Genomic DNA, 72089 nt, shown 5'->3' with positions numbered 1-72089 from the left:
TGGACCTTGCAACTGCGCAGAAGGAGGCTCAGGAGAAGACTGCCCTTGCTGACCAGAAACTGGCTTGGGTCGGAGCGCTGGTAGAAGAAATCAACAAGCTGAAGTCGTCTCTCACTGAATCCAATCGACAGGCGACTCGTGTGAAAAAAGATAAAGTGGCTCTGAATGACCAGCTGGAAAGCATGGCTTGCAGGAGGAACGATTTGGAGGCTTATCTGAAAGCTCTCGCCAAGAAACTCTTTCTTATGCTCGAAGGTATCCCTTTTTTTACCTGACTATTTTACTGTTTGCAAGTAAAACCTGACCAGTCGACTCATCAACTAATTGACTCTACAGAATTTTGCCAAAACTTTGAAGAGGAGACTGGACGGATCGAGACGGGCTTGGACCCTATCCTTTCTCCAGTTGGCGATGAGGCTGCCATGAATGTGCTTTGATTGGAATCCCACGTCGCCAATGTTACAAGTTATCCTGCCCGTCTGAAGGTTGCGGTTTCACACATCGACTCATTGCTCTGGCCAAGGGCAACGCTTTAGAATGATCTCGAGTCTCTGATGGATCGACTCAATGAGGTCCCTGGTCGAGTGCAAGAATGGAAGAAGTCCTCTGCCCGATGCGGTGCTGACGTGGCTCTGTCACTGGTCAGGGTCCACTTCAAAGAAGCTCGAGAAGAGAAGCTGGCGGCGATCAAGGTCGCCAACACAAAAAGGCACGACTTCCAGTACTTCATGGATACTTTCGTTGCTGCTGCCACTCGGATCGCTGACGGGATTGATTTGGACGAGTTTGTCGAGCCTGCAAGCCCTCCTCTTGCCGAGTGAAGAAACATGATACTTAAACTTGCTATAAATTTACCTCAGAATGCCGAGTGGTTTTTGTAACCGTTAAAATCCTTCGGGCCTAGCGCCCGAGTACTTTTATCTTCGTCCTGAAACTCTTGAGATTTTATCTGATCTTGGTTTATCTTCTGCATGTGCTTGCGTTTGCTTTCGAGTGGAACTTATTCTTCACTCAGAATATTCTTTGAGACGCAACTCTGAAGAAGATATCCCAATCAACCTGCACCTCGTCGTCCTTGCGGATAGGGATGGAGTGCACATTGTACTTGTGGCGCAGCTCTGAGGAGAGGTTTGCAGTCGACCTGCACCTCGTCATCCTTGCAGATAGGGATGGAGCAGACATTGTACTTGTGGCGTAGCTCCATGGTGAGGATTGTAGTCGACCTGCACCTCGTCATCCTTGCGGATAGGGATGAAGCGGACATTGTACTTGTGGCGCAGCTCCATGGAGAGGATTGTAGTCGGCCTGCACCTCGTCATCCTTGCGGATAGGGATGGTTTTTCAACTTAGGCGAGTACTAGACTGCAGCTAAGCCCCCAAGTGTAAGGTTTGCTCATCACTCGGTAGGATTTTTGAAACTTAGGCGAGCATTGGGCTGCAGATAAGCCACCGAGTGTGAGGTTTGCTCATCACTCGGTAGGATTTTTGAAACTTGGGCGAGCATTGGGCTGCAACTAAGCCCCCGATTGTGAGCTTTGCTCATCACTCGGTAGGATTTTTTCAACTTAGGCGAGTACTGGACTGTAGCTAAGCCCCCGAGTGTGAGGCTTGCTCATCACTCGGTAGGATTTTTAAAACTTAGGCGAGTACTGGACTGCAACTAAGCCCCCGAGTGTGAGGTTTGCTCATCACTCGGTAGAATTTTTGAAACTTTGGCGAGTACTAGACTGTAGCTAAGCCCCCGAGTGTGAGGTTTGCTCATCACTCGGTAGGATTTTTGAAACTTAGGCAAGTACTGGACTGCAGCTAAGCCCCCGAGTGTGAGGTTTGCTCATCACTCGGTAGGATTTTTTCAACTTAGGCGAGTACTGGACTGTAGCTAAGCCCCCGAGTGAGAGGCTTTCTCATCACTCGGTAGGATTTTTTTAACTTAGGCGAGTACTGGACTGCAGCTAAGCCCCCGAGTGAGAGGCTTGCTCATCACTCGGTAGGATTTTTTCAACTTAGGCGAGTACTGGACTGCAGCGAAGCCCCCTAGTGAGAGGCTTGCTCATCACTCGGTAGAATTTTTTCAAGTTAGGGGAGTAATGGACTGCAGCTAAGCCCCCGAGTGAGAGGTTTGTTCATCACTCGGTCGGATTTTTTTTAACTTAGGCGAGTACTGGACTGCATCTAAGCCCCCGAGTGAGAGGCTTGCTCATCACTAGGTAGGATTCTTTCAACTTAGGCGAGTACTGGTCTGCAGCTAAGCCCCCGAGTGAGAGGCTTTCTTATCACTCCGTAGGATTTTTTCAACGTAGGCGAGTACTAGGCTGCAGCTAAAACCCCGAGTGAGAGGCTTGCTCATCACTCGGTAGGATTTTTTCAACTTAGGCGAGTACTGGACTGCAGCTAGGCCCCCGAGTGAGAGGCTTGCTCATCACTCGGTAGGATTATTTCAAGCTTAGGCGAAACGGATTCGCAGCTAAGCCACCCACTGAGGGATCTCAAAAACAAACGTAAGCAACCGACAATCATTTTGGGAGACTAGAAAAAACTCTTGTCTTTGATAAACAAACTATAAAGGTTCTTGTTATTACATCTCAACAGAATGAGTGCTTAAGTATACAAGGGGCGGAGCAGCTCTGCATTCCAGGCGCGCGGCTCGTCTTTCTTGTGCTCGACGTCGTAGAGGTGGTAGGCTCCATTGTGGAGCACTCACTACAGGAATCAGCTATTTTGGTCACCAGAGTACTCTGGTGACCACGAAGGGGCCCTCCCAAGAGGGAGCAAGTTTGTGTTGTTTCTGCTGATCCACTCGGAGAACTAAGTCTCCCTCTTGAAATGCTCGACCTCTCACGTTTCTGGCATGGAATCGACGCAGGTCTCGCTGATAGATGGTTGATCGAATCAAGGCCATCTCTCTTTCTTCTTCCAGGAGGTCGACTGCACCTGCCGTGCTTGTTCTGCTTCTTCCTCTGAGAAAAGCTCGACTCGGGGTGCATTGTGGAGCAAGTCACTTGGAAGTACAACTTTGGCTCCGTAAACCAAGAAAAATGGGGTTCTTCCAGTCAACCGATTGGGAGTTATCCTCAATCCGCACAATACTGATGGAAGTTCATCGACCCAGGCTCCTGCTGCATGTTTGAGGTCACACATCGGTCGGGGTTTCAGTCCTTTGAGAATCAATCCATTTGCTCTTTCAGCTTGCCCATTCGACTGGGGGTGGGCGACTGAGGCATAGTCGACTCGAGTACCTTGTGATGAACAGAAAGTCCTGAACTCGTCAGAATTGAAGTTTGATCTTGTTGGAAATATGCCCTAGAGGCAATAATAAATTAGTTATTATCATATTTCCTTGTTCATGATAATCATTTATTATCCATGCTAGAATTGTATTGATAGGAAACTCAGATACATGTGTGGATACATAGACAACACCTTGTCCCTAGTAAGCCTCTAGTTGACTAGCTCGTTGATCAATAGATGGTTACGGTTTCCTGACCATGGACATTGGATGTCGTTGATAACGGGATCACATCATTAGGAGAATGATGTGATGGATAAGGCCCAATCCTAAGCCTAGCACAAGATCATGTAGTTCGTATGCTAAAGCTTTTCTAATGTCAAGTATCATTTCCATAGACCATGAGATTGTGCAACTCCCGGATATTGTAGGAATACTTTGGGTGTGCCAAACGTCACAACGTAACTGGGTGGCTATAAAGGTACACTACAGGTATCTTCGAAAGTGTCTGTTGGGTTGGCACGAATCGAGACTCGGATTTGTCACTCCGTGTAAATGGAGAGGTATCTCTGGGCTCATTCGGTAGGACATCATCATAATTTGCACAATGTGATCAAGGAGTTGATCACGGGATGATGTGTTACGGAACGAGTAAAAGAGACTTGCCGGTAACGAGATTGAACAAGGTATCGGGATACCGACGATCGAATCTCGGGCAAGTATCGTACCGCTAGACAGAGGGAATTGTATACGGGATTGATTAAGTCCTTGACATCGTGGTTCATCCGATGAGATCATCGTGGAACATGTGGGAGCCAACATGGGTATCCAGATCCCGCTGTTGGTTATTAACCGGAGAGTCATCTCGGTCATGTCTGCATGTCTCCCGAACCCGTAGGGTCTACACACTTAAGGTTCGATGACGCTAGGGTTATAGAGATATTAGTATGCGGTAACTCAAAAGTTGTTCGGAGTCCCAGATGAGATCCCGGACGTCACGAGGAGTTCCGGAATGGTCCGGAGGTAAAGATTTATATATGGGAAGTCTTGTTTTGGTCGCCGGAAAAGTTTCGCGCATTATCGGTATTGTACCGGGAGTGCCGAAAGGGGTCCGGGGGTCCACCAAGGGGGTCCACCTGCCCCGGGGGGGCACATGGGCTGTAGGGGTGTGCGCCTTGGCCTATATGGGCCAAGGGCACCAGCCCCAAGAGGCCCATGCGCCAAGAGATAAGGGAAAGAAAGAGTCCTAAAGGGGGAAGGCACCTCCTAGGTGCCTTGGGGAGGATGGACTCCTCCCTGGCCGCACCCTTCCTTGGAGGAAGGGCCATATCTGCGCCCCCCTCTCCCTTGGCCCTATATATAGTGGGGGGAAGGGAGGGCAGCAACACCTAAGCCCTGGCGCCTCCCTCTCCCTCCCATGACACATCTCCCTCCTCCCGCAGCGCTTGGCGAAGCCCTGTTGGAATCGCGCTACTTCCACCACCACGCTGTCGTGCTGCTGGATCTCCATCAACCTCTCCTTCCCCCTTGCTGGATCAAGAAGGAGGAGACATCGCTGCTCCGTACGTGTGTTGAACGCGGAGGTGCCGTCCGTTCGGCGCTAGGATCATCGGTGATTTGGATCACGACGAGTACGACTCCATCAACCCCGTTCTCTTGAACGCTTCCGCGCGCGATCTACAAGGGTATGTAGATCCACTCCTCTCTCGTTGCTAGATGACTCCATAGATTGATCTTGGTGATATGTAGAAAATTTTGAATTATTGCTACGTCCCCCAACAGTGGTATCAGAGCTAGGTCTATGCATAGTTTCTATGCACGAGTAGAACACAAAGTAGTTGTGGGCGTTGATTTTGTTCAATATGCTTACCGTTACTAGTCCAATCTTGATTCGGCGGCATTGTGGGATGAAGCGGCCCGGACCGACCTTACACGTACTCTTACGTGAGACTGGTTCCACCGACTGACATGCACTAGTTGCATAAGGTGGCTAGCGGGTGTCTGTCTCTCCCACTTTAGTCGGATCGGATTCGATGAAAAGGGTCCTTATGAAGGGTAAATAGCAATTGGCATATCACGTTGTGGTTTTTGTGTAGGTAAGAAACGTTCTTGCTAGAAACCCATAGCAGCCACGTAAAACATGCAAACAACAATTAGAGGACGTCTAACTTGTTTTTGCAGGGTATGCTATGTGATGTGATATGGCCAAAGGATGTGATGAATGATATATGTGATGTATGAGATGATCATGTTCTTGTAATAGGAATCACGACTTGCATGTCGATGAGTATGACAACCGGCAGGAGCCATACGAGTTGTCTTAATTTATTTATGACCTGTGTGTCAACATAAACGTCATGTAATTACTTTACTTTATTGCTAACCGTTAGCTGTAGTAGTAGAAGTAATAGTTGGCTAGGAAACTTCATGGAGACATGATGATGGAGATGATGATGATGGAGATCATGGTGTCATGCCGGTGACGATGATGATCATGGAGCCCCGAAGATGAAGATCAAAAGGAGCAATATGATATTGGCCATATCATGTCACTATTTGATTGCATGTGATGTTTATCATGTTTATACATCTTATTTGCTTAGAACGACGATAGTAAATAAGATGATCCCTCACTAAAATTTCAAGAAGGTGTTCCCCCTAACTGTGCACCGTTGCGAAAGTTCATCGTTTCGAAGCACCACGTGATGATCGGGTGTGATAGATTCTTACGTTCGAATACAATGGGTGTTGATGAGCCTAGCATGTACAGACATGGCCTCGGAACACATGCGAAACACTTAGGTTAACTTGACGAGCCTAGCATGTACAGAAATGGCCTCGGAACACAACAGACCGAAAGGTCGAGCATGAGTCTTATGGTAGATACGATCAACATGAAGATCTTCACCGATGATGACTAGTCCGTCTGACGTGATGATCGGACACGGCCTAGTTGACTCGGATCATGTAATCACTTAGATGACTAGAGGGATGTCTATCTGAGTGGGAGTTCATAAGATGAACTTAATTATCTTGAACATAGTCTTCGCAAATTATGTCGTAGCTCGCGCTTTAGTTCTACTGTTAGATATGTTCCTAGAGAAATTTTAGTTGAAAGTTGATAGTAGCAATTATGCGGACTAGGTCCGTAAACTGAGGATTGTCCTCATTGCTTCATAGAAGGCTTATGTCCTTAATGCACCGCTCAGTGTGCTGAACCTCGAACGTTGTTTGTGTATGTTGCGAACATCTGACATACACGTTTTGATGACTACATGATAGTTCAGTGCGTAATGCTAAATGGTTTAGAATTGAGGCACCAAAGACGGTTTTGAAACATCGCAGAACATATGAGATGTTCCAAGGACTGAAATTGGGATTTCAGGCTGGTGCCCACGTCAAGAGGTATAAGACCTCCGACGATTTTCTTAGCCCACAAACTAAGGGAGAAGAGCTCAATTGTTGAGCTTGTGCTCAGATTGTCTGAGTACAACAATCATTTGAATCAAGTGGGAGTTGATCTTCCAAATGAGATAGTGATGTTTCTCCGAAGTCATTACCACCAAGCTGCTAGAGCTTCGTGATGAACTATAATATATCAGGGACATATATGATGATCCTTGAGATATTCGCGATTTTGACACCACGAAAGTAGAAATCAAGTTGGAGCATCAATTGTTGATGGTTAGTAAAAACCACTAGTTTCAAGAAGGGCAAGGGCAAGAAGGGATACTTCATGAAACGGCAAATTAGTTGCTGCTCTAGTGAAGAAACCCAAGGTTGAACCCAAACCCGAGACTAAGTGCTTCTCTAATAAGGGGAACAGCCACTAGAGCAGAATTACCCTAGATACTTGGTAGATGAGAAGGCTGTCGATAGAAGTATATTGGATATACATTATGTTAATGTGTACTTTACTGGTACTCCTAGTAGCACCAGGGTATTAGATACCGGTTCGGTTGCTAAGTGTTAGTAACTCGAAATAAAAGCTACGGAATAAACGGAGACTAGCCAAAAGGTGAGATGACGATATGTGTTGGAAGTATTTCCATGGTTGATCAAATATCGTACGCTCCCTCTACCATCAAGATTGGTGTTTGTGTTGAGCATAGACATGATTGGATTATGTCTATCGCAATACAGTTATTCATTTAAGGAGAGAGTAATGGTTACTCTGTTTATTTGAATAATACCTTCAATGGTCTTGCACCTAAAATGAATGGTTCATTGAATCTCGATCATAGTGATACACATGTTCATGCCAAAAGATATAAGATAGTAATGATAGTACCACCTACTTGTGGCACTGCCACGTAAGTCATATCGGTATAAAACGCATGAAGAAGCTCCATGTTGATGGATCTTTGGGCTCACTCATTTTTGAAAGGTTTGAGACATGCGAACCATGTCTATTGGTGTATATGCATGAAGAAACTCCATGCAAATGGACCATTTGGACTCACTTGATTTTGAATCACTTGAGACTTGCAAATCATACCACATGGGCAAGATGACTGAAAGCCTCGTTTTCAGTAAAATGGAACTAGAAAGCAACTTGTTGGAAGTAATACATTTTGATGTGTGCAGTCCAATGAGTGCTGAGGAGTGTAGTGGATATCGTTATGTTCTTACTTCACAGATGATTTGAGTAGATATTGAGTATATTTACTTGATGAATCACGAGTCTGAATTATTGAAAGGTTCAAGTAATTTTAGGGTGAAGTTGAAAGATCATCGTGATAAGAGGATAAAATGTCTATGATATGATCGTAGAGATGAATATCTGAATTACGAGTTTGGAACAGAATTAAGACATTGTGGAAGTTGTTTCACAACCAATACAGCCAGGAACACCATGGTGTGATGGTGTGTCCGTACATCATAACTGCACCCTATCGGATATGATGCATACCATGATGTCTCTTATCGAATTACCATGATAGTTTATGGGTTAGGCATTAGAGACAACCACATTCACTTTAAAAGGGGCACCACATAATTCCGATGAGATGACACCGTATGAACTATGGTTTAGAGAAACCTAAGCTGTCATTTCTTAAAAGTTTGGGGCTGCGACGCTTATGCGGAAAAGTTTCAGGCTGATAAGCTCGAACCCGAAGCGGATAAATGCATCTTCATAGGACACCCAAAACAGTTGGGTGTACCTCCTGTCTCAGATTCGAAAGCAATAAGGGATTGTTTCTAGAATCGGGTCCTTTCTCGAGGAAAAGTTTCTCTCGAAAGAATTGAGTGGGAGGATGGTGGAGACTTGATGAGGTTATTGAACCGTGTCTTCAACTAGTGTGTGGCAGGGCACAGGAAGTTGTTCCTATGGCACCTACAACAATTGAAGTGGAAGCTTATGATAGTGATCATGAAACTTCGGATCAAGTCACTACCAAACCTCGTAGGTCGACAAGGATGCGTACTACTTCAAAGTGGTACGTAATCCTGTCTTGGAAGTCATGTTGCTAGACAACAATGAACCTACGAGCCATGGAGAAGCGATGGTGGGCCCGGATTCCGATAAATGGCTCGAGGCCATAAAATCCGAGATAGGATCCATGTATGAAAACAAAGTGTAGACTTTGGAAGAACTACTTGATGGTCGTAAGGCTGTTAGGTACATATGGATTTTAAAAGGAAGACGGACAATGATGGTAAGTATCACCATTAGGAAAGCTCGACTTGTCATTAAGATGTTTTCCGACAAGTTCAAGGAGTTGACTACGATGAGACTTTCTCACTCGTAGCGATGCTAAGAGTCTGTTGGAATTATATTAGCGATTACTGCATTATTTATGAAATCTTGCAGATAGGATTTCAAAACATTGTTTCCTCGACGATTTTTTTGAGAAAAGGTTGTATGTGATACAACCGGAAGGTTTTGTCAATCCTGAAAGATGCTAATAAGTATGCAAAGCTACAGCAATCCTTCTAAGGACTGGAGTAAGAATCTCGGAGTTGGAATGTACGCTTTGATGAGATGATCAAAGATTTTGGGTTTATATAAAGTTTATGAGAAACTTGTATTTCCAAAGAAGTGAGTGGGAGCACTATAGAATTTCTGATGAATATATGTTGTTGACATATTGTTGATCAGAAATGACGTAGAATTTCTGGAAAGCATATAGGGTTATTTGGAAAGTGTTTTTCAATGGAAAGCCTGGATTAAGCTACTTGAACATTGAGCATCAAGATCTATAAGGATAGATCAAAACGCTTAATGGTACTTTCAAATGAGCACATACCTTGACATGATCTTGAAGGTGTTCAAGATGGATCAGTCAAAGAAGGAGTTCTTGCCTGAGTTGTATGGTATGAAGTTAAGACTTAAAGCTCGACCACGGCAGAATAGAGAGAAAGGACGAAGTTCGTCCCCTATGCTTAAGACATAGGCTCTACAGTATGCTATGCTGTGTACTGCACCTGAAATGTGCCTTGCCATGAGTCAGTCAAGGGGTACAAGAGTGATCTAAGAATGGATCACAGGACAGCGGTCAAAGTTATCCTTAGTAACTTGTGGACTAAGGAATTTTCTCGATTATGGCGGTGGTAAAAGAGTTCGTCGTAAAGGGTTACGCCGATGCAAACTTTGACACTAATCCAGATTATTCTGAGTAGTAAACTGGATTTGTATAGTAGAATAGTTATTTGGAATAGCTCCAAATGTAGCGTAGTAGTTGCATCTACAAGATGACATAGAAATTTGCGAAGTACATACGAATCTGAAAGATTCAGACCCGTTGACTATAACATCTCTCACAAGCATAACATGATCAAACCCAGAACTCATCGAGTGTTAATCACATGGTAATGTGAACTAGATTATTGACTCTAGTAAACTCTTTGGGTGTTAGTCACATGGGGATGTGACCTTGAGTGTTAATCACATATCAATGTGAACTGGATTATTGACTCTAGTGCAAGTGGGAGACTGTTGGAAATATGCCCTAGAGGCAATAATAAATTAGTTATTATTATATTTCCTTGTTCATGATAATCGTTTATTATCCATGCTAGAATTGTATTGATAGGAAACTCAGATACATGTGTGGATACATAGACAACACCATGTCCCTAGTAAGCCTCTAGTTGACTAGCTTGTTGATCAATAGATGGTTACGGTTTCCTGACCATGGACATTGGATGTGGTTGATAACGGGATCACATCATTAGGAGAATGATGTGACGGACAAGGCCCAATCCTAAGCCTAGCACAAGATCATGTAGTTCGTATGCTAAAGCTTTTCTAATGTCAAGTATCATTTCCTTAGACCATGAGATTGTGCAACTCCCGGATACCGTAGGGATACTTTGGGTGTGCCAAACGTCACAACGTAACTGGGTGGCTATAAAGGTACACTACAGGTATCTCCGAAAGTGTCTGTTGGGTTGGCACGAATCGAGACTGGGATTTGTCACTCCGTGTAAATGGAGAGGTATCTCTGGGCTCACTCGGTAGGACATCATCATAATGTGCACAATGTGATCAAGGAGTTGATCACGGGATGATGTGTTACGGAACGAGTAAAAGAGACTTGCTGGTAACGAGATTGAACAAGGTATCGGGATACCGACGATCGAATCTCGGGCAAGTATCGTACCGCTAGACAAAGGGAATTGTATACGGGATTGATTAAGTCCTGGACATCGTGGTTCATCCGATGAGATCATCGTGGAACATGTGGGAGCAACATTGGTATCCAGATCCTGCTGTTGGTTATTAACCGGAGAGTCATCTCGGTCATGTCTGCATGTCTCCCGAACCCGTACGGTCCACACACTTAATGTTCGATGACGCTAGGGTTATAGAGATATTAGTATGCGGTAACCCGAAAGTTGTTCGGAGTCCCGGATGAGATCTCGGATGTCACGAGGAGTTCCGGAATGGTCCGGAGGTAAAGATTTATATATGGGAAGTCTTGTTTTGGTCGCCGGAAAAGTTTCGCGCATTATCAGTATTGTACCGGGAGTGCCGAAAGGGGTCCGGGGGTCCACCAAGGGGGTCGACCTGCCCCGGGGGGCCACATGGGCTGTAGGGGTGTGTGCCTTGGCCTATATGGGCCAAGGGCACCAGCCCCAAGAGGCCCATGTGCCAAGAGATAAGGGAAAGAAAGAGTCCTAAAGGGGGAAGGCACCTCCTAGGTGCCTTGAGGAGGATGGACTCCTCCCTGTCCGCACCCTTCCTTGGAGGAAGGGCCAAAGCTGCGCCCCCCCCCCCTCTCCCTTGGCCCTATATATAGTGGGGGGAAGGGAGGGCAGCAACACCTAAGCCCTGGCGCCTCCCTCTCCCTCCCATGACACATCTCCCTCCTCCCGCAGCGCTTGGCGAAGCCCTGTTGGAATCCCGCTACTTCCACCACCACGCCGTCGTGCTGCTGGATCTCCATCAACCTCTCCTTCCCCCTTGCTGGATCAAGAAGGAGGAGACGTCGCTGCTCCGTACGTGTGTTGAACGAGGAGGTGTCGTCCGTTCGGCGCTAGGATCATCGGTGATTTGGATCACGACGAGTACGACTCCATCAACCCCGTTCTCTTGAACGCTTCCGCGCGCGATCTACAAGTGTATGTAGATCCACTCCTCCCTCGTTGCTAGATGACTCCATAGATTGATCTTGGTGATACGTAGAAAATTTTGAATTATTGCTACGTCCCCCAACAGATCTGTTGTCAGTGATGATGCTGTGTGGAACACCATATCTGAATGTTATCTCTCTGATGAAGCTGACAGCAGTACTGGCATCAAGGTTCTTGATAGGCTTGGCTTCAATCCACTTGGCGAACTTGTCGACTGCTACAAGCACATGAGTGAATCCACTCCTGCCAGTCCTCAAAGGTCCAACCATATCCAATCCCCAAACAGGAAAAGGCCAGACGAGTGGAATGGTCTTCAGGGCTGACACAAGCTTGTGAGACATGTTGGAGTAAAATTGGCAACCTTCACATTTGTCGACTATTCTTGTGCCATTTCATTTGCCCGAGGCCAGTAAAATCCCACTCGGTATGCTTTGGCCACAATGGTCCGAGAAGACGCATGGTGGCCACAAGTCCCCGAGTGGATATCATTGAGGATCACTCGACCTTCTTCAGGTGTTATGCATTTCTGGCAAACTCCAGTCACACTTTCTCTGAAGAACTGTCCTCTTATCACAGTAAAGGCCTTAGATTGACAAACGATCAGTCGAGCCTCTTCTTCATCATCTGGGAGTTCCCTTCTAAGAATGTATGCGATATATGGTATTGTCCAATCAGGGGTGATGACCAAAACTTCCATGATCAAGTCGACCACGGCTGGAATCTCGATTTCAGTCGGATCGGTGGCACTCTTCGGCTGTGGGGGCTCTTCAGTGAAGGGATCTTCTTGAACTGAAGGTGTATGAATATGCTCTAGGAACACATTACTGGGAATGGCTTCTCTCTTGGAGCCTATTTTTGCCAGATCATCGGCTACTTGATTTTTCAGTCGAGGGATGTGATGGAGCTCTAACCCCTCAAACCTCTTTTCTAACTTTCTTACTACATTGCAATAACCAGTCATGGCTAGGCTTCTGATGTCCCACTCCTTCATCACCTGATTGACCACTAAATCCGAGTTGCCATAGACCATGAGGCGACGGACGCCGAGTGAAATGGCCATACGCAACCCATACAGAAGTGTCTCGTATTCAGCCTAATTGTTGGAGGAGTCAAAGTGAATCTGGAGAACATAATTGAGTTTGTCACCACGGGGGGAGACCAACACCACTCCAGCACCGGAACCATTCAGCATCTTGGACCCATCGAAGAACATGGTCCAATGCTCCAAGTGAATTTGGGCCGGAAGTTGCTGTTCGATCCACTCGGCGAGGAAATCAACTATTGCTTGGGACTTAATAGCCTTCTTTGCTTCAAACTTGATATCCAGGGGAAGGAGTTCAATCGCCCACTTTGCCACTCGACCATTTGCATCTCTGTTGTTCAAAATCTCCAATAATGGAGTGTCGCTGACGACTGTAACGGAATGATCAGAGAAATAGTGTGCAACCTTCTTCGTGGTCATGTAAATTCCACAAACAAGCTTCTGATAATGGGGATATCTTTGCTTTGATGGAGTCAGAACTTCAAAAACATAATATACTCGGCGCTGAACTTTATAAGTTTTTCCTTCTTGTTCCCGCTCGACCGTGAGTACTGTACTGACAACTTGTCCAGTGGATGCAATGTAAAGCAGTAAAGGCTCTTTGCTGATTGGTGCAACAAGTACCGGCTGGGTGGAAAGCAGGGCTTTGAGCTCTACAAACGCTGCATCAGCTTCGGGATTCCACTCGAACTTATCAGACTTCTTCATCAGTCGGTAAAGAGGCAGTGCCTTTTCACCGAGACGAGAAATGAATCAACTCAAGGCGGCCAAACAACCAGTAAGATTCTGGACATCGTGCACACACAGGGCGTTTCATCCAAAGAATGGTACCAACTTTCTCTGGGTTAGCATCGACCCCTCGTTCGGAAACAACGAAACTGAGTAACTTTCCACCAGGAACTCTGAATGTGCACTTTGATGGATTAAGCTTGATATCATACCTTCTGAGGTTGGCAAAGGTTTCGGCAAGGTCAGCCAGCAGGTTGGAACCTTTACGTGACTTGACTACAATATCATCCATGTATGCTTCAACATTCCGACTGATTTGAGTGAGTAGACACTTCTGGATCATCCTCATGAATGTGGCTCCGGCGTTCTTCAAGCTGAATGGCATAGTGACATAACAGAAACATCCGAATGGAGCGATGAAAGCCGTTTTTATATCATCAGGTCCATACAGTCGGATCTGATGGTACCCGGAATAGGCGTCCAAGAAGGACAAACGCTCACACCCCACAGTCGAGTTGACAATTTGGTCGATGCGGGGAAGAGGAAAATGATCTTTTGGGCAGGCCTGATTGATATGCTTGAAGTCAATGCACATGAGAAGTGAATCATCCTTCTTGGGGACCATGATAACATTGGCGAGCCACTCGGAGTGGTAGATCTCTCGGATGAACTCAGCTGCCAGGAGCCGAGCCACTTCCTCGCCAATTGCTTTTCTCTTCTAGACGGCGGACCATCGGAGATGTTCCTTGATTGGTTTTACTTTTGGGTCGACTCGAAACGATGCTCAGCCAGTCCCCTGGGTAAACCCGGCATGTCAGAAGGTTTCCATGCAAAGATGTCCCGGTTCTCACGGAGGAACTGGATGAGCGCTTCTTCCTATTTGCTGTCGAGTGTTGTTGAAACATGGGTCGGAGCAGCATTGGGGTCGGTCGGGTGAATATGAATCGGCTTCGTTTCATCGGACGACTGAAATGCAGAATCTGTGGCAGGCTTCTTGGCTCGCAGCCAATCACTCAGATCTGCATTTTTCTGATACTCTTGCAGTTCCACTACTGCCATCTGTGCATCGGCAATTTTTTAGCCCTTCTGGAAGCACTCTTCTGCCTTCTGCCGATTGCCAGTGACAGTGATTACTCCTGTGGGGCCAGGCATCTTCAATTTGAGATACACATAACATTGTCGAGCCATAAAACGTGCATAAGCGGGTCTCCCCAGAATAGCATGGTAAGCACTCTTGAAATCCACTACCTCAAACATCAACTTCTCTTTGTGGTAATTCTTGGAATCACCGAAAACCACATCAAGGGTGATCTTGCCGAGTGACTGAGCCTTCTTGCCATGTATGACGCCATGGAAACTCATGTTGCTTTCACTAAGCTTGTAGATTGGAATGCCCATTCCTTTCAAAGTTTCAGCGTAAAGGATATTCAGGCCACTGCCTCCATCCATCAGTACTTTAGTCAGTCGAGTGCCTCCTACAACTGTGTCGACCACCAGTGCTTGCCTCCCGGTGGTGGCTATATGCGCTGGGTGGTCTGATTGGTCAAACATGATGGCAGTCTGGGACCACTTCTGATAACCGGGTGTTGCCGGAGCGACCATGTTCACCACCCTGTTAATAACTTTCAATCGACTTCTACTTTCAACATCAGCAAAAATCATCAGCATGGAATTGACATTGCGAAAACCATCATCATCTTCTTCCCAATCCCCACCTCTGTCCTACTCATTTTCCTTCTCCTTGGGATAATTCTCTTAGAACTGCAGGATCAGGAGACGACACTGTCGAGTGGTATGTTTAGGGTAAATGAAATTCCCCTCTTCATCTTTTTTGGTATGAATATGGCACGGTAAATCCAACACATCATTCCCATCTTGATCTTTAACTTTCTTGGGAGTCCAGGGCCCTTTGGGCTTTCCCTTGAACTTTCCTTGGGTAACGGCTAAAGCTTCACCAGGAGCAGCTGGTTCGGCCTTTCGTTTCTGTTTCCGACTGGAATTCCCTCCTCCGGTTTCTTGGGCAAATATTTTGTGTTTGCCACTCCGGAGTCGGTCTTCCTCTTCACCATTGGCATATTTGGTGGCAATCTCCATCATCCTAGTCAAAGTCATATCTCCTATCCGGCTGAATTTCATATTCAACTCTTGATACTTAACGCCTTCCTTGAAGGCACAGATTGCTTGTTGATCTGACACATTCTCCATTGTATGGTGTAACGTGATCCACCTCTGGATATAATCCCTCAAGGTTTCATTCGGTTTCTGGACGCAACACTGCAATTCTGTCAACCCTGCCGGCCTTTTGCAGGTGCCTTCAAAGGTCCTAACAAACACTCGAGCAAATTCCACCCAACTATATATGCTGCCAAGAGCCAACTGATTCAACCACGCTCTGGTTAAGCCCTCCAACATCAAGGGGAGGTGCTTCATAGCCACATCATCATTGCCTCCACCAATCTGCACGGCCACTCGGTAGTCTTCAAGCCAAGTGTCTGGCTTGGACTCACCGGTGAACTTACTGACTCCAGTCGCCAACCTGAAGTTAGGAGGAATCACTGCTGCTCTGACGGCTCTGCTGAAACACTCGGGTCCTGAGATGTGCACCCTGCTTCCAGTCGGATAATCTCTATCGTGGCCTTCTTTGTGAGCCCTATTCTTATCGACCAGACCTTGGACGAGGATAGATCTTGCATCAAAACTTGGCTCTCTGGGGTCGACCGGAATTCTTTGTTCGCCGCTGTGGGGGCGCCTGTCATCTTGCTGCCAAGGCACGTATGACCCACTCGGAGGAGGAGGCGTGGGCACTCGTCAACGGCCATCGTGGTCGAGTCGATGATCATACTGCTCGCGGTTCCTGTACTGGTCTTGCCGGTGCCCATGTTCCTCACGCCGCGGAGGCGATCTTGGGCTATGAGTAGATTGGACAGTGTCTGCCACCACGGATCTGCTATGAATCCTGTTCCGCGACTGAGATACGGTTGTGTTCTGCTCTCCTGCCGCCCGGAGTAAAGCCCGGATCTGCATCTAACCTCGGCCAGCTTCTGACTGGGAAGGTTGAATTGACTCTGCCATTCGAGCTGCAACCGTGAGATTCTGGATCGAAGTTCGGTATACCTTAGTCGGAGGCGGGAATCCGCTGCCGAGCACGCTCGTCGAGTGCGCGCTGGAGATTCTCCAGGCGAGTGTGCTCGCCCAAGTTGGCCAGGCGCGCCTCCTCCAAGGCCTGGGCCTCAGGGGTTTCCCTACGATAGGAGTGTGAAGTGCATCCATATTACGGCGGCGAAGATCTTCCCTCCGCTGCAAAGAGAGGGATTCGGGGCGATACTCCTCGTGAACGTGTGATGGGTCGCCGACGCCATCGCCACCGTCTTCACGGGCGAAGCCAGGAGGACTGCGTGGTCCACTGACCCTTAAGACTTCCGCCGCGGGGTCGCTGCTGTCGCACTCGGATGCAGTCTCGGTTGAGCTAGTCGACAGATCGAATAGGCCGTACAGAGTTTCATCGGGCTCGATCGCCGCAATTTGTGAGGTGGACGATTGGCGGGCCACCGCATGTCCCACCCACCGTTGAAGCCGCGAACGACCGGATCGCTGACGCCGGCAGACAACGAGAAGCGAGGACGCCGTAGGAGCCAACTGATACTTAGTCGACGGCTGTCGAAGAAGGACGCCGCGTACGCATGCACGGAAGTGCGTCGCCCCGCGGACGGCGAGCGCCTCGACGTCAAGTGGAGCCTCGTGGAGCCAAGCGGAGTCATCGGCGACGAAGACGAGCGCGCCGAGACGGATCTCACGGCCCTCAGCCAATCCTCCACCGGAAACCATGATGATGGGAATCAGAAGAATCACAACTTCTCCAATAAACTGCTAAGACACCTGCCCCACGGTGGGCGCCAACTGTCGTGGATCTAAGACTGATCGTAGAATGGGGGGTAGGTATGAGGAGGCAAGATCCTAGCTATGGAGTAGTTGTACACACGAGTTTACGAGTTCAGGCCCTTCGCGGAGGAAGTAATAGCCCTACGTCTCGGTGCCCTGGGGCGGTCGACTTGATTATATGTGTGTGTGTGTGTGTGTTTACAAAAGATGCGAACCCTTGTGCCTATGGAGGGGGATGGCTTATATAGAGTGCACGAGGACCCCAGTCGACCCACGTTACAAAGCGTTTAAGATACATTAAAGGGGACATGTTACTGGTAACGCTAGTAAATAAAGAGACATAATGACCATTAAAGCTATGAGGTGATGTTCGACCGTTGTAGTTCGGAGCGACTTTAGACCTTCCGGTGGTCGAGTGACAGTCTCCGCGGTCGAGTGACTTCAACTCTTCCGAGTGGAAGTCCTCATGGTCGAGTGGATGATGACTCCTCTTCGAATGCTTCTGGTTTTAGGGTGATGTCCTAGGGGAGGGTGTGTAGGTCAGGCCTATGCCCCTACCCTAGATACATAGCTTCATCACCTGGATCATCCGATTTGACGGCTTCGTCGCCTCGATCGGCTTCCGCGCCACGCGCTCTAACAGCTCGATGTTCCTCTACACTCATGGGACGGATGTGGCGTTCCTGCTGCTCTACGTGGATGACATCGTCCTCGCTGCGTTGAGCACCGCACTCATTTGCCGCATCGTCTCTCAGCTCACTGGCGAATTTGCCATGAAGGACCTCAGCGACCTGCACTATTTCCGTGGCATCCGCGTCACTCGCTCGCCGTTGGGATTCTTTCTTTCCCAGCAGCAGTACGCGGATGACATCCTAGAGCGCGCGGGCATGGACTCATGCAAGACGGTGGCCACTCCAGTCGACACCAAAGCAAAGCTCCCGTCTGCCGATAGGCCGCCTGTCGATGATCCCACCGCGTATCGCAGTCTGGCAGGCGCTCTCCAGTACCTCACGATTACACGTCCGGAGTTGGCATATGTGGTGCAACAAGTGTGCCTCCACATGCATGATCCATGGGCGGGGCACCTGGCTCTGCTCAAACGTGTGCTGCGCTACGTCCGGGGCTCCACCGACCTCAGCCTTCACCTCCATGCCTCGGCGAACCTCGAGCTTCGCGCCTACACCGACGCGGACTGGGTTGGGTGTCCGGACACCCGGCGCTCGACCTCCGGCTACTGCATCTACCTCCGCGACGCCCTCGTCAGCTGGTCTTCCAAGCGGCAAGCCACGGTCTCCCGGTCCAGCGCGGAGGCTGAGTACCGTGCCGTGGCCAATGCAGTCGCCGAATGCGTCTGGCTCCGGCAGCTTCTTAGTGAACTGCTCTGCCCGGTGTGCTCCGCCACCCTGGTCTTCTGCGACAACATCTCAGCGGTCTACCTCTCCAGCAACCCTGTTCACCAAACCGGCGTACGAAGCACGTCGAACTCAACATTTATTTTGTCCGAGAGAGTGTTGCGTTGGGCGAGTTCGGTGTTCTGCATGTCCCCACGCGACAGCAGTTCACCGACGTGATGACCAAAGGGCTGCCATCAGACGTATTCCACGAGTTCCGCTCGAGTCTTTGCGTCTCCTCCAACAACGGCATGACTGCAGGGGGCTGTCAGCAGACATAGTCTGTGCGTGTGGGCATGGTGACCATGAGCAGTTGTATCCACAGTCAAACCGTGTTAGTGCTAGTAGTGGGTGTAGTAGTGCAGGTAGTGGCACACGTCCTAGCCACGGCTGTGGTCTTGTAAATGTATATATACCCAGCCCTTAAGCTAATGCAAAGTGTGTTGAATCCTAATCCTCCTAACAGTGCCCGCCCGTGATATGAGACACGGTGCGTCGTGTAACATCTTGATGCAGTATGATGCTGTCGCGTGCTCGAAGTTTCTCTGCAATGGACCTCTGTTGGGTCAGGTCAGGTGTTCGTAGCGTGTGCGCCTAGCGCGGGCGGTGTCCGTGAGCAGGAGGCCGGTTGGAGTTGCAGCGAGTCAGAGATCACATCTGGCCGAAGAACCAAAGTAATCACCATCGCTGAAACCACGTCCATGCATGTGGCGTGGATGATTGCCTGGTCGAAGTCAACTTTGTTGGAATTCGCCTAGAGGATCGATCACATCAAAATCAGATGAACATGCACGCACAGAAAAACTTTTGCCAAAGACACGTGTCGTGTCTCTCTTTTTCCTCTTTTTGTTTTCTCCTTTTTGACTCACGACTTGATATAAAACTCACAGGCTGGTGCATATATATATATATATATGTAGAGCAGCCACCGACCTGCACATACCTAACCTATAAGGAATCCATCTCTAAACCTAGTCGTGTACAAACTCCTAATCAAACTAGGACATGGCTACTACGTAGATTTTTCCTCTGTATCGACTAGGACACCGGCGTGCAAGCCAGCTCCTACCAATACTTGGATTTCTACTACTTACTATTAGACTCTTAACTGAATACAACTCAAGATTACTTCTAACATTCTCTCCCTATCTTGATCATTGTTTTCCATGCTTCTCCGATCTTGGCTCGTTAATGATTCATCCTTTGTTGACTCATCTGCTCGCATCACGACAAGTTAAGTTGTTAGGCTTCGTTGATCACAACAATCTCTTCTCCAATTTGAACTTGGCGAATTTACGAACCACCTCATATATGCCTTGGACTACCCAGCCTCGCTAGTAATCCGTGGAAAACACCACCCGGTGGACTACACCATCCACCCTAGCAAGATACATGCTGACTTCTTGTGGATCACACCACCCCGTGGACTACACCGCCCACTCCAGCCTCATATAGAGACATGGCCTCATCGAAAAGACTCACCTCCACTGGTTTACCGCCTCCACATATTTGAACTTGATCCTCTCGTTGAGACACATAGACGATCTGGGCAATGCTTCATCTTCAATGCCTCCTCACGGAGATGAGCACTTGGACATGACGATGCTGACATGACGACGACGACCGACCGACACGTGTTGACTCGCATGACTCCTTGACTCATCAAACTCCCGAATGACGATCTTGACGACTTCCCAGCACTGCACCTCAGCACTGCCACTCCATCAACGATCATCTTCCACCGCCTTGCCGACGACAGCTCGTCGCCACCCTCCATGTCGCTCCGTCGAACGACTATTGCTTGTTCCTCCTCGTCGCTGCACCACCCAGCGACCACATCGCCCGCCCCGAGGCACTTGTCAGGTCGCCACCCCGGGGCAAGCACGGCTTCAAATTGACCTTGTTCTAGATACCAATTGCTGGAATTCGCTTACTGGGGATCCTAGCAGAAATTTAAAATTTTCTACGCATCACCAAGATCAATCTATGGAGTAATCTAGCAACGAGGGGAAGGGGAGTGCATCTACATACCCTTGTAGATCGCTAAGCGGAAGCGTTACTAGAACACGGATGAGGTAGTCGTACTCGTAGCGATTTAGATCGCGGTCGATTCCGATCTAAGCGCCGAAGAACGGCGCCTCCGCGTTCAACACACGTGCAACCCGGTGACGTCTCCCATGCCTTGATCTAGCAAGGAGATAGGGAGAGGTTGGGGAAGACTCCGTCCAACAGCAGCACGACGGCGTGGTGGTGGTGGAGGAGCGCGGTACTCCAGCAGGGCTTCGTCAAGCACTACGAGAGACGAGGAGGGAGAGAGGTATGGCTGCGCCTTGGGAGAGAGAGACTCGTGTGTTGTGCAGCCCCAAAACCTCCACTATATATAGGGGCAAGGGAAAGGGGAGGCGCCCTAGGGTTTCCCCTAGGGAGGCGGCGGCCAGGGCAGATGGGATCTCCCCCTTGGGTGACTTGGCCCCCAAGCCAGGATGTGGGAACCCTAGATGGGGCGCCCCAAACCCCCTGGTCACGTGGGAATAGGTGAGGGGGGCGCACAGCCCCTTAGTGGGCTGGTTTTCCCCCTTCCCTTGGCCCATGAAGCCCCCCAACACTTGCCGGGGCTCCCGAAACACCTTTCGGTCATGCTGGTCATCACCCGGTACCTCCGGAACACTTCTCCCAAACCCTTCGTCCAATATATCAATATTCACCTCCGGACCATTCCGGAACTCCTCGTGATGTCCGGGATCTCATTCGGGACTCCAAACAACATTCCGTAACCGCGTACATACTTTCCCTATAACCCTAGCGTCATCGAACCTTAAGTGTGTAGACCCTACGGGCTCGGGAATAATGCAGACATGACCGAGACATCTCTCTGGTCAATAACCAACAGCGGAATCTGGATACCCATGTTGGCTCCCACATGTTCCACGATGATCTCATCGGATGAACCACGATGTCAAGGATTCAGTCAATCCCGTATACAATTCCCTTTGTCTACCGGTGTAGTACTTGCTCGAGATTCGATCGTCGGTATCCCGATACCTTGTTCAATCTCGTTACCGGCAAGTCTCTTTACTCGTTCCGTAACACATCATCCCGTGATCAACTCCTTGGTCACATTGTGCACATTATGATGATGTCCTACCGAGTGGGCCCAGAGATACCTCTCCGTTACACGGAGTGACAAATCCCAGTATCGATTCGTGCCAACCCAACAAACACTTTTGGAGATGCCCGTAGTGCACCTTTATAGCCACCCAGTTACGTTGTGACGTTTGGTACAACCAAAGCATTCCTACGGTATCTAAGGAAATGATACTTGACGTTAGAAAAGCTTTAGCATACGAACTACATGATCTTGTGCTAGGCTTAGGATTGGGTCTTGTCCATCTGTAAGTGCATCTAGTGCCACCCCTAGTTGGGTTTGGAGATTGACGACAAACCTAGTTGAGGGACTAATGTGTTTGTGAGAATTGCAGGATAACACAGGTAGAAGTCCGTGATTGATTCGGTTTTACTACCAGAGATGACCCCTAAAAATGTATGAAGACATTGAAGTCAAAGGTGGTATATGAAGATATTCACATTGAAGACTATGACAAAAGAAGACACATTATGAAGCCTATGGAGCTCGAAGACTTAGATCTATCGTAGTTCTTTTTCTTTTGTGTTGAGTCATAGGAACCACCGTACTGTTAAGTGGGGTCCAGGAGAACCAGTCAGAATGACTGAAGTGATGCCTAAACCAAAACCTATGTCTTCGAGTGAAGACAATGAGAGTGAATCTTGTCCAAAGCCGGACAAGTCAGCTTTGCTTGTAGCCCAAGTAACGTTGCCATGAGAGTTTGAAATCTGACCATTGAGACACGTGTCAGTTCCTTAGTGACCCAGGGTCATTTCAGACAAATCAGGTCGGGTTGCCAAGTGGCTATAAATAGCCCACCCCCTACAACCATAAATAGTTGGCTGCTCAGATTTCAGTGCACGGCTTTTGTCGTTTGAGAGCAACCCACCTCGAAGCCTTTGAGAGAAAATTCCTAGCGAGGAGAAAGCCCTAACCACCCAGAGCCAGAGTAAATTGGGCATCACTTAAGTCTTCTTGTCTGAGTGATCTGAAGACTTATTACACTTGAGGACTGTGCATCCTCCAGATGGTTAGGCGTCGCGTTCTTAGCATCCAAGAGACATTGTGGATTGCCAGTGAACGAAGTCTGTGAAGGTTTGGGAGTCTACCTTGAAGACTTACCTGAGTGATTGGGCGAGGACTATGTGACCTTAACTTAAGGAGAATACGGTGAGGACTTGGTGTCCTGAGCTGCGTGTTCAGGACTGGGTGTCCGGGACTGTGTGTCCTAAGGTTTAAATACCTAGCCGCTCCAACCAGACGTACAGTTGTCACAGCAACTGGAACTGGTCCAACACATCATTGTCTTCAACGAGTCACTGGTTTCACCTTCACTTCCTTTTACTTACTGTTACTCATTGTGAAGCCATTGCATGCTATATCTTTTGTCTTCACAACGTAACTGTATGATTTGTTTAGCTTCATAACTTCTTCCTACCTGATCCTTATTACACTGCAGCTACTTGTCATTGTGCTTTCACTCTATTAAATACTTGACCATAGCTTGCCTAGTGTAATCTAACTTCCGCTGCATAGTGATAGGCATATCTCTACTGTTTGTCTTCATAACTTCCACGTTTTGAAGACTTTCATAAAAATAGCCTATTCACCCCCCTCTAGTCGATATAACGCACTTTCAATTGGTATCAGAGCTTGGTGCTCCCTTGTTCTGTGTGATTCGGTTTAACCACCTGGAGTTTTAGCTATGTCGACTGCGGGGATAATCAAAGTCTCCGCTGCGTGCCCCGTCTTTGATGGAACTGAATATCCCTATTGGAAGAATAAGATGCGTATGCATCTTGAAGCCATTGACGTCGACCTATGGTATGTCGTCGAGAACGGCGTTCCCAAGGCTGGAGAAGGTGTCACTGCTGCTGATGTCAAGAAATTCGTTCAACTGGACTCTACTGCCAAGAACATCATCTGTGGTCATCTGACCAAAGGACAGTATGGCCGTGTGAGTGCTTTGAAGACATCCAAGCTGGTCTGGGACTGGCTCTCCAAGGTCAATGAAGGCATCTCAACCCAGAGAGATCAAAGAATCAGTGTCCTTCGCAGTCTCTTCAACCGCTTCAAGCGAAATGACAATGAGAATGTCCAGCACACATTTGACAGACTCACTGGCATACCAAACACGAAGTCGTCAAAACGCTGCTGAGATCACTTGATAGTTCGTTTGACATCCTAGCCCTGATGATTCAAGAACGTCCTAATTTCAAGACACTCGATCCATCTGACATACTTGAGAGGCTCAACACACATGAGTTTCAGCTTTCTGAGAAAAGAGATATCTATGGTCCAAACTATGGGTTAACTCGTGCCTTGAAGGCAAAAGTTGTTTCCTCATCTGAAGAAGAATCTGACAGCAGTTCTGATGATCCTGAAGACATTGGAAGGGAACTTGCAATGATTGTGAAGAAGTTCCAAAAGTTCACCAAGAAGAAAGACTTCAGAAAGTCTTCACGATCAAGCTCAAGGAATGATGAAGCTTTTGCTCATGACTACAAGAAGAAAACATGGCACAAGTGCAAGAAAACTGGACACTTCATCTCTGAGTGTCCACAGTGGGACAATGAGAACAGAAGGAAGAATAAGAGCAAGGAATATGACTCTGACGACAAGAAGAAGAAGAAATACTCAAAGCCTTCTTCCAAGTCTCCCTCAAAGTCTTCATCACACAAGAAGAGCTCATCTGGCAAGGCACGTGCGTTTGTTGGCAAGGAAATGGCTTCTGAGGAGGAATCCGCTTCTGAGGAGGCAGAGGTGGAGTCTGAGGAGGAGTCTGATTCTGGCATTGCAAGTCTGGCTACAGCATACGTCGCCAAGTCCATCTTCAACACTAAAGACAATAACTTCATCACCGACACCGATGCAAATGACAAGGACGACTCCACTCCTACCTACTGCTTCATGGCACGCGGTGCCAAGGTAAACACACGCACTACTCGCTATCAAACATCCAGTGACGATGACTCTCATTGTGATTCAAAACCCAGTTACAAAACACTTGCTAAAATTGCAACTGAACAACAAAAGGCCATGGAACATATTCAAAAACTGTTAGATAGAAGCGATGATCTGTTGGGTTCTGAAATGACTCGATCTGAATCCTTAATTGAAGACATAAAAAATCTTCACGTTAAGTATCAGGAACTTGAAGATCGTCTTGATACTCTCTTAACAACTCATGAAAAGCTTTCCTATGATTATCTTCAAAGGAAGCAAGAACTTGAGAAATTGAGAGCGGCTCATGAAGATCTTCAAAAGGAAAACGAGTCACTTCGCGCCGAACGGATCAGTTCCGCTCATGAAGGATTTGAACCACCATGTCTTAAATGCATTGAGCGTGATAATGCTACTTCTGTTGTTGAATGTTCCACTGCTACTGCTGTTGCAATATCTTCAACTGTTGATGTGGTAACTAACCCCTCTGCTAAGGATACCATTGCTATTGCTGATGAGAATGCTAGGTTGAAGACATTGCTTGAAACAGGGATGTACAAAAGTCTTAAAGGACATCAGACATTATGTGATGTCCTCAAGAAGCAGATTCTGAACCGAAACCCTAGGAAAGAGGCTGTTGGGTTCGTAAGGAAAATAAATGGAGATGGCTCTTACTGGAAACCTGAGCAGTATCCCAAAACCAAGTGGGTTGCTGGAAAGGAACCTTTAGCAGATCCATCCAATTTATCTGGCTTCACTTGTGCTAACCCCATTATCATTGATGAATCCTTTGATGCAAACTATATACTGTTTAAGAATCAGAATGGTGAAGTGTTATGAGTACTATTGTCCACCAGCTTATTCTTATGAGTACTATTGTCCACCTGCAAGACTGTTTGCTAAGGCTTCAAAGCCAAAACTCTCAGATGCTGCACTTAGACTTATTGCTTCTAAGCCGCCCTTGAAGATGTGGGTGGTTAAGAAGGCTTAACTCTCTTTTGCAGGGAAAGGTCTCCAGCAGAAAACCAAAATCTTCTGACGCTATTGCTGGGGACCTTAAAAATCTTGTAGGGCGCAAGATAAAATGCCCGAATGGCATCATTATGTACTTCGTTCCTGAATCGCATGCTACTCTCCCTATTAGTCCTAATCTGGATCTAAGCTTTCATAATCCACTGGTTCATCAAATGTTTTTGCTTCACAATTCTCTTCGTGAAGCCTATCCCCCTAACTGCACTGTAGGGTACGACACCAGCGTCTTCAAAGTCTTCAGAATGGATTATTGACAGTGGATGTACAAATCACATGACTGGCAAAAGGAGCCTTCTTATGGACTCAACCTTACGTCCATCCGACAAGAGCCACATCACATTTGCTGACACTGGTAAAAGTAAGGTATTGGGTCTAGGTAGAGTTGCAATCTCAAAGGATCAACACATGGATAAAGTCATGCTTGTTGAATCCCTTGGCTTCAACTTAATGTCTGTCTCAATGCTCTGCGATTTGGACATGATCGTAATGTTTGGAAAATATCGTTCTCTTGTACTAATGGAATCTGACAAGTCTCTAGTGTTTGAAGGGTATCGAAAAGATGATCTGTATGTGGTAGATTTCTCAGCAGGGCCACAACTTGCAGTATGTCTTCTTGCAAAAGCTTCAGAATGCTGGCTTTGGCATCGGAGGCTTGGGCATGCTGGCATGAGGAACCTCCACACCCTTGCGAAGAAGAAGCATGTCATAGGCATCGAGGGCGTCAAGTTCAAGAAAGATCACTTATGCGGTGCCTGTGAAGCAGGGAAAATGACGAGGGCAAAACATCCCTCGAAGACAATCATGACCACTACTCGACCCTTCGAACTGCTTCACATGGATCTTTTCGGTCCCACTCATTACTCAACTTTTACTACTACTGCTTGCCTCTATGGCTTCGTCATTGTTGATGATTACTCTAGATATACTTGGGTGCACATAATCCTTTACAAGACTGAAGTGCAGGATGTCTTCAGACGCTTCGCCAATCGTGCTATGAACAATTTTGGCGCCAAGATAAAGCACATCAGAAGTGACAATGGGACTGAATTCAAGAACACTGGCCTTGATACATATCTTGATACCTTGGGCATCACACATGAATTCTCAGCTCCGTACACGCCACAGCAGAATGGCGTCGTCGAACACAAGAACAGAACACTCATTGAGATGGCCAGAACGATGCTAGATGAATACAAGACTCCAAGAAAATTCTGGACTGAAGCCATTGACACTGCATGCCATACAATCAATCGTGTTTATCTTCACAAGCTTCTAAACAAGACATCTTATGAACTCCTAACTGGCAAGAAGCCAAATGTCAGTTACTTCAGAGTATTTGGCGCAAAGTGCCGGATCAAGGACCCACACCACATCTCAAAGTTTGCACCAAAAGCACATGAGGGTTTTATGCTTGGATATGGAAAGGATTCGCACTCCTACAGAGTCTTCAATCTCTTTCATTACAAAGTGGTTGAAACAGTGGATGTGCGGTTCGATGAGACAAATGGTTCACAAAGAGAGCAACTGCCAAATGTGCTAGATGAAATTCCAGCTAGTGAATCAATCAAGCTAATGGGAACTGGAGAGATCATACCTTCTGAAGCTCATCCTGAAGAAGAACTTATCATCTCAGCACCTGATCAACATGAAGACAATGCTCAGCTTGAAGACATTCCTCCCAACAACAACACAGATCAGCAAGAGCAAAGTCTTCGCCCTGTACATCCTCGTGTTGCCAATGAAGTGCAAATTAACAGAATAATTGACAGCATCAATGCACCTGGTCCACTCACTCGTTCAAGGGAAACTCAGCTAGCAAATTTCTGTGGGCACTTCGCATTCGTCTCAATATCAGAACCCAAGAAAGTTGAAGAAGCCTTCACGGAACCTGAATGGATTCAAGCTATGCAAGAAGAGCTTCAACAGTTTGAGCTGAATAATGTATGGGAACTGGTTAAGCGTCCTGATCCACGGAAGCACAACATAATAGGCACCAAATGGATATACCGCAACAAGCAAGATGAGCATGGTCAAGTTGTCAGAAACAAAGCTCGTCTTGTTGCTCAAGGATATACTCAAGTGGAAGGCATTGACTTTGATGAAACGTTTGCTCCTGTGGCTAGGCTTGAAGCCATACGCATACTGCTGGCCTATGCAAATCATCATAACATACTTCTATATCAAATGGATGTGAAGAGTGCCTTTCTCAATGGCAAAATTGAAGAAGAAGTGTATGTTGCACAACCGCCTGGCTTTGAAAATCCAAAACATCCTGACATGGTATACAAGCTCAACAAGGCGTTGTATGGCCGCAAACAAGCCCCTTGGGCCTGGTATGACACACTCAAATACTTCCTGAAGAGCAAAGGCTTCATACCTGGTTCCCTAGATCCCACTCTTTTCACGAAGACATATGATGGTGAACTGTTTGTGTGCCAAATATATGTGGATGACATTATCTTCGGCTGCACCAATCAGAAGTACAGTGAAGAGTTTGGATATATGATGCAAGAGCAATATCAGATGTCCATGATGGGGGAGCTGAAGTTCTTCCTTGGTCTTCAAATACGACAACAACGCAATGGCATCTTCATATCTCAAGAGAAATATCTCAAAGATTGCCTGAAGAAGTTCAGTATGCAAGACTGCAAAGGCTTCATAACACCAATGCCAGCCAAACATCATCTGGGTCCTGACGACAATGGTAAAGAGTTCGATCAAAAGGTATACCGCTCCATGATTGGTTCTTTACTTTATCTATGTGCATCTAGGCCAGATATTATGCTTAGTGTTTGCATGTGTGCTCGATTTCAAGCGGCACCAAAGGAGTCGCATCACTTAGCTGTGAAGCGAATTCTTCGATATTTGGCTCACACCCCAACTCTAGGATTATGGTATCCAAAGGGCTCAGAGTTTGATTTGGTTGGATTCTCGGATGCTGATTATGCTGGTGACAAAGTTGATCGCAAGTCTACATCAGGCACATGTCACTTTCTGGGACGATCACTTGTATGTTGGTCTTCAAAGAAGCAGAACTGTGTATCTCTCTCCACTGCTGAATCTGAATACATTGCTGCTGGATCTTGCTGCGCTCAGCTTCTATGGATGAAGCAAACACTCAAGGACTATGGCATTCATCTGAAGCAAGTGCCACTTTACTGCGACAACGAAAGCGCCATCAAGATTGCCAACAACCCAGTTCAGCACTCGAAGACAAAGCACATTGAAATTCGTCATCACTTTCTCAGAGATCATGTTGTGAAGGAAGACATTGATATCATACACGTCAACACTGAAGAGAAATTGGCAGATATCTTCACCAAGCCCTTGGATGAGAAGAGGTTTTACAAGTTACGGTGTGAGCTAAATATCCTGGAATCCTCAAATGTCCTGTGATCAGGCATACATCCTAACCCTTATGCATATTGATGACTTAGATGTGCAACACACGAAGTAAAGTATATCTTCAATCAATGAAGACATACATTCTAAGTGTGAATACATTAATGTGGAATTTGACTTCGGAGCGCCACGATAATTGTGCGCCGTGTCTGGGTCTAATACTTCCTATACGGTGGGTAACGCCACCACCAAACGTTCTATTCTGAAGTGTTTCACTCATGGCGTTACCTTGCAATGTCTTCACATTTGGTTTGGCTTCGAACTCAACATGTCTTCATGATTATCTTCACTACGTTGATTATGTAGATATATATATATACTAGTGTTCTGTCCTCTACAGCATTCACTTAGAGCTATGTCTTCTTGTTTGAATCTTTTGAACTAAGTGAATGTGATCGGACCCCAAACTTCTCTATGCTTTCGATCTCAAACTCTATCTCTGCAAGTCATATGCATTCTATTGAAACTCTCGAATGTCTTCTCTGCGTCCTTGTCAGCAGAAGACACAGAGACAACATTTAAGTCCGTTTTCAATGCTCATTTATCCACATGAAATCCGGAGAAGTAGGAATGACCACCCATCAATCCAGGCGTGCGTGGGACGTGGAACTGCCCCCAAAATACCGCATGATGGTCACGTTCCTCGGATGCGAATTGCCAGGGGCACCTAAGTAATAGCGCAGTGCCGCCCCTGTGACTATAAATTCACACTTACCGCGGTCATTATCTCCTTCTTCCACCCTCGCACGAACCCTAGCGCCACCGCTAGCTCTCGACGACGCCGGCGACGAAGCGCTTCGCTGCCGCAACCTCTCTGACGCCATCTTCACGCCGACCGCGGACATCGTCCTCTCCGCCGTCACCGTAGGTCTCCTCCATCGCCAAGTTAGGGCACGGACGAGTGAACTGCTCGGCCTCATCTCTCGCTTCGTCTAGCAGTTCTCAGTGTGGTAAATAAAACTGCCTTTTTACAGCACCATAGATCCTCTTCTTCTGTCACTTTCTACCACAAGAAGTTTCTGTTCACACAAGCTAGATCTCTCTCAAACTGCATCTCATAACATGCCTAGTATATTCACTTGTGCTTCACAAAGTAGTTAGATTCCTCACTTGTACTGATCTGTGGATTCGTACAAATCTGGAACCAACTTCTTATCTATGAGTGAATGTCTTCGCACGATGAGGTCAAAGTCTTCTAAACTGATTAATCTTCAAAACCTTCTGAGAATGCATATGACCTCTTCCCCTTCCCTCGCACCTTAATGCTGTCACAGGTACATGTCCGTGGGAGAATCCTTCGGTTCTCATAGTCTGCATTCATTTGCAGAATTCCTACAGCATCACATAAATTCTCCTGAAGCCGGTTCCTGTTGGTCCAGCAAAAGAAAGCCTTTGAAGCCTTTGAAAGTTTTGAAGCCTTTCAAGTTAAAGTTTATGGCTTCAGAAGCAGCAGCAAGGAAGGGGGGCAAACAGCAACGTGAAGGAACTTCCAAAGATCTGCCTGAAGACCTGGCAGAAATGTATAAAACAGATCCTGAAGAGAATTATGGGCAGTGCAAGACCCGAATCCAATGGATTCGACGCTATTGGGCAGAACAATGGTTCAAATACCGCTTCACAACCCAAGAGTATGCTGAGAAAAGTGCCATCAAAAGACCGTGGGGAGACATCTTATACAAGAACCTTGTACCCAGGTCCAGAGATGAAGCTATTGCCCAAAGCTTCTATCCATGCATGGTTCGTGGGCCACAGCCTGATGATGCACATCCCTCGTCACTACTCTGGTGTCGTGACGACAATCTATTCAAGCGCAACTTCCAGTTTGCCCAACAATCAGCGAAGCAAAACAAGAAGAAGTTGGGGTTAGACTTCAACCCTGGCCCCTCCGCACCAAGGGCAGATGGCACACGCGATGCAGAACCCAATATCATCGGTCTGTATGCCAACCTTGAGGGCCTCATCACCCGCATCTTAGTCCAAGGGACTGCCGTGAATGACCCTCCAGCTGACTCTGAGTCTGATGAAGCTCCTGCTGTACCGAAGCCAAAGCAATCGAAGAAGCCAAAAGCTTCAAAGCCAGCCCCTTCATCAAAAATCTCAAGGGCGAAGCCATTGGCAACTGCACCTACTGAAGACAGTGTGCAGTCTGAAGACATATCCCGCGTCTCCAAGCCCCAGAAGGCCAAGATGCCTCAGCCACACACCGGCAAAGAGCTCACAGCTGCTGACATTCTGCACAGCGAAGCCATTGATCTGTCAAGTGATGAAGATCTTGGAGATGATGCTCTCGAGCAGCTCATCAAGAGCAAAGAAGAAGCTGAAATCTTCAACAATTTGCCTCTCTTTGATGTCGCCATCATCCATAACTTCATCGACGAATGGTTTGCCACACCAAACATCAGCTTTGAAGATCTGCAGCTGCCCGTTGGCCTCAGCGTCGCCTTCCAAGGCGCTATTGCTTCAGAACTTGCAATTGCCCAGCGCATTGTTGAACTGAAGCAAAAAATTGATCATGAAAAGGCTCAGTTCAAGAAGCATATGGCCAAGCTCAGCGTGCAAGAAGTGAAGAGCTTCAAGGTCATGATGCACGAACTAAAGGAAAACTTTCTGAAGAAGCGTGCAGAAGCTCAAGGTTCGAGGGAGCGAATGAAGTCTCTGGCAGACAGATGTGTGCAGGCCTACAATGAGGCCGAGAAGCGCAAGGCACTTGGGCGTCCCGGCATCGACCCTAGGATGGCCACGAAGAAGAAGAAGAAGCCTGCTATGGCTGAACCAGAGGCACCAAGGCAAGAAGCAGTTCCAATTGTCTTCCCAACTGCAACGACTGGCTCGAAGCCAAAGAGCCGGTCAACAGCTTCAGAGCTCAAGAAGACAAGAACTGCTGAGGCTGAAGCCAGGAAGAGGAAAAGCTCTGAGGCCTCTCCTACTGCCCCCAGCAAGAAGAAGCGAAAGTTCAAGAAATCTCGGGCTGCTCCCACAGAGCCCTTGATAGTTGAACCTATTTCTATGGTTCACCCCAACGCAGAACGACAACTGACAGTTCATGAGCCTGCTTCCACAGAGGCTCCTGAAGCTGAAGACATACCAGCCGCCGACCCCATTGCTGCTGAAGACATTGGTCATCAGGACAATGTACAAGATGATGCAGCCCTTCCTCAGTATGAACAAAGCGAACTCATCAGCATTGGTCGTCCTCTGACGCCAATTGCACAAGATGCGTCATGGGTGGATCGCCCTCAAGAGGAAGAAGACAATGAGGCCTAGCCCACTCCAACCCCACAGGAGTCGTCTGCATTCCGCAGGCTTCGCAGAGGTCCAAGGCCTCAAGTCTATGCTGAAGACATCCCGGCTGCATCAGCCGCAGAAGAAGCACCACAAGAGCCCACTCCTACGCTCCACCGTGAAGCAGTTATCCAGGAGAACGTGCTTGTAACCGACCCTCCAGCTAGTCAAGCGGAGGCTGAAAATATTGAGGCTGCCACAACCAACACTGAAGCCAATGTGGAGCCCTCCCCACCAGAAGCTTCAGCAGACAGCGAAGCTACTGATCCAGACACTTCTGTTCCTGAGTCTGCTGTTGGTCCTCAATTTGATTACCATGTTGAGCACAGGCCTCATGTCCAGAAGCCAGTCCCAAGGCTGCCAAGGTTCCCAGGTCCTGCATCAGCACCTGGCTCCTTTAACATCAATAGCTTCAAGGCAGATAATACATTCTTCAACAGCTCCAAGAACCCCTATTCAAGGGAAAGGATTTCATCAGATAGGTTCTGGAGCTATCCTCAGCGCAGCTACTATTCATGCATCCTATACAACCAAGGTCGCATCTTCCCGCACAAGCGCCTTGATGTTGAAGCCATTGCTGGTCTGCCCTGTTTAGAGGAAGCGTTGGATTGCTTCAAGCAAGTGGGTCTGCTACAGTTTGTAACTGATGAAGAGCACTGGAATGAAGAGCTTCTACTGCAATTCTATGCCACCCTCCACATCAAAGGATACAACAGAGATCCGAAGACTTGGGCCCTGGAGTGGATGACCGGCAATGTCCATCACGAAGCCAATGCATTTGATATCATTGAGCTCACCGGCCTGCCCACTCCTGGCGAATTCTTCGAGGAAGGCTGTACACTACACACTGAAGCTCTTGAGAGCATATTCCAGAGGCCTGAACCGAATATGAGTCAGATGCTCTCCATGATGAAGCCATTGCCCCACGATGCTCCTTATCCAATAGACTTCTCCTTTGAAGACTTTGAGTACCTGCCCAGAACCATCTATCACATTATCCGGCGGACTCTTTGGCCTATCAAAGGGCACTCTCCAAATGCCAAGATCGAGGGTGCAATGAAGACTCTGATATTTTGTATCCTTCATGGCAAATGCTTCAACGCACAGGACTTCTTCATACGCCAACTAGCTGCATCAGGCTCAGATTTACTTGGTTTGAAGTTCTATGCTCCTTGGGTAATGAGACTGATCAAGCTTCACTCTGCGATCTCATATCAGCCCTCAGCCCGCAACCATCGGATCTTCTTGCCAGATGTGGATACCTCTGCTGAAGCTATATATCCTGAGCCTGCCAAGCAACCTTTGAGTCTTCAGAATCCAGAACACCCGAGCTTCACTCAGAACGATGAAGGTGTTGAAGCCATCTCCAGGGTGTATCCTTTGGCTGGCACTACACGTGCGCCACACCCTGCTTCAACTGAAGCCACTGACAGTGCAACTGCTTCAAGACCCAAGAAGCGCGCTCGTGTTCTCAATGACCGAGAGCTTCTTGTGGCCCTTCGTCAAAAGTAGGATAGGCATCATGACTGGTTGAAGAGACAGATGAAGAGCCTCTTGGTGGATGTCAATCGCATCCGAAATCTTGCCACCAAGAACGCTTTCGTTGCCCATGAAACCTGTCGCCGCACATGGAAAGGGCTATCAATGATATGTACTGAAGCTGAACTTGAAGAGGATGGCTTCACTGAGCGATTCAAGTTTGGCACCACACCTCCTAGAAGGGCTGTGATGCGAGGCACACCATCACTTGAAGACTCTGAGTTTTCTTCATCTGCTGCCACAGTCACTGCCAGAATCATTGATGAAGAAGACGATGCTACCTCCCCGCCACCTGCTTCAGCACCTCCAAGCTCTTCTGCACCGCCAAACACCTCCAACGACCCTGCTGCTCTTGGGAACGAGTAGACACTCTATGTCTTCAAACCTTTTTGGTCCTTGCTGACAAAAGGGGGAGAAGCATATGGGTTGATAGTCTTCAAGCGGGTCCATATGGGCGGGTGCTTTATGTTTTGTTATATTTTGCTTCGTGCTTACAACTCTTGTTTTACATTTGGTTCTTATGAGTTGTAGCACTTAAACCAGATGGTCGTCTGCTACTTGTTTGCCACCCTGTTTTGCGAAGATAAATTCCGCATGTGCGACGATAAATTCCGCACTTATCTCATTCTGCAGACGTCCATTTTCCATTATGCATGTCATTATATTCATATATCTTCACATGCATAGTGGATTGTCATCATAAGCTGAAGTGGATCTCCACAAGTACAACCTGCCATGTGCATTTGCATTCCAAAAGCAAATTAACTTGTATGCACATCTTCAGGGGGAGCCCTTGCAACTTATGAAGACAATTCCTTATCCTTTACAATTTCACAGTCTATATTCGCCGTTGAAAACTTCAACTAGTTTGTCATCAATCACCAAAAAGGGGGGAGATTGTAAGTGCATCTAGTGCCACCCCTAGTTGGTTTTGGAGATTGACGACAAACCTAGTTGAGGGACTAATGTGTTTGTGAGAATTGCAGGATAACACAGGTAGAAGTCCCTCATTGATTCGGTTTTACTACCAGAGATGACCCCTAAAAATGTATGAAGACATTGAAGTCAAAGGTGGTATATGAAGATATTCACATTGAAGACTATGACAAAAGAAGACACGTTATGAAGCCTATGGAGCTCGAAGACTTAGATCTATCTTAGTTCTTTTTCTTTTGTGTTGAGTCATAGGAACCACCCTACTGTTAAGTGGGGTCGAGGAGAACCAGTCAGAATGACTGAAGTGATGCCTAAACCAAAACCTATGTCTTCGAGTGAAGACAATGAGAGCGAATCTTGTCCAGAGCCAGACAAGTCAGCTTTGCTTGTAGCCCAAGTAAAGTTGCCATGAGAGTTTGAAATCTGACCGTTGAGACACGTGTCAGTTCCTTAGTGACCCAGGGTCATTTCGGACAAATCAGGTCGGGTTGCCAAGTGGATATAAATAGCCCACCCCCTACAACCATAAATAGTTGGCTGCTCAGATTTCAGTGCACGGCTTTTGTCGTTTGAGAGCAACCCACCTCGAAGCCTTTGAGAGAAAATTCCTAGCGAGGAGAAAGCCCTAACCACCCAGAGCCAGAGTAAATTGGGAATCACTTAAGTCTTCTTGTCTGAGTGATCTGAAGACTTATTACACTTGAGGACTGTGCATCCTCCAGACGGTTAGGCGTCGCGTTCTGAGCATCCAAGAGACATTGTGGATTGCCAGTGAACGAAGTCTATGAAGGTTTGGGAGTCTACCTTGAAGACTTACCTGAGTGATTGGGCGAGGACTATGTGACCTTAGCTCAAGGAGAATACGGTGAGGACTAGGTGTCCTGAGCTGCGTGTTCAGGACTGGGTGTCCGGGACTGTGTGTCCTAAGGTTTAAATACCTAGCTGCTCCAACCAGACGTACAGTTGTCACAGCAACTGGAAATGGTCCAACACATCATTGTCTTCAACGAGTCACTGGTTTCACCTTCACTTCCTTTTACTTACTGTTACTCATTGTGAAGCCATTGCATGCTATATCTTTTGTCTTCACAACGCAACTGTATGATTTGTTTAGCTTCATAACTTCTTCCTACCTGATCCTTATTACACTGCACCTACTTGTCATTGTGCTTTCACTCTATTAAATACTTGACCATGGCTTGCCTAGTGTAATCTAACTTCCGCTGCATAGTGATAGGCATATCTCTACTGTTTGTCTTCATAACTTCCACGTTTTGAAGACTTTCATAAAAATCGCCTATTCACCCCCCCCTCTAGTCGATATAACGCACTTTCACCATCACATCATTCTCCTAATGATGTGAACCCATTATCAACGACATCCAATGTCCATGGTCAGGAAACCATGACCATCTATTGGTCAACGAGCTAGTCAACTAGAGGCTTACTAGGGACATGTTCTGGTCTATGTATTCACACATGTATTACGGTTTCCGGTTAATACAATTATAGCATGAACAATAGACAATTATCATGAACAAGGAAATACAATAATAACCATTATATTATTGCCTCTAGGGCATCTTTCCAACACTTACACCCTGTTTGGATGTGGGAAAAACAACTTGAAATTGGCAATCTGGAATTGCCAGGACAAATTCTGTTGTTTGGGGTGGTACAAGATTTGGGCTTGGAAAACTTGGCGCAATTCCAAGTGAGCCACCAGCGCACCTCCACCCCTCGCGCGAGGTTTCCGACCGGACGAGCTTGGAAAGGCTCAGAAATGCCCCGCAGCCCCCACCCCGCGTACCTGTTCGCTCGTTCCTGACGAGCTCTCCTACCCCGCGACTCCATCTCGCTCCTGACTCCCCTGAAGCATCCGACGGCGGCGGCGGTTTGTTCTCCGGCCCTCCTCTCCCTCCCCCGTCCTTCCCTTCCCTCCTCTCCCTCCCATCCGCCCCTCATCCTCTTCATCCGTTCTTCGGCCATGGAATGACCTCTCCCTCAAACCCTAGATTCGGTCGGGGATTTGTGGTAGGAATAGGTCGTTCGCAGGGGAATGACGGTGGTAGTGGAACGATGGCGAGAGTGGCGCCATCCCCTCCGTGTGAAGCTCTAATTTTTGTGCTGTCCATAGGAGAACTAGAATTTTTGTGGTGTTCACTGTAGCTCCTTAGATGCAGTCCAGATCCTCGAATTTAAGAGCTCGATTTTGTGTGTTGCTAAAGTATGATTTCTTTGAACTATGCAGGTTTCCAGGGGATTTAGGAGGTCAAATTACCGTGGTGCCAAGGTATATTATCTACTCGTACTTCATGTCTGTACTGTGATTTTGCTTTGTCATTATACACATGTTGCTGCATGGTTTATTATGTACCAATGCTTTGAATAATTCATGGACAAATGGTGTGTGCATTGTAGCTTTTTTCATCATGTCTCAACAAGAATTGGTTGCCTACATTATCGAAGAGAAGAAAATAAGAAAAAGAAAGAGGATATTGTTGACAAAGCAGTATTTCGAAATGTCATGTCTAGCGTCTGTGTATCTTAGTTCTCAGAGGGCACCGAGGAATCTCGGATGCTTCAATGATGATGAGGAAAAGGTTGCATATCGGAAGTATATATCGAAACAAATTTATGAGGGGTCCGAGACAACTTGCTATGATAAGCTACGCTTAACTAAAAGAAACTTCCATGATCTTTGTGCTATGTTGCGTGAGAAGTGTGGTCTCAAAGATAGCATGTTTGTGACAGTAGAAGAAAATGTTGCTATGTTCTTACAAGTTGTTGGACATAGACTTAAAATGAGGATGTTGGGTGGCACGTACCACCATTCTTTAGAGACTATCAGTAGGCATTTCTCTACTGTGTTATCAGCCATCCTGTCTCTAACCGGGGAGTTTATCAAGCTTCCCGATCCTTCTATCACCCCTCCCGATGATTACAAGTGGAAGTGGTTTCCTGATGCACTTGGAGCACTAGATGGGTGTCATATTCCGGTGTTTGTTAATGCCGCTGACAAAGGGAGGTATAGGAATAGGCACCAAGATATCAGCACTAACATGCTAGGTGTGGTTGACTGGAACCTGAAATTTCTCTATGTTCTACCTGGTTGGGAGGGTTCGTCATCGAACTCGAGAGTGCTAAAAGATGCTATGAGAATCGACCGCGAAGATGAATTTGTTGTACCACAGGGTATGACTCTTTCTCTTTGCGTTTCATTTCTCATATGTACTTGTTAGCTAACTTACGTACTTGTCAATAGGAAAGTACTATCATGTTGATGCTGGCTATACCAATGGACCTGGATTTCTATCTCCATTCAGATCCACTTGGTACCACATGAAAGAGTGGGTGGCAAGTCAACAACAACCCCAAAACGAAAGAGAGTTGTATAACTTGTGACATGCTCGTGCTAGAAATGTTGTGGAGAGAACCTTTGGCTTGTTGAAGAAAAAATGGACCATCTTGCGTTCTTGTTCTTTCTTTGACTTAGAGGACCAGGTAACACATGTCCATTTGATTGTTCAAATAGGCATCATGTGTTCCTTCTTTGATGATAAATTAAATATTTGTAGATTCGTCTTATTAATGCGTGTTGTGTGTTACACAACTACGCAAGGGATAGGCAGCATATGAGAGATAATTTGTTGCTTCCGGAAGTCGACGCTGAGCTAGCGGCTATGACTCCTGAACCTTGTAGATGATGCTACTTTCATTAGAAGTGTCCAACAAACAAATGCATGGTCCAATTTTAGGCAGCAATTTGCGAATGAGATGTATGTTGAGTACCTTGTGGCGCATGGAGAACTAGAGATCGAGTAGATAAGTACCGGTGGAGTAGATAGCTAGCTGATGGTGCCTTTTTTGCTCTAGCTTGGTGATGGTGCCATTTTTTGTGTGGTAGCATGCTGGCTGTGATGGTGCCTTGTGTGTTATGGGTTGTACATGCTTCATCTTTTGTTCGTACTAATATATATGTTTACCTTACTCGAGCTTGCTCTTTTGTTCTTACTTTTATGCACATTCATTTATTTTACTTGTAGAAGCATGGTCGAAACAAAAGGAAAAAAAGTAGAGTTTTCCTTACATGGACTCCTGAGATGGACATGGCATTGTTGGTCGTCCTTGTTGAACATCACAACAATGGTGACCGTGCTCAAAATGGTTGGAAGCCACATGTGTATAATGCTTGCATTAAGCATGTCAAGGATACATGTGATGTTGACATTACAAAGGAAAACATAACAGGAAGAATCAAAACATTTGACAAGCAGTATGAGATCATTACCAAGATGCTTGCACAGAGTGGCTTTGGATGGGATTGGGTAAAGAACATGGTGTCAGTTGATAGTGAAGAAGTGTGGTCTCGATATGTGAAGGTACTTAACACCAAATCTATTTTGTGGTTATTTTTGCAACTTTAATATCATCTCATTTGTGTGTTTTGAGTAGGCTAACAAGTAAGCACGTGCCTATAGGAACAAGGTAGTGCACAATTGGGAGTCTATCAATGTCATATATTCAAATGATCATGCGACCGGTGCCGGTGCTAGGACAGGAGCTGAATGTGTTCAAGAACCACAAGACACACCTGTTGTTGAAGAAGCTCCTGAGGTGCCTCAGAAGAGGCAACGCACTGGGATGCTATCTTGTGCACGATGGGAAAGATGAAGATGTCTTTTGATGATGCTTTGAAGACAACCGAGCCACTTCCTATGCCTAAGTGACTCCTCCAACAGAAATCCTTCCTGCACTAATGAAGGTACCAGATTTGGAAGATAGTGATATGCTGAGAGCTTATGGAAAATTGACAATGAGCGTTTGTTTGAAGCACTCATGGCGCTACCCGAGGAGTTAAGGAAGCCATGGCTCTTGACCTTCGATTAATTGTTACTATCATGTTTAGTTGATGTATGGACTCTTGTTTGCGAACTATCCACTTGTGCTATGTGTAAGAGACATAAAACTATCTACTTGTGCTATGTGTAAGAGACATAAACTACCAAAATTATTATCCATGTTGTTTTCTTGGTACTTTAAAACTATTTTCTGGCATCCTTCCTTTTTCCATATTTATTTCTACTTGTGTTATAGTTTTGACCTTATTCAGAACATTTTAATGTTATTATATGTGTAAAATAATATATATATTAAAATATACACATAATACTTTTTTTCATACATGTACAGAATTTTACATTGTCCAAACTCAAAAAACATCCAATTCCATCGTTTGTACATCCAAACAGCAATTGGAATTGAGTGCTACCCTCTAATTCCAACAATAAATTCCATGCACATCCAAACAATAGAATTCAAATTGGAGCCCATTTCCTTTCCATCTTAGATTTGGAATTTCCAACCTAATTCAATTCCAAGCAATTTTTCCTACATCAAAACACAGCGTAAAAGAAATCAGCACGCCAATATAACTCAGGCATATGAAATTACCAGTTGAATGGGCTCCTACATCGTCCAACAGAGGATAAAAATGAAATATTAGTATTGCCTTGAAGACATAGCAGGGGCCCTGCTATGCAAAAATTTAAAGGTAGCTACTAGCTGGTTATTCTCCATCGCTTACAACTAACATAAATAGTACATGGCGCGAAGCTAATGATGCAACAAACTGTCGTACCGAAGATTTATTACAAACAGTGTCTAGTCAACGCAAAAAACATCAATTTGCTAAGAACATTCACGACAAGCAGGCAGGGATAACAATGCCAGTATGCAGATGATCAACATGATTATCAGGTCCTCCAGCTGCAGTGAACACCTTGATTGCTTGTTGCATTGTTGGACGGCGTGATGGATTTGGTTCTATGCACCGAACAGCAAACACGATCACTTTGAATAGTTTTCTTGCGACCTCAGCCGCAGGGAGTGGGAGCCGGATGTCCAACAAATCATTGAGTGATGTACTCTTATCGGCCATGGATGAAAGAAAATCACCTGGATGGTGTCCCATGAACAACTCTAGCGTGAGCACTCCAAAACTATAGACGTCGCGTTTCTCTATCACCCTTGTTGAGTATCCAAGCTCTGCCACACCAATATTGAAGGGTTAGATTTCTCGGACACTTCAAGAAACTGAATCTAGAGGACCAGACAACAATGGTCTATTATTACCCAACTGCTAAACATATCGGCTCAATCACTGTTGGCAATGTCGATTGTACAGACTAGAGAGTACAGACAAACAAAGTGTAGTTGATAAACAAAACTATGATAGAATAACTGATTAAACAAAAAAAGGATATTTGTACAAATTAGTATGTTATTCGCTACTGCTTGGCACCCTTAGCAGAACAAACATACAAATTTCATATTTGATCGGATGAGAAAGAAAGCATTACAACACACAGATCTAACAGAAATAGAGTTCATTTTACCTAGGGCAAGATACCCTTTTTTCCCAGCAAGCCTTGTGCAGTTTGAATCATCCGCAGATAGTATTTTGGCTATACCAAAATCAGAGATGCATGCTCTGAATTCTAGATCAAGCAAAATGTTGCTGCTTGATATGTCTCTATGGACTATCAGTGCAAAGCAATCATGATGCATGTAAGATAAAGCATGAGAAACATCATTGATTATATTTAACCTTCTTATCCAATCCAATTCAGCTATACTTTCCTTGTTCTTTAAAGATTCTGCTAAGCTTCCTCTGTCCATGTATTCGTACACTAGAAATCTTCCCCGAGGTGTAGAACAGTAGCCAAATAACTTCACAATGTTCCGATGCCGAATATGAATCAATGCATCTATTTCATGATCAAATGACTCATCATCTTCCATCAGATGGATCTTCTTCACCGCAAATATTTCACCACTAGGTAACTCAGCTATATACACTAACCCACTACCTCCAGTTCCAATGCAGTGACTATCACTGAAATTCTCCATGGCGTCAACAATATTTTTGTACAGATCTTGTCCATCAAAGTTCCAGATGGCGAATAACTTTGTCTGTTGCAAGTCATTACCACTTCCTGCGCTATATTTCTTCCTTTCGTATCTCAATAGTGTTACTACTGTGGTGATGAACACAAGAGTTATAGTAGCAGGAATTATAGCTAGTAAAACAACTTTGGAATTCTTATGTTGTCCATGATTTTCAGTAATTTCACAAGAAGGCGAACCTTTAACTACACCACATAGTTGATTATTGTGCAAGAACCCTTCAACTGGAGCATCTTCAAAGAACACACTTCGTGGAATCGGCCCTTCCAGTTTGTTGTATGACACATCCATGGATAAGAGGCTGACTAGGCTCTGAAATGATGACGAAAGGATGCCGTTCAATGCATTGTGTGAAAGATTCAAGTTCTCAAGCTTGTTCAGGCTACCTAGCTGACTTGGTATCTTGCCTTTGAATGAATTGTCACTTAGATCCAACAAATCTTGTATGTTTACCAACATCCCTAGTTCGATTGGAATGTTGCTATTGAGGTGATTATGACTCAACTTTAGAGTGCGAAGCTTGGAGCAATGCTCAATGGGCCCGTGTATCGACCCACTCAAGTTGTTTGAAGATAAATCCAGATACTCCAATGCTTTCAATGTGCCAATTACTTCTGGAATACTTCCTTGAAGCAAGTTATTACCAAGGCTTAGATTGAACAGTACTGATAGACCACCAATTTCTGGTGGAATATTCCCTTCAAGTTTATTTGAGGAAACATCAAGTATCTGCAACAGTGATAATTGCCCTATGCTTCGTGGTATGAATCATGTGATATTGTTGTTTGAGGCACGCAACATGGTAAGGTTGTGGCACTCGCCCCAACCATCAGAAAGTTGACCAAATAGTCTATTTGAACTGATATCAATATAGACAAGATTCGGGTGAACTCCCATCTTGGAGATATCTCCTTCGAGCTGATTTCCCTCAAGGCGAACTCTTACTAGGCTTCTACAGCTTCTACAGCTTGTAGGCAAGGGACCAACCAAGTCATTGCCATCGACGGTGAAATGCTGCAGCTGGCCTCTCCCACAAATACCTGATGGCAAGTCACTAGAGAGATTGTTATGAGAAGCTTGGAACGTATCCAATCTCATTAACCTGCCAATTTTTGGAGGAATGTGTCCAGAAAGTTGGTTAAAAATTAAATCTATGGAAGTGACCTTAGTCAAATTCCCTATGCTATTTGGGATGGGACCTGTTAGTGTGTTGTCATCAAGCCACAATATCTCCAAGTTGATCAAACGACCTAGTTCTAGAGGGATGTGGCATGTTAGTCTGTTTTCATAAAGCCCCAATTTCTCTAAGTTGATCAAATGACCTAGTTCTGGAGGGATGTGGCCTGATAGTGTGTTGTGAGAAAGCGCCAATTCCTCCAAGTTGATCAAACGACCTAGTTCTTCAGGGATGTGGGCAAACAAGTTGTTATCCCAGAGATACAAGGCCGTGAGCTTAGTCAAATTTCCCAAATATGCTGGTATGGATCCTGTAAGTTTGTTCAAGCCGAGTTGCAAATCCTCCAGGTTTTACTAAATTCCTTATTTCCCAAGGGATGGGTCCGATGAACTTGTTAGTATGAAGATGAAGAGTTGTTAGCTGTGTCAAGTTTCCTATACTAGTTGGAATATAATCTTCTAGTTGGTTTACTCTAATATTGAGCTCTTTCAGCATACCTAAATTTCCAATTTCTCAAGGAACTGATCCTACAAGCTTATTATTGGAAAGACGCAGGGTTGTGAGTTTTGTGAGGTTTGCTAAAGCAGGTGGAATTGAGCCTCTTATTTGATTGTCATGCAGAAATAGAGCATGGAGCTCTCTAAGATGCTCGATACTTGAAGGAATGCTCCCAGCGAGCTGGTTGTGCGAGAGGTCGAGGGTCGCCAAGGTACTCAAGGTCGAGAAGTCCATGGACTCCAGCGATCCTCTTAGCTTCAACCCCCATAGAGAGACACCGGTGATAACAGGCCGGCACCGATGTCGGTGTCGTCATGTTGTCGGTATAGCGCATCGGATTCCACGCCAACCACAAGGAGCTGACGACATGTTTCCCCAGGATTGCAGGGAGTCCTGGCTTTGGTTGCTGAGGGTGGCTTTCCAGGCAAGCAGTGCTCCTACTTGTTTTTCGAGCGATGGCCGCACCGGGATGGTCGTACACTAACGGATCTCACGAAGATTTTGTTGAGTTTTGTGTGATTGAAGTTTTCAAGTTTTGGGTTATCTTACGATGGATGAAGGAAGGATGTAAAAGCCTAAGCTTGGGGATGCCCCGGAATCCCAAGCTATTATCCAAGAATGAGCAACCAACTAAACTTGGGGATGCCCCCGAGTGGCATCCCCACTCTCTTCCAACAATTATCGGTATTTTACTCGAGGCTATATTTTTATTCGTCACATGATATGTGTTTTGCTTGGAGCGTCTTGTATGATATGAGTCTGTGCTTGTTTTATTTTGTGTTTTTAGTCATCAGTCTTTGCTGGACACACCTATTTGAGAGAGCCAAAATTATATCATGACTTGTTAGAATTACTCTCTATGCTTCACTTAAATCTTTTATGAGCTAGGACTCGCTCTAGTGCTTCACTTGTATCTTTTTTAGCACGGTGTGCTTTGTTATTTTTGAAGAAATTCTCTCTTGCTTCACTTAAATTATTTTCAGAGAAAGAAAAAATTTTATGTTCATGATCTTCACTTATATTTGTTTGAGCTTATGAAAAGCAACACATAAAATTTAGTCCCAAAGTGATAGATATCCAAGAAGGATAAAGTAAAAGAAAATTTCATGAAGATCATTGGACAAAATAAACTTGATTCTTAGTAATAGTTTTGAGATATGATGATGTGATATGTGAGTTATGTTCATGAGTAATTGTGCTCTAGTAATAATATTGGTGATAAGGTTTGTGATTCCCTATGCATGCATGAAAGTCAATAATCAAGTAATGAAAATTATATCCTACTTGTGGTGCATTATTCGGTGTTAATTATGATTAATGCTTGCTTATGAGTTCATTGGTTTCTTGGTTGGTCGCTTCCCAATCTTTTGCTAGCCTTCAATTTGCACCAAGTATGATCTCTATTTGTGCATCCAAAATCCTTTAAAACAGTTTTGCCACATGAGTCCACTATATCTACCTATATGCTGTATTATTTTGTCGTTCTAAGCAAATTTGCATGTGCCATCTCTAATTTTCAAAATAAACTTCTCTTTTGTGTGTTTGTTTCGCTCGCAGAACGATAATGGGTGGCTAATATTTTCCATGTTGGATGTGTTATTCTCAAGATGAGTGTTTATTCATTTGCCATTGCACGAGAGTAAGGCAAAGGTCTTAGGGATGCCCAGTCCCGAAATGCAAAAAATATTTACTTTATGTCGTCAAATAAAAAATTCCTTGGAAAGTGTTGGTATGGAGGGCACCCATGGATACAGTTAGCCATGGAAAGTGAAAGAATGGTAGAAAAAGGAATAAACTTTATTTTCTATTTGAGAACCGCCTATGGCATATCTAGCATGGAAAGTGTTGGGAACTCTAAGTCGTTTCCGTTGGTGGGATGGATACACCTCCCAAAATGTTTTTATCTCTAATTTTTCGCTTTGAGCTCTGGCACCTCTACAAATCCCTACTTCCCTCTGCAAAGGGCCTTTCTTTTACTTTATGCAATTTTTACTTTGAAATTTGAGTCTCCATCTTCTCTAATAAAAAGCACCAACTAGGAGGCAATATGATCTTGCTCAAGTATTGGGTGTAGTTAATATTCGAGTGTGTTTCATGAATGGATCAATGTTTGAGCATGATGGGCTAGGGATAACTTATTTTAGCGTTGATATTTCTAAAGATATGGTTGCTTGTTGATATGCTTGAGTATATAAATTATTATGACAAAACTAGACTATTGTTTTGAATCACATAAAAGTCCAAATGTCCATGCTATAATGAAAATAAAATGACATGACTTGATGAACAACACTCCACATCAAAAGTTCTGTTATTATCACGTAGCTACTCGAGGACGAGTAGGAGTTAAGCTTGGGGATGCTGACACATCTCCAACATATCTATAATTTTTTATTGTTCCATGCTGTTTTATTATCAATCTTGGATGTTTTATAATCATTTTATATCATTTTTTGGTACTAACCTATTGACATAGCGCCAAGTGACAGTTGTTGTTTTTTCCATGTTTTTTACATCGTAGGAAATCAATATCAAACGGAATCCAAATGCCATGAAACTTCATGATGATTTTTTATGGGCCAAAAGGAAGTAGGTGGGCCTTGGTTGCACCTGGGAGGAGTCCCGAGGAGGGGACAACCCACCAGGGCGTGCCAGGAGCCCCTGGACCGCCTCTTTGCTCTATAAATACCCTAAAAAATACCATAACCCTAGGGGAGTCGACGAAATACTCATCCAGCCGTCGTAGAGTCCAGAACCACCAGATCCAATCTAGACACCATCACGGAGGGGTTCACCACTTCCATTGGTGCCTCTCCGATGATGCGTGAGTAGTTCTTTGTAGACCTTCGGGTCCGTAGTTAGTAGCTAGATGGCTTTCTCTCTCTCTCTCTCTGAATTCTCAATACAATTGTCTCTTGGAGATCCATATGATGTAACTCTTTTGTGATGTGTTTGTTGAGATCTGATGAACTTCAAGTTTATGATCAGTTATATCTTTTTATATCCATGAAAGTTATTTGAGTTTCTTTGATCTCTTATATGCATGATCTCTTATAGCCTCGTATTTCTTCTCTGATATTTGGATTTTGTTTGGCCAACTTGATCTATTTATCTTGCAATGGGAAGAGGTGCCCGGTAGTGGGTTCGATCTTACGGTGCTCGATCCCTGTGATAGAAAGGGAACCGACACGTATGTATCATTGCTAGTAAGGATAAAAAGATGAGATCTATATCTACCGCCATATAGATAAATGAATATTTTTTACATCATGTAATCGTTTTTATTGTGTTACTCAGTTTTTCCATGAACTTAATACACTAGATGCATGCTGGATAGCGGTCGATGTGTGGAGTAATAGTAGTAGATGCAGGCAGGAGTCGGTCTACTAATCTTGGACGTGATGCCTATGTAATGATCATTGCCTGGATATTGTCATAATTATTTGAAGTTCTATCAATTGCCCAACAGTAATTTGTTTACCCACCATTTGCTATTTTTCTCGAGAGAAGCCACTAGTGAAACCTACGGCCCCCGGGTGTTCTTTCTCATATATTTGCCTTGTGATTTACTTTTCTCTTGCATTTTTATTCATATCTATTAAACAAAAAAAATACAAAAATACCTTGCTGCATTTTATCTTTATTTATTTTATTTGGCGTACGATCTATCAATCTACTACAATTTACCTCACGTCCGCTTGCCTATCTTGAGGCACCGTACCCCAGAAGGGATTGACAACCCCTTTAACTCGTCAGGTTGCGAGGTGTTGTTGTTTGTGTGCAGGTGCTGTTTACATTGTGTTTCTTGGTTATCCTATTGTTTCGATACCTTGGTTTCATAACCGAGGGAAATACCTACCGTTGCTGTGCTACATCATCCCTCCCTCTCCAGGGAAATACCGACGTAGTTGCAGCTACCATCACTTGTCATTTGCTCTTGTGCTTCACTTATATCCTATGAGTAAATTTTTGAATAAATTGAATTTCATGAAGTTGAAATCATATCATGCCTAGTGGTAGCTTCACATTGGGTTTAGAAAGTGCAATATTTTGAGGCTTGACAATCACAATATTGGTCATACAAGCAATTCACAAATAATTAGTATAAGGAAGAGAACTTTCACATATAAATACACTATATTGGAAATCTTTTGTGATTGTGAGCCCCCATCAAAATATTATATGCCAAAATTGTTGACATTGGACAAGGAAGACAACGTAATGATTTATATTTGTTCATATTCACACAGAAGCTATATTGTCATAGATCCTTCAACATGTGGTGCTTGCCCCCCATCTTTGCTAGCCAAAAATTCCGCACCAAGTAGAGATACTACTTGTGCATCCAAAAACCCTTAAACCCAAATCTTATTTTCAAGAGTCCACCATACCTACCTAAAGATTGAATAAGATCCTTCAAGTAAGTTGTCATCAGTGCAATAAGGCAATAAAAATTGCTTCGAAAAGTGTGACATCATTTAGTGTAATAGAAAATTGAGCGTTGTATGAACTTGTGATGGCAAAGAATAAAAGCGACAGACTGTATAATAAAGGTTGCTATCACAAGTGGCAATATAATGTGACGTTCTTTTTCACAAAGGGGTTGAGCATACAAACAAATAAGCGCATGGCAACCTCTGCTTCCCTCTGCGAAGGGTCTATCTTTTACTTTTATGTATTTACTTTTAGGCAAAGAGTCAAAGTTTCTCTCTCTATTCCTTTTTATTTTTCTCTTTTGGCAAGCATCATGTGGAGAGGAAAGATCTAGGCACATATGTCCAGCTGAATATGGGTAGCATGAGTTATTATTGTTGACATCACCCTTGAGGTGAATACGTTGGGAGGCAAAACAATAAGCCCGTATCTTTCTATGTGTCTGGTTGAAACGTTTTGCTCGTGAGTGTTAGCAATCATAGAAGACTATAAGATGGTTGAGTATGTGGAGCTCTTACTTAAACTCCGTTGAATAAGTTGAATTGCAATTGCTTGGTGACTAAGAACATAGGTTGTTGAGTTTCAAGAGAGTTCATTGTTTGAACCTTGACATGTGAATTGGCTGCTATTTTAACATGAGATGTTTTATAAGAAAGAATTGTTGTTATGATGCTAGGAAAAGTGATTGAAATTATCATTGATCAAACTTGTGCACTTTGCTAGCATTCACACTTCATACATTATTTCTTTTATCATTTACCTACTCGAGAACGAGTAGGAATTAAGCTTGGGGATGCTGATACATCTCCAATGTATCTATAATTTATGAAGTATTCATGCTGTTATTTTATCATTCTTGGATGTTTTACAATCATTTTATAGCAACTTTATATCATCTTTTGGGACTAAGCTATTGACCCAGTGCCCCGTGCCAGTTGCTATTTTTTGCTTGTTTTTTACATCACAGGAAATCAATATCAAAAGGAGTCCAAACAACACGAAACTTTTTATGGATTTTTTATGGTCCAGAAGACCACCAATGGGCCAGAGCAGCACCTCGGGGGGGTGCCCCGAGAGGGGCACAACCCACCAGGGCGCGCCTGGGGGCCCAGGCGCGCCCAGGTGGGTTGTGCCCAAGTAGGTGGCCTCCCGCACCCCCTCTTTCCCTATAAATTCCCAAATATTCCAAAAACCCTCGGGGTTAACCTAGATCAGAAGTTCCACCATCGTAAGGCTCTATATCCATCGAAAACCAATCTAGACCCTTTCCGGCACCCTGCCAGAGGGGGGAATCACCTCTGGTGGCCATCTTCATCATCCCAGTGGCCACCATGATGAGGAAGGAGTAGTCCACCCTCGGGGCTGAGGGTTTGTACTAGTAGCTATGTGTTTAATCTCTCTCTCTCTCATGTTCTTGAGATGTCACGATCTTGATGTATCACGGGCTTTGTTAATATAGTTGGATCATATGGTGTTTTCCCCTCTCTATCTTGTTGTGATGAATGAGCTTTTCCCTTTGAGATTTCGTTGTTATCGGATTGAATACTTTTGTGAATTTGAGAGCACTTGATATATGTCTTGCAATTGAATACTTGTGGTGACAATGGGGTATCGTATTGATTCACTTGATATATGTTTTGGCATTCAACTCACGGATTCCCGTAGTGGCATTGGGGTAATCTATGCATAGGGGTTGTTGCACGTTCTTGTCTTTGTTTCTCCGGTAGAAATCTTGGGGCACACTTTAAAGTTCTTTGTGCTGGATTGAGTATTATGAATATGAATTTGCTGATACGTCTCCAACGTATCTAGAATTTTTTATTGTTCCATGCTATATATTATCAACCTTGGATGTTTTATATGCATTTATATGCTATTTTATATGATTTTTGGGACTAACCTATTAACCTAGAGCCCAGTGCCAGTTTCTGTTTTTCCTTGTTTTCGAGTTTTACAGAAAAGGAATACCAAACGGAGTCCAATTGACGTGCCAATTTTTGATGATTTTTTATGGACCAAAAGAAGACCCCGGAGTAAAAGAGTTGGTCTAGAAGAGTCCCTGGCCGTCCATGAGGGTGGGGGCGCGCCCACCCACCCCACCCACCCCAGGCGCGTGGGCCTGCCTCGTGGATGACTCGGGCACCTTCTTGACATGAGACCGATGCCAAAAATTCCTATAAATACATAAACCTCCAGAAAGTAACCTAGATCGGGAGTTCGGCCGCCAGAAGCCTCCGTAGCCACCAAAAACCAATCTAGACCCATTCCAGCACCCTGCCGGAGGGGGGAATCCCTCTCCGGTGGCCATCTTCATCATCCGGGCGCTCTCCATGACGAGGAGGAAGTAGTTCAACCTGGGGGCTGAGGGTATGTACCAGTAGCTATGTGTTTGATCTCTCTCTCTCTCTTGTGTTCTTGAGTTGGCACGATCTTATAGTTGAGGCTAGTTGGTTTATTTGGTGGAAGATCATATGTTCAGATCCTATATGCATATTAATACCCCTCTGATTATGAACATGATTATGCTTTTTGAGTAGTTACTTTTGTTCCCGAGGACATGGGAGAAGTCTTGCTATTAGTAGTCATGTGAATTTTGTATTCGTTCGATATTTTGATGAGATGTATGTTGTCTCTCCTCTAGTTGTGTTATGTGAACGTCGACTACATGACACTTCACCATTATTTGGGCCTAGAGGTAGGCATTGGGAAGTAATAAGTAGATGATGGGTTGCTAGAGTGACAGAAGCTTAAACCCTAGTTTGTGTGTTGCTTCGTAAGGGGCTGATTTGGATCCATATGTTTCATGCTATGGCTAGGTTTACCTTCATACTTTTGTTGTAGTTGCGGATGCTGGCAATAGAGGTTAATCATAAGTGGGATTCTTGTCCAAGTAAGGGCAGTACCCAAGCACTGGTCCACCCACATACCAAATTATCAAGGTACCGAACATGAATCATATGAACGTGATGAAAACTAGCTTGACGATATTCCCATGTGTCCTCGGGAGCGCTTTTCTCTATATAAGAGTTTTTCCAGGCTTGTCCTTTGCTACAAAAAGGATTGGGCCACCTTGCTGCACTTTATTTACTTTTGTTACTTGTTGCTCATTACAAATTATCATATCACAAAACTATATGTTACCACTTATTTCAGTACTTGCAGAGAATACCTTACTAGAAACCGCTTATCATTTCCTTATGTTCCTCGTTGGGTTCGACACTCTTACTTATCGAAAGGACTACGATAGATCCCCTATACTTGTGGGTCATCAAGACTCTTTTCTGGCACCGTTGCCGGGGAGTGAAGCGCCTTTGGTAGGTGGAATTTGGTAATGAAGGCAAGGAGTCAGGTATGACACCTAAGTTTGATTGTGTTAAATCTTTTATGGATACCGATGTTTTCCGTAAATTTAGGACTAAATATGGACTTGACTCTGAGATAGTAGCTTCTTTCTGCGAATCTTTTGCTACTTATGTTGATCTCCCCAAGGATAAGTGGTTTAAATATCATCCTCCCATAGAAGTAAAAGTAGTTGCACCTATTAAAGTTGAAGAAAAGATTGTCACTTATAATTATCCTATTGTTCCTACTTCTTATGTTGAGAAACCACCTTTTCCTGTTAGGATAAAGGATCATGCTAAAGCTTCAACTGTGGTTCATAAAAGCAATATTGAAACTTATACACCTCATGAGCAAATTAAAGTTGAACCTGATATTGCTATTGTTAAAGATCTCTTGTCTGATAATATTGATGGGCATGTTATTCATTTCCTTAATGAGACTGCTAGAATTGCTAAACCTTGTGCTAAAGATAAAAACAAACCTGTGGTAGGCATGCCTGTTATTTCTATTAAAATAGGATATCATTGTTATCATGGCTTATGTGATATGGGTGCTAGTGCTAGCGCAATACCTTATTCCTTATACAAAGAAATTATGCATGATATTGCACATGCCGAGATAGAGGATATTGATGTCACAATTAAACTTGCCAATAGGGATACCATTTCACCAATGGGAATTGTTAGAGATGTTGAAGTCTTGTGTGGGAATACTAAATATCCTGCTAATTTTCTTGTTCTTGGTTCCCCACAAGATAGCTTTTGTCCCATTATATTTGGTAGACCCTTCCTGAACACTGTTAATGCTACCATAGATTGCAAAAGGGATGTTTTTACTATCGGTTTAGATGATATGACTCATGAATTTAATTTCTCTAAATTTAGTAGACAACACCGTGAAGAAGAATTACCTAGTAAGGATGAAATTATTGGTCTTGCTTCTATTGCCGTACCTCCTAGTGATCCTTTAGAACAATATTTGCTAGACCATGAAAATGACATCTTTATGAATGAAAGAAGGGAAATAGATGAAGTATTCTTTAAACATTAACCTATTCTGAAACACAATTTGCCTGTTGAAATCCTAGGGGATCCTCCTCCACCCAAGGGTGATCCCGTGTTTGAGCTTAAACCGTTACCTGATACTCTTAAATATGCTTATCTTGATGAGAAAAAGATATATCCTGTTATTATTAGTGCTAACCTTTCAGAGCATGAGGAAGAGAGATTATTGAAAACTCTGAAGAAGCACCGTCCTGCTATTGGGTATACTCTTGATGATCTTAAGGCCATTAGTACCACTCTATGCCAACATAAAGTTAATTTGGAAGAAGATGCTAAACCAGTTCGTGATCATCAACGATGGCTGAATCCTAAAATGAAAGAAGTGGTAAGAAAGGAAATACCAAAGCTCCTTGAGGCAGGTATAATCTATCCTGTTGCTGATAGTCAGTGGGTAAGTCCTGTCCATTGTGTCCCTAAGAAGGGAGGTATTACTGTCGTTCCTAATGATAAAGATGAAATGATTCCTCAAAGAATTATTACAGGTTATAGGATGGTAATTGATTTTCGCAAATTAAATAAGGCTACTAAAAAGGATCATTACCCATTTCCTTTTATCGATCAAATGCTAGAAAGATTATCCAAACATACACATTTTTGCTTTCTAGATGGTTATTCTGGTTTCTCTCAAATACCTGTGTCAGCCAAAGATCAATCAAAGACTACTTGTACTTGCCCTTTTGGTACTTTTGCTTATAGACATATCCCTTTTGGTTTATGTAATGCACCTGCTACCTTTCAAAGATGCATGATGGCTATATTCTCTAACTTTTGTGAAAAGATTTGTGAGGTTTTCATGGACGATTTCTCCGTCTATGGATCTTCTTTTGATGATTGCTTGAGCAACCTTGATCGAGTTTTGCAGAGATTTAAAGAAACTAATCTTGTCTTGAATTGGGAAAAGTGCCACTTTATGGTTAATGAAGGTATTGTCTTGGGGCACAAAGTTTCTGAAAGAGGTATTGAGGTTGATAAAGCCAAGGTTGATAAAGCCATGTCCCAGTGACATCAAAGGTATAAGAAGTTTCCTTGGTCATGTTGGATTTTATAGGAGGTTCATTAAGGACTTCTCAAAAATTTCCCGGCCTCTGACTAATTTATTACAAAAAGATATACCATTTGTCTTTGATGATGATTGTGTAGAAGCGTTTGAAATACTTAAGAAAGTATTAATCTCTGCACCTATTGTTCAGCCACCTGACTGGAATTTACACTTTGAAATTATGTGTGATGCTAGTGATTATGCTGTAGGTGCTATTCTAGGGCAAAGATTTGATAATAATTTAAATGTTATTCAATATGCTAGTAAAACCCTAGACAATGCTCAAAGAAATTATGCTACTACTGAGAAAGAATTTTTAGCAGTTGTATTTGCTTGTGATAAGCTTAGACCTTATATTGTTGATTCTAAAGTAACTATTCACACTGGTCATGCTGCTGTTAAATATCTTATGGAAAAGAAAGATGCTAAACCTAGACTTATTAGATGGGTTCTCTTGCTACAAGAATTTGAATTACATATCATTGATAGAAAGGGCACTGAGAACCCCGTTAGAGACAACTTGTCTAGGTTAGAAAATGTGCTTGATGACCCACTACCTATTGATGATAGCTTCCCTGATGAGCAATTAAATGTCATAAATGCTTCTCATACTGCTCCATGGTATGCTGATTATGCTAATTACATTGTTGCTAAGTTTATACCACCTAGTGTCACATACCAGCAAAAGAAAAAGTTCTTCTATGATTTGAGGCATTACTTTTGGGATGACCCACATCTTTATAAAGAAGGAGTAGATGGTGTTATTAGACGTTGTGTACCTGAGCATGAACAGGAAGAGATCCTACGCAAGTGTCACTCCGAAGCTTATGGAGGACACCATGCTGGAGATAGAACTGCACATAAGGTATTGCAATCTGGTTTTTATTGGCCTACTCTCTTCAAGGATGCCCATAAGTTTGTCTTATCTTATGATGAATGTCAAAGAATTTGTAATATTAGTAGACATCAAGAAATGCCTATGAACTATTCACTCGTTATTGAACCATTTGATGTTTGGGGCTTTGACTATATGGGGCATTTTCCTGCCTCTAATGGATATACACATATTCTAGTTGTTGTTGATTACGTTACTAAGTGGGTAGAAGCTATTCCAACTAGTAGTGCTGATCATAACACTTCTATTAAAATGCTTAAAGAAGTTATTTTTCCAAGATTTGGAGTCCCTAGATATTTAATGACTGATGGTGGTTCACATTTTATTCATGGTGCTTTCCGTAAAATGCTTGCTAAGTATGATGTTAATCATAGAATTGCATGTCCTTATTACCCACGGTCTAGTGGTCAAGTAGAATTGAGTAATAGAGAGCTCAAATTAATTTTGAAAAAGACTGTTAATAGATCTAGAAAGAATTGGTCCAAGAAACTTGATGATGCATTATGGGCCTATAGAACTGCATATAAAAATCCTATGGGTATGTCTCCATATAAAATGGTTTACGGAAAAGCATGTCATTTACCTCTCTAACTAGAACACAAAGCATATTGGGATATTAACGAGATCAATTATGATTTTAAACTTGCCGGTGGGAACAGGTTATTTGATATTAGCTCACTCGATGAATGGAGAACCCAAGCCTACGAAAATGCCAAGTTGTTTAAAGAAAAAGATAAAACATGGCATGATAAAAGGATACAAAAGCGTGAGTTTAATGTAGGTGATTATGTATTGCTATACAACTCTCGTTTAAGATTTTTGCAGGGAAACTTCTCTCTAAATGGGAAGGTCCCTATGTTATCGAGGAGGTCTATAGTTCCGGTGCCATAAAAATCAACAACTTCGAAGGCACAAATCCGAAGGTGGTGAACGGTCAAAGAATCAAACATTATATCTTAGGTAATCCCATAAATGTTGAAACCAATATTATTGAAACCGTAACCCCGGAGGAATACATAAGGGACACTTTCCAGAACGTTACAGACTCCAAAAAGGAGTAGGTATGTGGTACGGTAAGTAAACCGACCCCAAAACAGTTTTTAAGGCAATATTTCTCCATTTTGGAATATTTAGAAAAATAGAAAAATAAGAAACAGTCTGGGAAGGACACGAGGGCTCCATGAGGGTGGAGGGTGCGCCTACCCCCTGGGCGCGCCCCCCTACCTCGTGGGCACCTCGTGCGCTTTCCGGACTTCGTTTTCGTACACGACACATATTTTGGTCGGTAAAAATTCATTATATAATCTCCCGGGGGTTTTGACTCCCGTATCACGCAATTACCCTCTATTTGTGTTTTGAGTTGTTTCTGCTGCATATTAGAGCAAGATGTGTTCGCAAGAGTCAGTCGGGGAGAGCCGGGTGTCTCATCCGGCACCGAGATCAATGACAAACAATAATGTTGACCTCCTTGGGCCAGCAACGGAGGAAGAGATGGAGGCTGACTTGAAGAGGATAGATGCCAGGGAAGAGGATCAAGAAGTCACTTCCCGCTTCCGAGCTGGATTCACAATGCGAGAACTGCAGAGCTCGGCTATTCCAAACTCGGTTATCCCTTCCAATGTTAGATTTCTTTCTTATGAGAATATGAAAAAGAGTGTCACTGGTTCTCCCGCAGCTATGCAGCACCCTTGGGTGCAGGGAGATTTGGCTGTCATAGGAAAACTCCGAAAGGAAATAATGGACCTTAAGCAGCAAGTCAATAAGCTCAAGGACGAGAATCGTATCCTGAGTGGCATCATCGCCAAGAATATCACATCACCATCCCCGAAAAGAGAGACATAATCACATGGGTATGGGCACTCCCCTTGGCAACTGCCAAGCTTGGGGGAGTGCCCCGGTATCGTATCACCATCACTTTTACCTTTACCATTTTTCTTAGTTCGATCCTTTTGGTAATATCTTGATCTAGTAGAATAAAAGTCTTTGTATGATCTAGTTGTGAGTTTTGCTTTATAGTTCTTCTATGTAATCGAGTCTGTGAGCTATATAATAAAGATTAGTGTTGAGTCAAGGGATTGATTATTTTGCCATCATCCTAAGGGAACAAAAGAAAGAAATAAAAAGAAACAAAGAGATCATGTGAGTCTTATGGAGAGTGATGAGCTCACATAGAAAAAGTATGATGAATAAAAGTTGTTGAGAGTTGACAAGCATAGTTTTGGTCATCGTTGCAATTAATAGGAAGTAATAAAGAAAGAGAGGTATTCACATATAAATATACTATCTTGGACATATTTTATGATTGTGAGCACTCGTTAAAATATGACATGCTAAAGAGTTGACGTTGGACAAGGAAGACAACGTAATGGGTTATGTTTTCTTACATCTGAGATAAATTATATTGCCATGGATCATCCAACATGGTTGAGCTTGCCTTTCTCCCTCATGCTAGCCAAATTCATCGCAACAAGTAGAGATACTACTTGTGCTTCCAAATACCCTTAAACCAGTCTTGCCATGAGAGTCCACCATACCTACCTATAGATTGAGTAAGATCCTCCAAGTAAGTTGTCATCGGTGCAAGCAATAAAAATTGCTCTCTAAATATGTATGACTTATTAGTGTGGGAGAAATAAGCTTTATACGATCGTGTGATATGGAAGAAATAAAAGCGACAGACTGCATAATAAAGCTCCATATCACAAGTGGAAATATAAAGTGACGTTCTTTCGCATTAAGATTTTGTCACTACTAGGAAAAGGCCTACTAGTGGCGCACCTGTTTTGCCTACTAATGGCGCACTACAGGTGCGCCACTAGTATCACGCCATTAGTATTTTTTACTAATGGCGCACCATGCAGTGCGCCATTAGTATAGCCCACGGTGCGCCATTAGTATGCCTCCTAGGGGGCCACATTTACCCATGTGCTTTGGCATACTAATGGCGCACTAGTGGATGATGCGCCATTAGAGTCCTTTTTGCAGTGCGCCATTAGTGTGCTGAGTGGTACGCCATTAGTATGAATATTAGAGATTATATTTTTTCTTTTCTGATATTTGCAAAGGTTACAAAACATATTATTGCACATAATATAGAGAGAGCACAATATATAAACAGCAGATTTATTGAATACAATAGAAGATTAGTCTCCGAATACAATTCATCATATTAGTCTACGAATTTAAAATACCGAACAAAGTTAGAACATTATAAGTCTCAAAACCGCAAGTAGCGAGTTTGTCTTCACATTACAAGTCGATATCGATCATCTAAACTACCATCACATAGAAGAGAGCTGCGATCATCACAATGAGCATCATCGCGATGAAACTGGTCTTCATCCGGTTCCTCCTCCGCTCCCTCCTCTCTCCCGCTAGATAGCGCGCGTATCTAACTTCCGCCTCCGCCCTAGTGGTGTACCCTTTGTAACTGTTACCGCTGAAACGGTGAGCCTGTCTCCGACACTCCTCCCAATCGTCGTAGACTCCGGGAACCTTACTTTTGTACACGACATACGACGGCATCTCTATGCACTAGCCAAACAAAACGTTAGTAATAATTCACAGACAATACATGAGCAATATATAAGTATGCAACAAAAGGATCGGAAGAGAAAAGACACACATTAATAGCATGATTCATGGTCCTACTAATAAATAGCATCGATTAAATATAAGTTGAACGACTATCCAAACCAAAGAGACATACAAGTTCATTGAAGTTTAATTACAACATGAGCCAATCGATGTTTTAGAACTACACATAGCATCACTACTTTCGACTCGACTCAAGGACCGGAGCGTGAATGAAGCCGCCGTCTCTCGTGATCGTCATAAAATCGCGGGCGTTGTCAGCCTGCATCTGTAGCGTTGTGTCTATCTCAATGTTGGACAGTTGATATCTGAGGTAGAACTGCCCCGAGGTATGAAGGACATCTTGATGGATGATTTCCGCAAACTCCGACTGGATGTGAAAGAATTCTTGTCTGATGTCCGCATCCTGGATTGCCGACAATCTTGCGGCCCAATCTTTGAGATTATTTGGTAGAAGAAGGTGATTATGGTCCCGTACGATCGCCCGCATGTGATGGAGGGCGTAGTAGGCATCCTTATGACCGCCAGGCGGCTGCTTGACGCAGGGGAACATCGTAGTGTGCGAACACGTGCTTGCCGTACCTACGAACTAGCCTGGTGAAGGTGACTCCAGATCTGGCGTAGTCGGGGAGAACATCATCAAGAACTTTCTTGATATTTGTGTAGTCTTTCTTTGACTGACGGTCCGAGTCGAAATACGTGGCCATGGAACATTTTGGGCTTAAGAGGATGAGTGTGCAATGTGTGTCACTGCACAAAACACGGAACGTTAGAAAAAAAAAGAAAGATCGAAATCTAAGAAATCATATGTTATGGGGCGGTGAGGGGATGACTTACTCGGGAAATTATGGCGCGAGGAAGTTATCCTTATCTGGGTTTGCCAAAATGACACCTTCGAGGTAAGAACTCGCGACCTGCCGGTCCCCAGCGCTGCCCAATATCTTGGCACGCATGTAGAAGGGGTCGACTATCACGATGCCCGGGGTCTTGTCTCTAATGATCTGCATCTCCATACTCAGCGAAAATAGCCGAACGAAGGTGTAGTGCAGCGGATGAAGGTTAAACATAGGGAAGATGTCATCAAACCGCAGGACGATCGTACCCCCGATGGCGTTATCCACAAAGCCCTTGCCCTCTGGCACCTTGGCCACGAAAACCGGATATGCCACATCATTCTCTGAGAGACACCGCTTCTCCAAAGAAAGAACACTGTCATGCAGACTCCGCATAGCACCGGTTGTAGCATTGAGCAGATTAGTTGGTAGCATTGGCCTACCCGCCACATGCACCCTCCTCGAGATATCCTTAGGTGAAGGTGGACCGTCCTAAGCACGGATCGTACTCGGTGCCGGCTGGCTGGCACCCTTGTTACTCTTTCTTTTCCGTCCCTTCTTCTTCTGCTGTAATGGGATCGAGTTCTGCTCACAGACCGCCTTCTTGAGTGTGTTGGGGCTGATAATAGTTGGCACCTCGGCTATCTGAGGGTCGGTGAAGGCGGCAGCTGGAGGCGTCTCCTGAGAACTGAACGCCAGACGACGCATGTTGCAATTTGGTTTCTCTGCGGTACCAGCATGATCGCGGTCGTCTTTTTCAGGGTTGGGTTCTTGAGAAGGAGGCCCAAAGATTTCGTCACCGTACCCATGTTTGGCAAAGTACTTATCGATGTTGGTAAATGTACCGTTGTCGTTGTCGTCGTCGTTCGGATCTTGTGCCATATGCATGTTCGGATCCTGTGCCATAGGGATGTCCGGCATGTCCGGTAGCGTTGTGGCGGTCTTGCCATGGCTTGGCGCCGGCACGACTGGCAGTGTTGTCTGTGGGGTGGTGTCCCCCGCCCCCCCACGAATCTGGCTCTTCGGCCAAAGTAGGGGCCAGCTTACACAGGCACTAAAGGTCATCACATCATCTTCGTCGGCCCCAGCGGGTCGAATCAGAGGTAACAACTCGTCGCAGCCTGGCAGCACCCGAACCAGTTCAACCCTATACACGGTGGGTGGCATCAGATTACCGTGGAACACGGGGTTGCCTGGTTGAACGATTCTGCCCTTGGCGACATCGATCAACTTGCCGCCCACGAAGTGCACGAGAGTGCATGGAACGTCGGCGGCGCCCTACGAAAACATGTAGGGCGTCAGGGATGCCCAGCCAATGGCAAGGAGATGAAGTCATCGGCCGAGAGGCTTAATTAGTTACCGTGATGGCGTCGAGCTCAGCTAATGTCGAGGCACCGCCAACAGCGGGCGTGCAACTGATGGAGGGGCCGCTTGCTGCCGAGGTGCTAGCCGGCGTACACCCAGTTGCATTAAGATCCAATGCCCGTGCCGGCGTTGGAGACACCAATACCGCCTCCGCCGGAGACACCAATGGCGCCGCCTGCGCGTTGTGCGAGTTGCTGGCCGTGAAGCTGGGAACCGGGGGCGGCCCCTGTTGGCCACCCGCAATCCACGCCTGCAGCCCCTCAATCAAGGTAGGCACAATGGTGGTGAGCGTCGATCCCAGTTGTTGTTGCACTTGCTCTTGGACAATCTCCGGAATCCGTGCCACTTGTGCCTTGAGTTCTTGAATCTCGCGTGACTGGCTTTCCGAGCTGGTCTTTCTCTCCCTTCGCCCACCAGCATTATAGTATGACGACCATTTTGTGGACAAGCCTTTGCCGGCCACACGACCAGCTGGCGACGGCTTACTGAGCTTATCCTTGTTTTTCATTACGTTCAACGCCCTATTAAGAGTGATGTCCCAAGGGGTGCTCTGAGACGACCCCGCACTACTGCTTTCAGTCTCCTGCGGAAGGAATGTGAACCATTTAGAAATTTGGCTTCATTAATTAGAATGCAACCATATGGAGCTAATTACGCGGGGGTGTATTCCTTAACAGAACACGCTCAAGCGCCCTGGTCTTCGGATCCGTGGTAAGCTCCATTGTTACCGGGTCCTCCTTGTACCGGGCCCTGACTAGTTCCTGGTCTGCTTGTCACGGTATTTCTCGAAGCGGGGCGGTAGGCCTTGCTCGGCACGCTCCGTGTCCTCCTTGTCCCATATAGGCTCCGCCACTCTGTAACCGCCGGGACCGAGTTTGTGTTCCCCTAAGTTCGACTCCCGCATTTCTTTCCGCCACTGACTTGATTCGGAGGTTGCGCTGCTCTTGCACTTGATCTTGAACTCCTTGTAGTCATCTTCGATGATCGAAGGATTTTTCGCCTTGATCTTCTCATAACTATCACCTTTGTCAATCATTCTCTTCACCGCGCTTCTCCAAGTAGATAGGGCCGTGCTCATCGTCGTGAGGGCGTCACTGTTCACTTTATTCCCTGAGAGGCATGTGTTTACAAAGTCTGCGGGGAACTTGTATCGTTCGTGCAACTTTGTGAAGAGGAAGTTGCACAAATTCCCTCGGTCCTTATGCCTTAGGTTCTCGGTGTTGATCGAGACGGTGCTCCGGAGAATGCACCCGAGCTAAAGCGAGTACCCCTTGACTAATTCTTTGGGCGCCGTTGGATGCCCGTCGGAGTTCACTTCAGTAAATTCCTCCTTGATGGTGCGGAGCACGTTCGGGCGCCAGTCCTTCCGTTGCCTCTTCGGTTGGCTGCCTTCTGTGCGTGCGCTGCCATCATCAGTGGTGGCATCCTCGGCGGCACCATCAGTGGTGTCATCCCCGATGCCACTAGGGGTTGTGTAGTCAGGATCGGTGTCTTCTGCGGCGTCCTCATAGCGGTGAGGTTCTTCCTCCATCTCCCGGGACAGCTCCCAAAATTTCTTGCCCGAACCGCCGGCCTCATCGTTGTGGACCATGTTTCGCTCTAAATAGGAAAAAAGTTTGGTCAAAAAGTTGGTTATTGTCAAGGAACAAGATCATGGTCTCATCATTTAGGGTTTGTCGACACCGAGGCATCCTAAAAGCTAATCTTTTATTATTTAGGGTTTGTCGACGTGGAGGCACCCTAAAATCCTAAGCTTTCATCATTTAGGTTTTTATCGACACCAAGGCACCCTAAAAGCCAAGGTTTTATAATTTAGGGTTTGTCGACACTGAGGAATCCTAAAAGCTAAGCTGGGAAGGAGAATTCTAAGTTGGGCCTAATCACTTGGCTCTATTGCCACCTATGGTTTAATGCAGCAAGAATAAAGGGGCAGTTGATCCTACTTAATTAAGTACTAAGATACTCTGGCCCATGCATTAGTCACAAGTACCCCATATGTCCTATTTTTACCAAAGTCATGCTAAAATTCACGAAAAATTTCAGCATGACCTTTGCTGAAAATAGGACATATGGAGTACCCGAATTTGCCGGAATGGGAGTTAATCGACATTCCAGCAAACTCAAGAGCCTCTCGGGGTACCTGCAAAATCATCACGACACGATGGTCGGAGACATGACCTTTGCCTAACTATTCTGAACTCCTGCCAAAACTGAACACAACATATACCAAGGAAAATCAACACTTCTAGATTCATATCAGACTAACAACCAACACTGCTTTGTGTCCATATCAACTACCTCAATAACCTGTCAATACTGAATATTAGAATTTTATAATTTAAAGCATGCTAAAGATATATAAAACTCCATTGCAAATGTGCCATGTCAATCAAAACCCCAATATGAGTAGAAAGGGAGCATGCTGACATCTATACAAGCCAATAATGATTTACTACTCAATGGAACAGGGTAAGATAAACACCAATCAATAAATTTACTACATCAAAAGGAGTAAAACTCAACAATGCAGCACTATCTGTGAACCTAACCTTTGTTTAGCACACAAATTGTTATCTGTAAAAGATGATCATCATCTTTACAGAATAAAGCAACACCCTACACTAGCCTAAAAACAAGTGAAGTTTCACCCATATAAGAACAGGTGCAAACAAAATAATGACACTCAATTTAGATAGCAAAAAAAGTGAACATCAAGTACTGGGGCACATTGACACTCCTGGTTTTCTACAAACACCAAGTACTAGGGCACACCAAAGTTCTGAAATTTGTGTGCCTAACTGAATTAACTGAATTTTCAGTAAACGAATAAACTAAATTTTCAAAACTGACAAATATTGGCACAAATTAGCACCCTGCAGCAAATTAGAAGCAGCAAATTAGCACCAAGAAACAGCAAAAGGGAATCAGTTACTGCCCTTCATAGCAGCTAACAGCAGCAAATTAGCACCAAGCAGCAGCAAAAGGGAATCAGTTACTGCCCATCACAGCAGCAACAAAGAACCAATTACTCCCCTTTACAGTAGCAAAAAAATTCTACATACTTGCACCATTCAACCATCCATCTAGCGAGCAACTAGCACGATTCAACCATCCATCAAGAAAAACATCTAATGCCTAACATCAACACACATCCATCTACCCAACATCCATTGATCCATGTAACTAGCAGCAGGAACGAGAGATGAACAGGGAACAAAGAGAAGAACAAGGAACATAGAGGTGAGGAAGAGGGGCTCACCATGGGTAGCGCGTCGAAGGAGAGTAGCGGCCGGCCACGCGCAGGAAGCGACGGCGGGAGGTGGCGACGAGGGTCACCGCAGCGTCCGTCATTGGTTCTCTGGCTGCTGCTGGGGTGACCGGGGGCGGAGGATGATAGGGGCTGGCAGGGTGGGCGCGTGCGTCGGGGCCGCGCTCGCCGGCTGCTGCGGTGGTCGGAGGAGGCCCTCGCTCGTCGGAGGCGGTGGAGCGGGCGGCGGGGCGAGAGGAACCCTAGCGCGCTCGGTCGATCCTGTTTGGGGGGGATCAATTCGAGCAAGGAGACATGCGAGGGGAGCGTCCGGCCGGTGGGTCTGGGCGCCGCGGGTTTCTAGGGTTTGGAGGGCTGGGAAGGCGAGGGAGGGGGTGGGTGGGGGCGGCGGAGCCCGGGAGCGAGGTCGCCGGTGGGTGGAAGGGGATCGGCGGCGGTGGCGAGAGGCGAGGGGCGAGATGCGTCGACGCAGTATGGGTGGGGGTGGGGTGATTGGGGAAAGAAAGGGGGTTGGCGAGGGGGAGGCTTAGCAATGGTGCACCCCCAGTGGTGCGCCATTATAAATGTTTTTTTGGATAGCAATGGCGCACCCCCTAGAGGTGCGCCATTAGTAATCTTTTTTTGGATAGCAATGGCGCACCACCTAAAGGTGCACCATTAGTAATCTTTTTTTTGGATAGCAATGGCGCACCCCCTAGAGGTGCGCCATTAGTATTTTTTTAGGATTTTTTGTTGCCTAGCGGAGGGCCGGCAGCGGCGTCTTGAACCCTAGGTCTCGCTCGGGGGAGGGAGGGGGTGGGTGGTTGTCAGTGGCGGTGGAGCGGGGGAGGGTGCGGGTGGTTATCGGCGGCGGTGGAGCGGGGGAGGGTGCGGGGGATCGTCGACGACGGTGGAGCGGGGGAGGGTGCGGGGGGTCGTCGACGGTGGTGGAGCGGGGGACGGTGCGGGGGGTCATCGGCGGGGGAAGGGTGCGGGGGGTCGTCGGCGGCGGAGCGGGGGAGGGTGCAGGGGATTGGCGGCGGCGGTGGAGCGGGGGAGGGTGCGGGGGGTGCTCGGCGGCGAGGGGGATCTAGCGAGGGGGGATATCGATCGGGATGGAGGACACTAGAATAGAAGAAATATCATTTCAATATGTCAAAATACAATCGAGAAATGAAGGCTACAATTTAAATACAATCGATCTTAGCTAGCTATCTGTTCACAATCTTCTAGCCCTTCTTTTTCGCAAATGGAGTTCTTCTGTGGAACGGACGTCCTTTAGGTAGGGTGGTCCTGCTTCTTCTTGTGGTGTATGGCACTTCATCGTCGTCGTCATGTTCCATCTTCGGGTCACTGTACTTGTCGAAGTCTTGCTCATTGGCGACTCCATCCATTCCGATGATCTTCCTTTTGCCTCTCCTCACAACAACACGACTGGGCTTTGACGGGTCGGTAATGAAGAAGCATTGGTCCACTTGGGAAGCCAGTACCTACGGCTCATTTTTCACGGTGGGTTTGCGCCCGCGGTCTTGGATTTGGCTTCGGGTATAACCATGGTGGTGAAATACCGGTCTTCTTTTAGGACGCTCTTGGCCCATTTGACACGGAACATCGGGACCTTCTCTCCAGCGTAGCTCAGCTCCCAGATCTCCTCGATCCTTCTCGTAGTTTCTGTCCTTGTCGTTACCGGTGTAGGATTCCATCGTTACCCCAGAGTTCTGATAACCATCGCTCTTCATGTCCTTGTCCTCGGTGTAGAATGTGTAGCCGTTGATATCGTAAGCCTCATAGGTCATCAGGTTGTGCTCGGCGCCCTATGACAAGGCGAATATGAGTTTTTCTTCCGCGGAAGAATCCTCATGTAAAGGGTACGACAGAAGCTTCTCCTTGAACCAACGCGTGAAACATGAGTTGTGCTCTTTGATTATATCTCCTTCCATCCTCTGTTGGCCTCGGTCATTGTACGTATTCTCAATAAAGGTTTTGTGCTCGACCACCCAAGGATCGACCACATCTATGTGTTGTAGCGTGACTAGGTTTGCTCTTTCAAAGTCAACGAGTCGACCCTCGAAGTCGACATGCATTTCGCGGCGACCCTCGCGGTGACCCCATCCAGCGAGCCTGCCGAGGTGCCTGTTGACGGGCAGACCAACGGGGTTCTCGATGCCTAGATGATTCGTGTAGTAGGAGATGCACTCTTCGGTCAGAAAGCCCCTGGCTATGCTTCTCTCTGGACGTGACATGTTGCGAACATATCCTTTGATGACACCATGCATCCTTTCGAACGGCATCATGCTGTGCAGGAACGTCGGCCCGAGTTGGATGATATCCTCCACGATATGGACCAGCAGATGCACCATAACGTCGAAGAATGCGGGAAGGAAGTACATCTCAAGCTCGCATTGTATCACCACGATCTCTTCCTATAGCCTTCTGAGTTGCCTCACACCAACCGACTTCCGAGAGATGACGTCGAAAAAGTTGCATAGGCCAAATAGCATTTCACGGACGTGCGCATCCATGATCCCACACATTGCAACTGGAAGTATCTGCGACATCAGCACGTGACAGTCGTGAGACTTCATCCCACTAAACTTCTGCTTCGCTGGGTCTAGGTATCTGCTTATCTTCCCTGCGTAACCGTAAGGAAGTTTTACTCCTATGGGGCAGGTGAAAAACTGCTCGATCTCCTCCTGACTTAGAGTGAAGCACGCGGGAGGGTATTCATTTCCGGTCTTCTTGGCCTTTTTTCCTTTGTGACGACTTTCCGTGTCCTGCTTCGCCTCATCATCATCATCATCATTAGCATGAAGCTCCTCCTTGATGCCCATTGATTTCATGTCTGCCCTTGTTTTCGGCCCATCTTTAGTCCTCTCTAGCTTGTTGAGCAGGGTACCAAGCAAACTCTCGCACACGTTCTTCGTGATATGCATGACATCAAGGCTGTGAGGCACACGGTGGATCTTCCAGTATGGCAAGTCCCAGAAAATAGACCTCGTTTCCATACCTTCAGCAATGGCTCTAGCGCCTTTCGCTTCTTTCCCGGTTCTGGAGCCTTTTGCTTATTTCCCGGCAGTGGGCAATCTTTCCAATTTTTCAACAGCTTGTCTATTTCCTCGCCGCTCCTCGTACGCGGGCGTCTTCGGGGTCTGGTTTCACCATTGAACAGATCCTTGCATTTTCTCCATGGGTCATCATCGCGAAGCCACCTTCAATGTCCCATGAACACGGTTTTCGAAGACCCGGGATCTCTATCTAGCTGGCGATACGTTGTGTCATCCATGCACCTGACGCATCCAGAAAATCCGTGGACCACCTGCCCCGCGAGATATCCGTAACCGAGATAGTCGTGCACCGTCATGAGCAGTGCAGCTCTTATAGGGAAATATTCTTTCTCTACGGCATCCCACGTATTGGCTGGCATTTTCCACAGCGTGTCTAGCTCCTCTTTCAGCAGCCCCAAATACAGATTGATGTCGTTCCCTAGTTGTTTCGGCCCTTCAATTAGCATACTCATGTGAATGTACTTCCTCTTCATGCACAACCAGGGGGGAGGTTGTACATCCACACAAACACAGGCCAGGTGCTATGTGTGCTTCTCTAGCTGCCAAACGGATTGACTCCATCGGTGCTCGCACCCAGCACGATGTTCCTTGGATCGTCCCCAAATTCTGGGTGTTCGAAGTTCAACGCTTGCCACTGGCTCGCATCCTTAGGGTGACTCAGCATCTTGTCTTTTTTATTTATCTCCGGATCATTTCCGTCATCTTCTCGCTTCTTCTCCTCCCTATCCGCGTGCCAACGCAGGAGCTTTGCTAGCTTAGGGTCCACGAAATACCGCTGCAGACGAGGAGTGATCGGAAAGTACCACACCACTTTTCGAGGAGCTTTCTTCCTCTTCTTGTATCGAGTGACGCCGCACATCAGACATATGGTAGACTCCACATGCTCGTCCCGATAAATGATGCAATTGTTCATGCACACATGGTATTTCACGTGCGGTAAATCCATATGACATACGATTTTGTTCGCCTCCTTGAAACTAGTCGGGCACTTGTTCCCCTTAGGAAGACGTTCGTGCCAGAATGACATGTTCTCGTCGAAGCATGCGTCGGTCATTTTGTGTTTTACCTTCATCTCCAGAGCCATGAGCGTTACTTTCAGGCAGGTATCCTCGGGCCTGCATCCTTCATACAATGGAGTAACCGCGTCTATCTCCAGTTGATCCAGCTTGGCTTTCTCTCGGGCGGAGAAATTGCGTTATCCGTCTGCTTAAGAAGCAGCTCTTGAATATGAGGGTCCTGCACCCAGCCCATCGATGGTCCATCGTCGTTTGCTCCAGCATCTTCATCTTCATGATCATGCCCTTCGTCTTGATCTTCCTCATCATCATGTCCGGCGTCTTCTACATGATGACTGTGTACAGCATCACCGCCGTGATCATGTCCTACAGATTCTTCGTCTTCTCGCCTGCCCTCGCCGCGGTGGTTGTCATGCTGCCCTTCCTCATTTCTTGCCCGGTCCCCATGGACGACTTCATAGTCATCTTCATCACCTTGCCACCGATAGCCATCCATGAAACCACGCAAGAGCAGGTGGTCCCGCACCTGCTGTAATCTCCTACGTGTCGAAGCACGACTTAGAGGCATAACCGCATTGAAAGCAATGTCTCAAGTGAGGTAATCTTCACAACAACCCATGTAAATAAATAAAGGGGAAAGGTACATAGTTGGCTTACACTTGCCACGTCACACAAATACATAAATAAGTCATTGCATTCATCCAATACACTCAGGGTCCGACTATGGAACCAAAATAAAGATCAACCCCCAAAAGCGACAAAGTCCCCGATGGCCCCAACTGGGCACCACTACTAATCATCTGGGAAGGACACGTAGTAATGACGAGAGTCTTCATCGAACTCCCACTTGAGCTCGGTCATATCATCTGGAACGGTATCATCGGTCCCTGCATCTAGTTTGGAAGTAATCTGTCAGTCACGGGGACTCAGCAATCTCACACCCTCGTGATCAAGACTATTTAAGCTTATAGGTAAGGTAAAGGTATGATGTGGAGCTGCAGCAAGCGACTAGCATATTTTGTGGCTAACATATTCGCAAAAGAGAGCGAGAAGAGAAGGCAAAAGCACGGTCGAACAACTATGATCAAGAAGTGATCCTAGAACAACCTACGTCAAACATTACTCCAACACCGTGTTCACTTCCCGGACTCCGCCGACAAGAGACCATCATGGTTACACACACAGTTGGTGCATTTTAATTAAGTTAAGTTCAAGTCTTCTACAACCAGACATTAACAAATTCCCATCTGCCCATAACCGCGGGCACGGCTTTCGGAAGTTCAAATCCCTGCAGGGGAGTCCCAACTTATCCCATCACAAGCTCTCACGGTCAACGAAGGATATTCCTTCTCCCAAGACAATCCAATCAGACTCGGCATCCCGGTTACAAGACATCCTCGACAATGGCAAAACTAAACTAGCAACACCACCCAGATGTGCCGACAAATCCCGATAGGAGCTGCACATATCTCGTTCTCAGGGCACACCGGATGAGCAAGACATCGGGTATGCCAACCCAGAGTTTCCCCTGGTAGCCTCGGACATCGCTCAGTTGGACCAACACTTAGAGAAGCACTGGCCCGGGGGGTTAAAATAAAGATGACCCTTGAGTCCGTGAACCCAAGGGAAAAGGCTAGGTGGCGAATGGTAAAACCAATTTTGGGCATTGCTGGAAGAGTTTTATTCAAGGCGAACTGTCAAGGGGTTCCCATTATAACCCGACCGTGTAAGGAACGCAAAATCCGGGAACATAACACTGATATGACGGAAACTAGGGCGGCAAGAGTGGAACAAAACACCAGGCATAAGGCTGAGCCTTCCACCCTTTACCAAGTATATAGGTGCATTAAGATAAACAATATAATATTGTGATATCCCAACAATAAACATGTTCCAACAAGGAACGATCTCAACACTTCACCTGCAACTAGCAACGCTATAAGAGGGGCTGAGCAAAGTGGTAACATAGCCAAACAACGGTTTGCTAGGACATGGTGGGTTAGAGGTTTGACATGGAAATATGGGTGGCATGGTAAGCAAGTGGTAGGTATCGTAGCATAGGCATAGCAAAAGAGCGAGCATCTAGCAAGCAAAGATAGAAGTGATTTCGAGGGTATGGTCATCTTGCTTGCCAAGTTCTCAGAGTGACCTTGATCCTTGTAAACGAACTCAACGGGATCCTCGTTCATGAACTGGTCTCCCGCCTCTACCCAAGCAAGAACAACAAGCAAAAGGAACACAATCAACCACGTGCAATGCTCAATCACCATGATGCAAACATGGTATGATATGCGGGATGCGATATGTGATGCATATGCAAGATTTGGAAAGGAATGATTGAACCTGGCCTCAACTTGGAAATCCAAGAGTGCCACTGGAAAGGTGACGTGATTTTGGTTGAAATCGACATAAAGATCACCGGAATAGGATGCACGGTTTGGAAATGGCAAGCAAAACAAATATGGCACCGGTCTGCGATAATCAGCAAGTGACCAACTAAATGCATCAAGATAAATATGCTACGGCACTAAAACATAACAACAAAATACACGGAAGGGATCCACTCATGATGCTTGATAAAAGATGAACACTGAGCTACGTTTAATTCATCCATTAACAGGTTCAAACAAGCATGGCAAAAGTGCAAATGATAACAAGTTTTAGACTTAGTGAAATTAACACAAGTTAGGATTTATCATCAGGAAGTAATCTTTAGAGCATGAAAACTACATGCTACAGGAACATATCATGGCAAAGCAAGGCATGGCATGAAGATACTCTAAGCACATAACAAAAGTCCCTTAGTGACCATGAGCCAAAAGGGACCAGAAAATACAATTGCAAGTATGTGAACATAGCAAAAACATAAACAGATTCAGACTTAGCGAAAAACTGGAGCATGCAAAACAGATTAACAAGTAGGCATGTTTACGAGCTCGATGCACTCACTATGAGGCATTGCATGACAAACTAAGCATACACCCATCAAGAAGACATGGCATAGAAGCTAGACATGGAAAGAACAACAACATAGCATGCACGGATCAATAGCAACAACCTCTGCAAAATTGCAAAACATGTAAACAATCTGCCAGGAACATTTTATAGCAAAAGTAGAGCTCAATTGACTCAAGCTAGGGTGCTCCATAATTGCAAACAAAGACATGGATGGATAGAGCACAACAATATTAACAAAACATCCTTACTGATCATCCTCAAAAGAGGCACAGATCACTAGGAAACAACATGAACATATGGCATAAAAATAAAGACAAGACAAGGACTTTGTGAAATTCTAAGTCCCTGAAATCAGCATCATTAAGTAAGCTACTTTGCATGCTTGTGCTAGTCACCACATAGATCACAAAAATATGTGGCATACACCCCTGTAAAGATGGCATGGCATTCTACAAAATACATGTAGAGCTCAGGATCAGAGGATGCACACATTAATCATGGCAAAAATGACAAATGGCCATTTGCTGAAACAGATCTGAAATATTCATCACATAGCCCTCTTACAACGACATTTCGGGCATCAAGATGAGATCAAATGAAAATGATGCAGTGAGATGAAATGATGTACTCATCGAGACGAACATTTTGATATGCTACACGCACAAATCGGAGCTACGACGAGGAAGTTATGGCATGACGAAGATTGCAAAAATATCTGAAAATTAGGGTTAGAGTCAACCCTCTCAGATCCAGATCTGGCCGGCGCGCGGATCAAGGATCGCCGGGGTTACTGTAGCAGCACGACGAACGAGGATGACTGGAGTCGGGGTTCACCGGAGCGGGACTTGCCGGATGAGGTGCGCCACAGAGGGAGGAAGAGGCGGCGCCCTCGGGTGGCGCGGGTGAGGCCGGTGGCCTGCGCCGGTGGACGGGGCGGCGGGCGCCGGTGGCAGCCGCGGAGGTGGTCGGCGGCATGCGGGGCAAAGACAGCGGCGCGGCGAGGTGAAGACAGGCGGCGCCGGGTCGGCGGGGCTCCCAGGCGGCGGGGAGAGGCGATGGGCTCCGGGGGCTCGCGGCGGGCCGAGCGGGCCGGCCTGGCTGCAGGTGGTGGCACGCCACATGGCGGCCCCCAGTTGGCTGCGGGCGTCGGCGGGGACGTGTCCGGTGCGGGCCGAACACGTGCAGTGGCGGAGAGGGGAATTTTGCTAGGTTAGCGGTGGAATGACCCGAAAATTTCGGGGAAGATGCTATTTTATAGGTAGGAGGAGCTAGGAAGCTCCAAATGAGGTGCAGTTTGCGGCCACGCGATCGTGATCGAATGCTCTAGATGATAGGAGGGGTTTAGATGGGTTTTGGGCTAGTTTGGAAAGTTGTTGGGCTGCAACACACACGAGGCCTTTTCGGTCCCACGGTTAACTGTTGGAGTATCAAACGAAGTCCAAATGGCACGAAACTTGACAGGCGGTCTACCGGTAGTAAACCAAGGCC

At 45.6% G+C, this 72089-nt stretch overlaps 2 pseudogenes; one reads left to right on the top strand and one right to left on the bottom strand.

Moving 5' to 3' along the window:
* Nucleotides 1-39166: 39166 nt before the first annotated feature.
* On the top strand, nt 39167-39995 carry LOC125516135 (uncharacterized; annotated as a pseudogene).
* Nucleotides 39996-40623: 628 nt separating this feature from the next.
* Nucleotides 40624-63666, bottom strand: LOC125526596 (uncharacterized; annotated as a pseudogene).
* Between the last annotated feature and the right edge of the window lie 8423 nt (nt 63667-72089).

The sequence above is a fragment of the Triticum urartu genome, chromosome 5A (genome assembly GCF_056163025.1).
Source record: "Triticum urartu cultivar PI428250 chromosome 5A, HENAU_Tu73, whole genome shotgun sequence".
NCBI classification, from domain to species: Eukaryota; Viridiplantae; Streptophyta; class Magnoliopsida; order Poales; family Poaceae; genus Triticum; species Triticum urartu.
Note: the sequence above shows the minus strand (reverse complement) of the source record. Positions and strands in the feature narration are given on the sequence as shown.